The sequence below is a fragment of the Antechinus flavipes genome, chromosome 2 (genome assembly GCF_016432865.1).
Source record: "Antechinus flavipes isolate AdamAnt ecotype Samford, QLD, Australia chromosome 2, AdamAnt_v2, whole genome shotgun sequence".
Classification (NCBI taxonomy): domain Eukaryota; kingdom Metazoa; phylum Chordata; class Mammalia; order Dasyuromorphia; family Dasyuridae; genus Antechinus; species Antechinus flavipes.
This window is the reverse complement of record NC_067399.1, coordinates 440,235,682-440,299,008: the sequence shown is the minus strand read 5'-3', so window position 1 is coordinate 440,299,008 and position 63,327 is coordinate 440,235,682. Positions and strand designations below refer to the sequence as shown.

The 63,327-nt window shown below is 41.6% G+C and overlaps 2 protein-coding genes across 5 annotated transcripts; one reads left to right on the top strand and one right to left on the bottom strand.

The window, feature by feature from the left end:
• Positions 1-12,201: 12,201 nt before the first annotated feature.
• On the top strand, positions 12,202-43,886 carry LOC127546766 (fer-1-like protein 4). Its single transcript, XM_051973716.1, is given in 45 exon segments — positions 12,202-12,280; positions 12,876-12,930; positions 13,136-13,235; positions 13,657-13,748; positions 13,959-14,000; positions 14,194-14,352; positions 14,711-14,771; positions 14,939-15,070; positions 15,113-15,274; positions 15,379-15,463; positions 15,743-15,902; positions 16,064-16,247; positions 16,431-16,617; positions 17,040-17,392; positions 18,461-18,569; positions 18,807-19,020; positions 19,149-19,269; positions 19,424-19,524; positions 22,171-22,258; positions 22,424-22,540; positions 23,662-23,814; positions 23,938-24,091; positions 24,202-24,326; positions 25,070-25,204; positions 25,406-25,579; positions 28,250-28,366; positions 28,606-28,767; positions 29,181-29,352; positions 37,923-37,993; positions 38,097-38,228; positions 38,348-38,390; positions 38,470-38,570; positions 38,702-38,839; positions 38,941-39,051; positions 39,964-40,091; positions 40,264-40,434; positions 40,771-40,925; positions 41,008-41,156; positions 41,286-41,371; positions 42,231-42,329; positions 42,511-42,752; positions 42,996-43,214; positions 43,217-43,275; positions 43,361-43,461; positions 43,588-43,886. Coding segments are annotated over 45 exon segments (5,985 nt in total). The 3' UTR covers positions 43,775-43,886.
• Positions 43,887-44,476: 590 nt separating this feature from the next.
• On the bottom strand, positions 44,477-52,933 carry ERGIC3 (ERGIC and golgi 3). Of its 4 annotated transcripts, XM_051979192.1 has the most exons (14): positions 52,813-52,915; positions 52,549-52,619; positions 51,505-51,592; positions 51,145-51,264; positions 50,508-50,601; positions 50,220-50,385; positions 49,035-49,092; positions 48,185-48,199; positions 47,121-47,152; positions 46,699-46,795; positions 46,485-46,549; positions 46,068-46,204; positions 45,922-45,977; positions 44,477-45,750 (listed from the first exon to the last, which is right to left on the bottom strand). In XM_051979192.1, the coding sequence occupies exons 1-14, from the start codon at positions 52,898-52,900 to the stop codon at positions 45,671-45,673; spliced, it is 1,167 nt and encodes a 388-aa protein (XP_051835152.1). In that variant the 5' UTR covers positions 52,901-52,915; the 3' UTR covers positions 44,477-45,670. The 4 variants fall into 4 exon arrangements, with proteins under 4 accessions (XP_051835152.1, XP_051835155.1, XP_051835153.1 ...); XM_051979195.1 differs by lacking the exon at positions 51,505-51,592 and having other exon boundaries at positions 52,813-52,933; XM_051979193.1 differs by lacking the exon at positions 48,185-48,199.
• Between the last annotated feature and the right edge of the window lie 10,394 nt (positions 52,934-63,327).

The following is a 63,327-nucleotide window of genomic DNA, read 5'->3' as shown; positions in this document are numbered from 1 at the left end:
TGTATTTTATCTTTCTTTGTATCCCCAGCCAATATTAGTCCTGTCCACATCTTCAGAGCCCTTCCATTCCAGAACTGTGATAAAACTGCCTCAAAGTGACACCGTAAAAGTGTTCAAGCCCAAACTAGAATCTGTCTCAATTCCCAGAGACAGTCTCTCCATCCACTCTACCATTATATACAATAGTACATGGAAATGTACTTTGGAAAACACTTTGGACAAGTCAGCCTCTCTGGGCCTCCATTTCCTAATCTGTAAATTGAGTTAAAACAGACATTAAGATCTTTTCCAGCTCTAAATCTCTTGACACTCTGATCAATCCTTTAATCCAAAGAAATTAACTCTTTAATGGTGGAACTACAAACAGCTTTAGGGGGTATGGATTTTTAGTGCCACATAGCCCCATATGACCAATATTGCTAGTCTCACTGAACAAGGCTTGTATTATACAGTGGAAAGATTGGATTTGGATTCATATAATGGGAATTACCACTTTCAACCTCTGTGACCTTGACTAAGATGCTTAACCCACTCTGGAATTCAGAGGGGGTTGAATTACTTGATCTCTAAAATCTTTTCTAGCACTGTCAGTGATTCAGTTGGAGTCTATAACGAGAGGACTTTGGTCGTATTTTTTAAAATAAGTTTTACTGATAACTTTAATATTTACATTATGGATTCCAAATATGGGAGTAACTAAATGAAGCAATAGAGACAACTTTTAAGTCTGAGGTCAGGAAGATATTTCTTCCTGAGTTCAAATCCAGCCTTAGACACTCACTATGTGACCCTAAACTAGTCACTTAATCTGTTTACTCAGTTTCCTCATAATTCCTCATCTGTAAAATGAGTTGGAGAAGGAAATGGCAAACCACTCCAGTATTTTTGCCAATAAAACCCTAAATGGAGTTTCAAAAAGTTGAACACAAGTGAACAAAAACAATTCCAAATATAGCTATATTATCTTACTTTTTTTCCTTAAAATTTTTTTTATTAACTTGAATAATACATTTCCATGTAGCAAAAAGAGAAAAAGAGGCTTTCATAAGAAACCATGAATTTCCATTATATACCTTTTTTTCTTTCTTAAATGTGCAATTACATTTTAACATTAATTACCTACCAACAGTGCCCTGTGTGTGTCCTCTGCCAAACTACTGTTTTTTAGAGTGAACATTTTAATGTTTCCTTGACAATCCTTTTTAAAAAATCATTATCACTCTCCCTCATGTCATATCTTTCCCCCTTCCCAAATAAATACACTCCTTTTAAATATGGTCAAACAACTTCACATGTCGATCATGTTTTGTTCTAATTATATATGCCTCATTCTGCAACTATAATCCATTACCTCTCTTCTAAGAAATGGGAAGCATGTTCTGTTATCATTCTTCTGGTGATATGATGAGTCACTACATTGGAGCAGAATTCTTTTATTATTATTATTAAAGCTTTTTATTTTCAAAACATACACATAATTTTCAACATTCATCATTGCAAAATCTTGTATTCCAATTTTTTTCCTCCCTTCTCTCACTCCCTCCCAAGACAGCAGTAATCCAATATATGTTAAACATATACAGTTCTATTTTTCACAGTAATCATGCTGCCCAAGAAAAAATATCAAAAAGGGGAAAAATGAGAAAGAAAACAAAATGCAAATAAACAAAAAATAAAAAGGTGAAAATACTATGTTGTGATCCATACTCAGTTGCCACAGTCCTCTCTCTGTGTGCAGTTGGCTTTCTTCATCAACCACGACTATTAGCATTGGCCTGAATCACCCCAATGTTGAAAAGAGTCATATCCACTGGAACCGATTCTCTTACAATCTTACTGTTGCTGTGTACAATGATCTCCTGGTTCTGCTCATTTAACTCAGCATCAGTTTATGTAGGTCTCTTCAGGCTTCTCTAAAATCATCCTGCTGATCATTTCTTACAGAACAATAATATTTCATAATATTCATATACCACAATCTATTCAGCCATTCTTAAACTGATGGGCATCCACTCAGTTTCCAGTTTTTTGCTGGAAAGGGGGTTATGAGACAGAATTGTTAAATCTCTCAAACTTGTTTTCCTGTACAGTGTATAAATTGTTCTTCTGGTTCTACTCACCCCAATCTCTCATAGTTTCATATCATTGTTACTTGGAATCTGAATCCCTCCCTTTGGTCAATAATGTTACATTACATTGATACCCCATAATTTTGTTCAGTCATTCCTTAGTTGATGGGCAACTATTTTGTTCCTAGTTCCTACTCATGAGGAAAAGTATTCTGTCAAACAAAAAAGATTATGTGATGATCAACTATGACAGACTTTACTCTTCTCAGCAATACAGTGATCCATGACAATTCCAATAGACTTTGAATAGAAAATGCCATCTGAAATGTGGAAATATATTTAGAAGAATTGCATATATTCAATCTAAATTGGATTATTTCCTGTCTACAGGGGAGTGGGAAGAGAGGAAGAAAAATTTGGAAACAAAGTTTTGCAAGGTTGAATCTTGAAAATTATCTTTGCATGTATTTTGAAAATAAAAAGCTATTATTTAAAAAAGAAAAGAAAAGAAAATGCCATCTACATCCAGAGAGAAAACAATGAAGACTGAATTTTTTGTTGTTGTTGTTGTTATTTGTTTGTTTGTTTGTTTTCTTTCTCATGGTTTTCTCCTTTTTGTTCTGACTTTTCTTTCACAATTATACTTAACATAGAAATATGTTTAAAATGATGGTACATTTATAGTCTATCAAATTTTGCTTGCTATCTTAGGGAGCAGGGAGGTAAGAGAGGGAAGGGAAAAGATTTGAAACTCAAAATCTTAGGAAAATGAATGTTGATAATGTAATGCCGGAGAAACTGAGGCAGGAGAGAGATTAGAGAGTTTTTAATATTTTATTAATGGGAGAGTAAGATTGACTGGACAAGTCAAATTACCCAGTCAGACAGAGATAAAGATATACTGGGACCAAGGAATCCATGTTGGTCCCAGGGCTGGAGGAGACTGTCATCCCAAAGAATCCAGCGTCCAGCATACAGCCGCCAGCCACCAGCCTCCAGCTCCAGCAATGAATGGAGAAACCCCAACTTCTTAAATACCTTTTCTCTAAACAAAGGAAGGGATAAGAAGTGAGGGAAAACCTCTATCAAGATGGGGGAGGCCACAAATTCTAAGAACCTAGAGACAGGATGTCTGAATACAAAGAAATAAAGATATCAGTGAGATATCTTGGAATATTTTAGAAGGATATTGTAAATCCTTGAGGACAGAAAAGAGTCAGGAGGCCTACCTACTCTCTTGTTTATCTTGCTAATTTATAACCTTTGAACAAATAGTCCCCAGTCTTACTGGGTCAGAGGGGGATTTACAACTAAAGAGATTGAGACAGAACAATTAAGGAAACTGAGACAAGGGAAACTTATACAGGGAAACTGAGTCAGGACAGTTAAAAGAGAACTGTGGCATAATAATAATTATCTTTAGATGTAATTTGAAAAATTTTTTTTATTTTAAAAAGAAATCTCTTGATGAAGGTGAAAGAGGAGAGTGTAATAGCTAGCTTGAAGCTTAACATCAAAAAAATTAAGATCTTAGCAATTGATCCCACCATTTTCTGGCAAAGAGAGGGAGGAGAAATGGAAGAGTGTTAGATTTTATATTCTTGGGCTCACAGATCACAGCAGATGGGGACTACACCCATTAAAAAACAAAAACAAAAACAAAAAACACTTGCTCCTTTGAAGAAAACCTATGGCAAATGTACACAGCATACTCAAAACAAAACAAAACAAAACAAAAAACAGATATCATCTTGCAAACAAAGGTTCATATAATCAACACTATTGATGAGAACAATGCAGCCTCACCCAGAAGAGCATCTGCATTCCCTGGGAAAGACTCTGTTCCCCATACATTATGCACCTTTTGGATGCAAAATCTACATTTGCTGGGAAAGACTCTTTTCCCACACCCTATCTCAAATATGTTCCTTTCGGATGCAAAACCCAAATTGTTTTGTTTCTATATAAGAGTAAGCCCTGAGAAAATGTCACTTGGCAATTCTTTGACATTGCCTACTAAGAGAACATCTTGGTATCTCTCTCTTTAATAAAGTGCCTTTTCTTATCACAGCCTTTTGTGTAGTGTTTCTCCATGTGAATCCGCCCTAACTTCCTGCCGCTATCCATACCTCATCACTATGTGTTTTCAAGTAGCAATATATTTCTGTGAGATTGGTATTATGAGAAAAGCTGAGCACAAAGAATATACACTTTCAAAGAGTGTGCTAGATGTTATGCCACAGTTCTCTTTAACTGTCCTGACTCAGTTTCCCTGTACGAGTTTCCCTTGTCTCAGTTTCCTTAACTGTTCTGTCTCAATCTCTTTAGTTGTAAATCCCCCTCTGACCCAGTAAGACTGAGGACTATTTGTTCAAAGGTTATAAATTAGCAAGATAAACAAGAGAATAGACCTCCTGATTTACAATATCCCTCTAAAATATTCCAAGATATCTCATTGATATCTTTATTTCTTTGTATTCAGACATCCTGTCTCTAGGTTCTTAGAATTTGTGGCCTCCCCCATCTTGATAGAGGTTTTCCCTCTCTTCTTACCCCTTCCTTTGTTTAGAGAAGAGGTATTTAAGAAGTTGGGGTTTCTCCATTCATTGCTGGAGGCTGGAGGCTGGTGGCTGGCGGCTGTATGCTGGACGCTGGATTCTTTGGGATGACAGTCTCCTCCAGCCCTGGGACCAACATGGATTCCTTGGTCCCAGTATATCTTTATCTCTGTCTGACTGGATAATTTGAGACGAGAATCCTGTCCAGTCAAAATTACTCTCCCATTAATAAAATATTAAAAACTCTCTAATCTCTCTCCTGCCTCAGTTTCTCCGGCATTACACTAGAGAACACTTTTTGAGAGCTCCTTGAACACTAGAAGATCAAATCAGTCAATGTGTAAAGAAATTAATTCAAATTATTTACTGGAAGGTCAAATATTGAAGTTGAAGCTTGAATACTTTGGTCACATAATGAGAAGACCCATTGGAAAAAAAACTCTGATGGGAAAAATTGAAACAAAAGGAAAATGGAACAACAATATCATGAAAACAATGCACATAAACTTGTACAGACTTTGGAAGATAGTAAAGAATAAAATGAGCTGGTGTATTATGATCCATGGAGTTGGATATTACTAAACGACTAAACAACAACAATAGATGGAAATTTTTGTTTCCAATTCCTTGTTATCACAAAAAGTGTTGCTATAAATATTTTAGTATATGTGGGCACTTTTGTCTTATCAACAGTCTCCTTGGTAATGAAATTTTTGGGTCAAGGTATATGGACATTTTTGATTTTCATGATTCCAAGTTATTTTCCAAAATGGTTGCACTGATTCACAGTTTTACCAATAATGCATGGGTATCCCTATCTTCCCACAAGCTGTCCAATATTAACCATTCTCATTTCTTGTCATCTTTACTAATTTGCTGTTATTATTGTTTTTGACAACTTGTTTGTTCATGTTTTTTGACCACTGATCTGTTAGAAAATATCTTTTTGTTACATATATTCACACACATATATGTATATTGATATTTTATATTCTAAGGTGACAAATCCTTTCAGATAAATTTAATACAAAGTTATTATTATTATTATTTTTGCCATTCAGTTGCTTCCTTTTAATTTTGTTTGAACAGAAGCTTTAAGTCCCATGTAGTCAAAATTATATAATTGACTCCATTCCTTGTTTTTAGAATACATCTTCTACCGATAGAAATGAAAGATATATGATCTGCTTCTTTTCTAACTTTTTAGTAGTAGGATGTTTAACATTAAAGTCAGATATCCTTTTAGAATGTATTGTAGGGGACATCGTGGGCATCAGACACTTAACACTTCCTAATTATGTGATCCTGGGCAAGTCACTTAACCTCAATTGCCTCAGGGGGGAAAAAAAGAATGTGTTGTAGGTATAAGATGTGAGGTATAAAGTATTGGTCTGACATGTATACCGATTTTGTATTTAATTTATACTCTAATATATTTAACATGTATTGGTCATCCTGCCATCTAGGGGAGGGGGTGGGGGGAAGGAGGGGAAAAATTGGCAATTGTCAATGCTGTAAAATTACCCATGCATATAACTTGTAAATAAAAAGCTATTAAAAACAAATAAAATAAAGTATTGGTCCAACCCTAATTTCTGCCAGACTACTTTCCAGTTTTCCCAACAGTTTTCATCAAATATTTTATCAAATACTTTTCCTAAGTAATTATATTTTCTAGTTTCTCTTTTCTATTTGATTAATTCTACTTTTCAAGGTGTTGTTTTCTTCAATGATTTTTTTTTAGTTTGGCCTATTGTGTTTTTTAAGGAATTGATTTCTTCAATGGATTTTTTATTTACATTAAGCTAATTGTATTTTTTTTAAAGAACTGGTTTCTTAGGTCACTTTTTTTCCCTTCCTGTTCCAAGCTGTTGACTTTCTCTTGCATACCTTTCATGTCTTTTCTCATTTTTTCTTCTACCTCTCTTATTTGCCTTTTAAAATATTTTATGAGCACTTCTAAGATGACTCTTTGGGCTTGAGACCAATTCATATCACTCTTTGAGATTTCCTCTGAGGACATTTTGTCCTCATGTGAGATGGTATTTTGGTTTTCTCTGTCATCATACTAGCTTTTTATGGTTAAAATTATTTTCTGTTCCTTGCTCATTTTCATTCCTTCCCTTTTTTTCCTCCCTCTTTTGTGCCTTTTATGATTGAGTTATGCTCTTGGGATAAAGGGGTGGGTGTCTCAAACTTCTCATGCAGCTTTGAGCTTTGGCTTTGAGCACAGGGGCCCCTTGTGTTTGGTGTCTTGCTGAGAACAATGGGTAGCTCCACCTGCTTTCTCCAGGAAACAACCTGGTTTCCCCAGCTGACAAATTATCTTCCAAACTGGGATTGGAGGTTGCCCCACTGGTCTGCTCTACTACTGAGCCAGGACTGAGCATCTCAGTTGCTGACCTGCTGTGATTGAGACCCTCTCACTGGCTTTCCCAGACACTGTCTGAGCTGGGCTGAACATTCCTTTCACCCCAATAAGACCAACCTTTCTTGAAGTCCTTGCAGTCTATCTTGAGTTGAAGAGTGGTTTCATTCTGGCAGACTTTATTCAGAGGCTTGGTTTCATGTGGTTTTTGAGGGAGACTGAGAAAGCTTGAACAGCTTCCTGCTTCATTCTGCCATCTTAGCTCAGCTCCTAGAACTCCAGGTTTATCGATTATAGGATTATTGAATTCCATAATTTTTGATTCTCCCTTTTTTACTCTGTTCCATTGATCTACTTTTCTATTTTCTCAACCAAAATCATATTTTTTTGATAAATGCTTCTTTTTTATATAGATTGAGATCTAGAAATGCTATTTTCCTCTTTATCCTGACTTCTTTCTATCATTTCCTATGATATTCTAAATCTCCTATTTTTACAAATAAATTTTATTATTCCATCTAGTTCTTTATCAATTTCCTTTGATAATTTGATTGGGATTACATTCAAAATGTAAATTGACTTTGATACTATTGTTACTTTAATTATATTATCATGATCCAGCCATGAGCATTGAACATTGCTATAAGTTATTTATTTATTTTTTAGGAGCACTTTGTAATTGAGTCCATATAACTTTTTTGTGTACTTTAGGAGATTGATCCTCATTTTTTTTCCATTGAAATGAGAAGAGGCAGTTAGATGGGGCAGTAGAGAGAGCACCAGCCCTGAAGTCAGGAGAACTAGAGAATGATCCTGGGCAAGTCACTTAAGCCTAACTGCCTTTCAAAAAAAAAAGAGAGAGAGAGAGAAGAAAAGAAAAGAAAAGAAATGGAATTTTCTTATTATTTCTTGGATTTAATTATTATTATTACCAATGATTATATAGAACTGCTATTATTCTTCAAGGGTTTACTTTATAGCCTGCAACTTTGTAAAAGCTATTATCTTAACTAGTAGTTATGCTGATTCTCGAAGATTTTCTAGGAAAACAATCATGTCATCAGCAAATAGAGAGTTAATCTCTTTTTACCTATCTTCATGCCTTTAATTTCCTTACTACAGTATTTTATTTTTCCAAATACATGCAAAGATAGTTTTCAATATTCATCTTTACAAAACCTCGTGTTCCATATTTTTCTCCCTTTCTTCCCCCTCCTCCCTCCCTAAGACAATGAGCAATCTGCTATATGTTCAACATGTGCAATTTTTTCAAATACATTTCCATACTCCTCATGCTGCTATGCCTTTAATTTCTTCCTGTTGTTTTATTGCTAACATGTCTAGAGCTATACCAAATAATAGCAGGAAGTGTGAGTATCCTTGCTTTGTTGCTATATTGATTGGAAAGTGTTCTAGTGCATTCTGGTCACATATATTTGCTTTTGGTTTTAGATGGATACTTTTTATTGTATTAAAAAAAAAAGTCCCACTGTGGAATTTTTAGCATAAATGATATAGTTTATCAATGGTTTTTCCCATATCCATTAAGATAATTGTGTGATTTTGGATATTTTTGTTTTTATTACGACTGATTATGTTGATTGCTTTCCTAATGTTGAACTGTCCTTGCATCCCTGGTATAAATCCAATTTGGGTGCACTGGATGATTGCTTGGGTGAATCGCCTATAGTCTATCTGACAGAATTTTGCTTAAAATTTTCTGAAATGGTTTTCATCAATGATACTGGTCTATAGTTTTCCTATCTCTCCCTGGTTGATGTATAAAGACTATATTTTTTTTTCATGAAAAGAATCTGATATAATACCTTCTTCTTCAATTTTTGAGGATAGTTTGAATAGTATTATATTGTTCTTTAAAAGTGTGATAGAATTGTCCTATTAATCCTTCAGGATCAGGAGGTTTTCTGAGAGTTGGTTTTTTTGTTCTTTGTATTTTATTGTGTTGGACACTTTATATTTTTGAAGGTATTTTTCTATTGATTTTGCATTTCTAAGTTTTGTTGTAAATAAGGTTTTATTCTTTTAAAAGATTTTAATATTAAAAATTTTTTTTGAATTCCAAATTTTCTCCTGCCAGTACCTCTCTATTGAGAAGACAAGGAATATGTGCCCATTTTACATGTGATGTCACACAAAACATATTCCTGTACTGTCTATGCTACCAAAAAAAATGAAATAAAATGAAGCAAAAAAAAAAAAAAAAAAAAGAGAAAAGGATTATGTTTCAGACTCCACTGAGTTCATCATTTCTCTCTCTGGAGGTTGATAGCATTTTTCATCATGAGTCTTTTGTTGTTGTCTTTTTAATTTTTTTATTGAAGCTTATTTATTTTTATTTTTCAAAACATATGCACGGATAATTCTTTAATATTAACCTTTGCAAAACCTTGTGTTCCAATTCCGCCCCCCCCCCAGAAGGCAAATAGTCCAATATTTGTTAAACATAGTAGAAGTATATGTTAAATTCAATATATGCATACATATTTATACAATTATCTTGCTGCACAAGAAAAATCAAATCAAACTGGAGAAAAAATGAGAAAGAAAATAAGATGAGAAAAAAATAAGATTTTTTTTTAAATGGTTAGCAGAGAATAAAATAATAATCTACAAGGAAACAAAGAAAACTTGGATAGTCATGAATATAATCTTCTTCTGCTTCACTTGACATCTTGACCACTTTCTCCTCTTGGATACTCTCCTTTCTCCTTTTTTGTGACACTGCCCTCTCCCAATTTTACCATCTGACTATGCTTTATCATTCTTCTTTTGCTGGTTCCTCATCCATATTATAACCCTATATGGTGTTCCCCCAATTCTGTCCTAAATTTTCTCTTTTCCCTCTATTCTCCCTTTTGTTAACTTCAGCAGCTCCCATAGGTTCAACTCTTAATGAAATTGAGCCTGATCTGAGATGGAGTCAAATGAAGCCTAAATTTCCAATACTCATAAACTCTCACAGCTAGAAAAGACCTCAGAGACCACTTTGTTTCCTACTCCCTTAGTTAACAGCAGAGGAAACAAATTCCCAGTGTCAGAGCAAAGGCTAAAATTTGCCTCCTCTATTATCACAAGGGCTCTCTTTCCCACCTCTCAACATGAGAAGGGAAGGGCAAAGCCAGAGGCTCCTATACTCATGTGGCCTCTCAGCATGGTGTGTCCCCAAGAGAACCAGTGAAAAAAGGAGAGGACAAGAGTCGCTTCCTTTCCTCCCATCTTGATGACTTTTCTTTCCCTCAAAACGTTGCCCAACCAACCTACTTCAATTTTCCCAAAAAGTAGAGCTGGGTGGAGATAAAAACATTGAACAGAACAAGTTTAAGCATCTGCTCCTGGAGCAGTCCACCAAAATTAGGTGATGGGTGATGAATGAAGTGCAAGCCCCCAGCCAGGAATCAGCAAAACCTGAATCCACTTGCAAGCTGGTCAGGTTATTTACCTTATTTACCTGTCTTAGCTTCCTTATGTGTCAAATGGGGATCTTAAAAGCATCTCCCTTCAAGGAGTAATTAGGAGGATCAAATCACATACTACTAAGTGTTTTATGAACCTTAGGGAAAGGACTAAAAGGCACTATGCTAAGTGCTTAACAAATAAATTCCTTTAGTTAACAATCTGGAGGAGCAGATGCAAAGATCAGTAAATCCTAGTCTGTGCCATCATGGACTTGCTCCAACCATATCATAGACAGAATCTAATGTAGTCTGGTGTGTTGGGGGTGGGAATGGGAACATAGAAAAAATGCAACATATGTACAAATAACTAAAAAGGGAATGAATACAAAATGACATGCCTCTGAAACATGTTAGAGTCTTAATAGATGCTTATTGGATGGAAACAGAACATGGTGCAGAGATTTTTATATTTATATTTATTTAGTTAGTCTTTAAGGTTTTTGAGGAGGCATCTAGATAGCTGAACATTGATTCTGGAGTCAGGAAAACCTAAATTCAATTTCCATCTCAGATACTTCCTAGCTGTATGACTCTGGGCAAGTCACTTAATCCTGTTTGCCTCAGTTCTGTAAAATGAACTGGAGAAGGAAATGATAAATTACTCCAATGTATCTTTGCCAAGAAAACCCCAAGTGGGATCACAAAAGAGTTGGATATAACTGAACAATACATCAAATTAAGATTTGCAAAACACTGTACATTTGATCCCTGTGATAAATTAGAGAGGTCAGAACTCATATTAACCCTGTTTTACAGATGAGGAAACTGAGGCTGAGAAGAAGTTAAGTGACTTTCCTAAGATTAGGAAGGTAGGAAGTTATCTGAGGCAGGATTTGAACTTGAATATTCTTAGCTCCAGGGCCAGCACCCTTATCCATCTATGCTATTTGCTGCTTCTGGGAATCCAGATTCTTCTGTCTGTAATCTGTGTGATCTCAAGTAAATTAGTTTTCTTTCTTTAATCTCATTTTTTTTCACCTGCAGCATAAATTCGCTGGACTTCATGCTTCAAGGACCTTTCTAGCTCTAAAGCAGAGGATTTTATGAAGGAAACTTGGTCTGGGAGTAGGAGACCTGAGGTTTTAGTGCCATTTAGTGCTCCCACTAGCTCAGTAAGTGAGATTGTATAACTCACTGCCCTTTTCCATGCCTTTCTCCTCTCTGGTCAAACGAGAATTACACATGCCTTGGCTGCTTCCTAGGGGTGGTGTTGAGATTAAATGAGATAGGGGAAATGAAAAAAGACAGGAATGTAATAAAGCTGCAGACCAATGCAGGTTGTTGCTAATAAGGAAAGTGGGTATTTTTAAGGGTAATATGTCCCATAGCTCCTTCCTAGTGAACACTTTGGGAAATTTCTCACAATGGGGAGGCTTTTCTTTTCAGTTCAGTATTGGTTATCGGTGACAACTGGCCAGACACATCCAAGACCAGCATCGCAGGCCTTTGTGGGCTAAAGCATGGCACTTGGCCTGGGCTGAGGACCACATCCATGTCTTTTGAGGTCCCTCTACCTCAGTGGTCACTGGATCCTAGTCGACTCCCCTCCACCACCTTTGGTTTGCTGACCACCAGCCCTGAGGTTGACTTTGTTTGTTTTAAGGGCAGGAATGGTTGAACCTGCAGGGCGAGTCTGAATGAGTCAGAGCTGGAGGAGCCAAGGAAGGAAGGAGGAAGGGGCTAAATAGGAAAAGGAGGTCTTACCTGAGGAGAAGCAGGGATCCCTCATCATGGCCCTGGAGGTGAAGGTGCAGAAGGTGACAGGGCTTCCTGGAACCCACGAAAGACAAGTACAACTCAGCTTCCGAGGTGAGAAGAAGAGGAGGGATTAGGAAGCCTAAGCATAGGATGATGGAGATGACTGGAGGGACTACATAAATTTCTCTTACCCAGCCCAATCACTACTTCCTCCCCAAATTCAACTGCTTTTCACCTTCAAGCATCCTTTGGTTCTCATCCCCAAACCACTGCCCAGATATTCCAGGGAGTGAGGGTGGGGGGTGAGGAAGAGAGGATGATGGGGAAAGCTTGGGTTCTTAAGTAGAGGGTTGTAGGGGAGGTAAAAGGAGAGAACAGACTCAGGAGAGGCCAGGAATTCATTAATTTGAGTCACAATATAGGTTTTATCCAGAAAACAAGGAGGATTCATTGCGGCCATGAAGCTGATATTGGTGAGGTCAGTAAAGGGGAGAAGCATCAGTTCTGGGAGAATTCAGTCCTGGAGGGGCTTGGTTCTGATGTTGGGACCTTAGTTCTGGACTTGGAGGAATCAGTTCTGCAGCTGGAGATTAAACTGGGGGTCAGAGCTCATTCAGTCCCTGGTCCTGGTGGGGGGGATCCAGGCCCCTTACTGTGCTCTCCCTGCTTCAGTTTTTTCGGTGGCCCCATTATGGGTCCCTGCTAGCTCAGGAGTTCCTGTCAGTACAGGTGGTCAACTGCAGCCGGCTCTTCAGCCCTAGGTGAGTTGGCAGCCTGAGAGGCAGCCAAATGAAAGGGTTAAGGGACTGAGGGGCCCAAGTGGCTTAAGGATTTTAAGAAAGTAAAACCATGCTGTAAGGGGAAGCTGTGGGAGGGAGTGGGAAGTGGGAGGGCCCAGAGGACCCAGGGGTTAAGGGAAGTGAGGGGAGGCCCAGGCCAGTCATGGCTTATCCAGGGCCTTGGCAGGATCCTGGGAACGCTGGTGATCTCCCTGCAGCACTTGCAGAGTGTGGGGCATCTGGTTTTGAAAGAGGCCCTGGTGGACAGGAACCAATGCTTGTCCGGGGTAAGTGTCCTCTGCTTCTGGACCCTGGAGACCAGGGGCTCCTCACTTTGGCTAGGACTATGCTTCTGAGACTGGGGAGGTGGAAGAGAGAAGGAATCCATCCTGCCTCCCTTTCCCTCTCATGACTTGGGGCATCAAGGATTGGGGTTCCCAGAAGTCACTGTGAATCCTAAGAGACATAATGTATAAAGAATTAGTCCCAGAGTTGGGAAAACCTAAATCTGGACATTAATTAGCTCGATGGCCCTGGACAAATGACTTAACTCTGATTCGGTTTTCTCAACTGTAAAATGAAAGTAATAGCTCCTGTAGCCTAGATTGGTTGGGAGCATCAGAACAGGTATTTGTAAAGTATTTTGTAAGCACTTAATAATTATCTCTCCCTCCCCTCCTTGTTCTTCTTCTCCCTCTCCTTCCCCAGATCCAGGTAGAGTTAGATCTCAGGTACCATCCTCCTGATGGTGCTGCTGGAGTTTGGTCTGAGGAGGACTTTTTGTCTCACATCAGAGACAGGTATTCCTCCCTTAGCCCATCCTTACCTACTGCAGATCCTTTCCTTGCATCTAAAACCCCTTAAATTTCCCAGAAACACTGGTAGGAAGGGTGGGTGGGATGAATGCTTCTGGACAGTAAGTGGGTTAGTTCTAGATTTTCCCAGATTCTCACTAGCTAGGTGGATGTGGATACCTGTTCTCAGTGTTCTCTGTATTTCTCCTTCACTAGCTCAGATCTGACAATCCAGAATGTGGGCTTCCAAGAGCTGGAGTGAGTAGATAGGAAACATGGAGGCTCAAAGCTGGGTGATGGGAAGGGGTGGGGGTGTGGGGTGACCAAATATTGGGCTGCTTATGTTAGTATCCTTAGTTCCCTCTAAATCCCCTGTATTCTCTCAGTTCTCTCAGCCTCTCAGGCTGTGGGACATGTGTGGGTGAGAAATGACAAGAATATGTGATCCCAGACCCCAGGTATCAGATGGGCTGGATCGTCGAGCTGTTGCATTGGGCCAAAGGTTAGCTCAAGGCCTGGGCCCACCACAGGAAGAGGAAGATGATGAGTGGGATCTGGAGGAAGAGCCTGAAGATGAAATCTCAGGGGTTGTGTTCAGCCCCATCAAAAGGTGACTCCTGGGTAGATGAGGTTGAGAAGGGCTGGGCAGAGAAGGTGGTCTTAAAGAAGAGGCTTAAAGTCCCCCTGGTAGAGACAGGGCTCACACCAAAAGAAGCCTGATAATAAAAAGCAATTCATACTTAAATTCCAAATGAGTAGCTCAGGAATTTGGGCAGACTTCCAGGAGGCATCCGTGTTTAGCTTGATTCTTAGTGCATGGGTAGGCTTTGGACTGACAGAGAGGAAGTTTGAGATAGACTCAAAAGTAATTTCCCAGAAACCTTAGAGGGAGGGAGAAGATACTGTGTGGTTTGGAAGGATGGGTTCTCAGCCCCCCCAAACTGGAATGATATCCTGTTTTTTTGCAGCCGAGCCAGAGACATCTCTAGAAGAGACCCTCACCAGGTGCCCAAAGCCCAGGCCTTCCAGGTACTGGATGGGGGGAAGAGAAGGGGAGAATTTGGACCCTGCTTCTGAAGGGGCTTTCATAGGACACCTGCTCCTTCCCCCTTGCAGATAGCCCCAGATCTTCACTCACACCCTGAGTCTCCCCAAAGCCTCAAGGGCAAAGCTTAGGCTGCCCTTCTCTCCTTTAGGTCGGTGTCTCAGTTCTCGAGGCCCAGAAACTGGTGGGAGTCAACATTAACCCTTACGTGGTCGTGAAGGTGGGGCAGCAGCGCCGAGAAACTGCCAAGCAGCGGGGGACCAACTGCCCCTTCTTCAATGAGGTGTCTGGAATGGGAAGGGGAGACACAGAGCTATAAAAGGAGGGACCCAAAGATCTGGACCAGGCAGTAAAAAGTTCTTTCTACAGAGAGACTCTAGGTATCCATCCTCCCCTACTTTGCTCTTTGCTCTCTATTTTTCAGCATTTCTTATTCGAGTTTCACGAAACCAGGGAGCGTCTGCGCGAAATGCTGCTGGAGATCTCGGTGATGAGGGCGACGCTGGGGGAGTGGGGATGGGCAGGGCAGGACTAAGGGAGTCCCTTCTCTTGGGACTTACTCCCCTCCCACGCTTTCCCCCACACTCCCAGGTGTTCCATTCTCAGACACTTCCCTTTCTGGCCACCCGGATAGGCACTTTCAGAATGGACCTGGACATCGTCTGCGAACAGCCAGGTACTGCACCCCTCTCTTCCTATCACATTAGTATCCCATGGATACTGATCCCCAGTCCTGGACTGTCTCTGGCTCAAAGGACCTCTCCGCAGATCCGATCAGACCTTGACCCCTTCCCCGACCAGGACCCTGAGCTCCCTTCAGTCCCTGCCCTCTGAGACCCTACCACCAGTCCAAAGAGCCCCTCTCTCGGGTGACCCTGAACCTGACAGGGACTGGGAAAAACCAGAACCGTCTCTCAGGATGTTCCCTTTGCACTGATTCCCCATTTCCCCACAGACAGTCACTTTTCCCAGAAATGGGCCGTGCTCCACGATCCCCAAGACACCCACGCAGGAGCCAAAGGCTTTGTCAAAGTTACCCTAACAGTGACGGCTCGGGGAGAGCTGACCAGGCCCTTACCTCCATCTCCACTGGGCCACAGTCCTGATATTGAAAAGTAAGGACAAATCTGGGGAAGAGGGCATGGGTGACCATGGAGACAGGGTCCGAAAGGAGCCGGGACTGAAAGAGGATTAGATTTAGGGATTTGGGATTTTAGGGAGCTGTGACTTGTCCAGCTTCTTTCTTCCATGCTCTTTCTTGTGTCTCCCCATCTAGGAACCTGCTTCTGCCTAGGGGATTTCCAGCTGACCGGCAGTGGGCCCAGCTCAGTGTCCGCTTATACCGGGCTAAGGGTCTCCCTGCTCTTAGCCCTGGACTCCTGGGTGGCTTGGCCCGTGTTGTGCGAGAGCAGCGAGTGTTAGTGGATCCTTACGTTAGGGTGTCCTTCTTGGGGCAACAGGTGAGCCTATTTCCATTCCAAGTCCCTCCCTCCCCCACCTTTCAGAGACAAAGCTCCAATAAGAGTCTCCCACGTTAGCCAGATGCAGCCCTCCCGCTTCTTTCCCACCGCTGCCCTGCCTTAGCCCCCATGCTGCATTCTCCTTGCCCACATGCCGATGCCAGCCAAAAAACACAATTGCAGGGGGAGACCTCAGTGCAAAGTGAGACCACGGATCCCGAATGGAACGAACAGTTGAACTTTGTGGAGCTGTTTCCACCTCTCACCTCCCGCATCCGTCTGCAGCTGATGGACGATGCTCAAATGGGTGACGTGCCCATTGCCACCCATGTCCTGGATCTCAGGCAGATCTCCCACCCAGGCCGTGCTGGTGAGCCCCCTGCTCCTTGTCCCCAAAAGATCCCACGGCTCCAGAAACACCAGGAGGCATTTAGATCTAGAGTCGGAGGCCATCAAACCCAACCCCCTCATTTTACGAACGAGGAAGGGAGGTCCTCCAAAGTTAAAGGACTCATCCCTGACTACACTGCTACCCAGGCGTTTGATCTGAAGGCTTCCAGCCCCCAGGTCCTGTGTCCCATCCAGGACACTACATCATACCACCAGATTCCTACCCCAGCACACTAGGAAGTTCTTAATTGAGACCCTGTTCTCCCTCCTACCCCTCCTAGCCCTGAAAACATGTCCCAGACTTATCCCAGCACCTGTTCTCCAGGAGTGTGTCCCTCAGCCTCCTGGGACAGGAACACTCGCGTCCACACTGACTGGCATCCCTTGCCCCTCTCTCCGCAGTGGGGTTTAAGCCTACCTTTGGTCCCACCTGGGTTCCTCTTTATGGTTCTCCCCCAACTGGGAGACTTCGGGACAGTCTGCATGGCCTCAACAGCGGCCAAGGCCCAGGTGTGTGGTTCCGAGGCCGCCTGCTGCTAGCTGTGGGGCTGGAGATGTTTGGGAGTGGGGCCCGTCCTGAGCCCCTCCAGGTCCCACAGGGCTCCAGGCTGGCCCAGATCACCAGGAAGAAGAAGAAGGGCCGGAAAGACCGGGGTCCAGCCAAGGAACCAGAACAGCCAAATGTCACCCAAGATGGGCCAGAGCTGCCCAGTGCTGTGGGAGTAGAGGTGGAAGAACTGTATCCGCTGCCTGAGGTAGGGGCCTAAAACAGCGGGTCTTGGGAGAGGGCTTGAGAATTGGGGTCTTCCTTTCCTTCCTGGCCCTGGAAATTTTACCATGAAGAAGATGAAATCTCTGGTAGGAATAACAGTAACTTGCATTTACACAGTGTTTTAAGGTTTGTTATTCAGTTGTGTCCAGCTCTTTGTGACCCCATTTGGGGTTTTCTTGGTAAAGATACTGGAGTGGTTTGCCATTTCCTTCTCCAGCTCATTACAGAGGAAACTGAGGTAAATAGACCTCCTCAGTCACACAGCTAGGAATTCTTTGAGGCTGAATTTTAACTTAGGGACATTCTTATTCACTGCACCACCAAACTGCCCGGCTTTAAGGTTTGCTTTATAATCATTATCTCTCTCTCTCTCTCTTTTTTTTTTTTCCTAACAACAACCTAGGAGAAGTAGGTGGTATTATTATCTGCATGTTTTAAACAAACGAAGAAACTGAGGTAGATAGTGTATAAATGAGTGCTAGTAAATAATCAGGGTCACACAGCTAGTTAAATATCTGAGAGTAAATTTGAACTCTTTTCTAATGCTCTATCTACTGTGCTATCTAGCTGTCTCTTTAAGGAAGCATTTTAAAATGCAAATTATTCTAAGGAAAGGCACCTCTGAAAACCATTGTCACTGTGGGTGATAGCTTATTAGTTTATTAAGGTTAGTTTGTTAAACATGGGATCATAGGGCTGGAAGGGATCTCAGAGGGTCATTGACAGATGAGGAAACTAAGGCCAGAGGTTAAGTGATTGTAAATAGTGAGAAATGGGATTAAAATTTGGATCCTCTCATTCTAAATATAGCTATCTTGTCAGTGCATCAAGCTGCCCTTTGGGGGCCTCTGTCTAAAGGGCAGGAGGTGAGGGTAAGAGAAGATGACATTAGCAAATAGATCTCTGCAGGGAAGAGATGGCCTGACCATGGAAGTGAGTGGTTGGCAGGAAGTTCAGGAGAAAGGTCCTGGAGGGGGCAAGTTCTGCCAGCTTAAATTATACTTCTGCAGTGGTTCCTGTTCCAATATCTTGTCTTCTCGCCATTACCCAGCAAGCTTTGGCTGCCCAAGAAGATTTTCTGCTCTTTGCTGTTCTTTTTGAAGCCACGATGATTGACCCTTCTGTGGGCCCCCAACCCATCAGCTTTGAGATCTCCATTGGTACAGTATCTGCCAGCATGTGCATTCTGGGCTGGGTGAATCCTAGCCCCAGTGGGAGCTGAGCCATGGACATTGTGGAGGTGGTGAAGGGTCACTTGAGGGAGATTAGGGCTGTGGTCACTCTGGAATCTGAGCTATGGTCAGTGCTGGTGGATGGGGTAACCCCAGGGCTTTGAGTCATGATCAATGCTGCCCAACAATCACTGGGGTTTCTGACCTGTGCTCGTTCTGGGGCAGGAGGTGCTGGCCGACAAGAGGAGTTTCTGAGCCGAAGATCACAGGGCAGAGAAGCTGAGGTTGGAGCCAGGATGGATGCTCAGACCAGAGAGAGCCAGCCTCTGCTGGAATTAGACCCAGAACCCGAGACCAGTCTTGGGCTAGATGAGCAGGGAGGACCTGGGGAGCTGATGGGAACTCCGGGGCTGCAACCAGAGCCCATGGAGGGTGATGGGTAGGTCTACGGGACTGGGGCAGGGATCACTGAGTTCTGGCAAGGCAAGTGGGATCCAAAGATGGTCCTGCTGGGAGGGAGGGGGGAAAGGTGAAAGTACAATAGCCTTCATCTCTGAATTTGTCTAGGCCCTACCTTTGCCTGCCCCTTCGATATGAGAAGCCATGTATTCATGTCTGGAGTCGCTGGGAAGACCATACTTGGCGCCTTCAAAGCAGCAATTGCATCAAGAAAGTAGCAGAGAGACTGGTAAGGGCCAGAACCACAGTGGGGAAGAATGCGGGAGATGGGGCCCCAGAGAAAGGAACCATGAAGGTCTGGGAGGGAAGGATGGAGGGAGGAAGCTGGACCTTGGAGAGGAGGGTCCAGGGTCCAGGTCTCCCTTTCCACTGTGTTTCTGCAGGATCAAGGGCTTCAGGAGACAGAGAGGCTGCTGAAGAGGCCAGGACCAGGGGCCTGGGTACGGCTGCGGCAGGCCCTGGAAGAATTGGTGGCTGGGAGCAGGTGAGAGGCCTCCAGGGTTCTGTGGCCCAAACTGGGCAAAAGATTGCCATAAAGTCATACAGCTAGTCTGGCACAGCAGGCTTGAACACTCGAGGGCATTCCTCTCCCCTCCTTCTTCCATGATGGCTCATCAGAGTTTGTTACCAGTTTTGCTGGCTTTGTTCCAGAGCATTTTCTCCCACTGGGACCAACCAAAGGATCTCAGCATCATATCAAGGAGTCAACAGACATTTATTAAGCACCTATTAGATTCCAGGAGAAACAAGAACAAAAGTCAAACAAAATAATCTCTGCTTTCCAGAAGCATATTATGGAAGCATCTAGAGTAGCAATTCTGGCCCTACTTACACTCTTAAAAGTTATTGAGAGACTCTTCCCCAAGAGCTTTTGTTTATGCGGGTTTCATTTATCGTTGCTGACTATATTCAAAATTAAAACATCTTAGTATTACTAGGGAAATAGAATTTTTTCATTTAATAGTATTTGATTTTTTACAATTACATGTAAAGATAGGTTTCAGCATTCACTTTTGTAAGATTTTGAGTTCCAAAATTTTTTTCTTCCTCCCGTCCTTCCTTCACCTCCCTAAGACAGCAAACAATCAAACAATCTGATATAGGTTATATATGTACCAATATTTTAAACATATTTCTCTACAAGTCATGCTGGGAAAGAAAAATCAAAACAAAAGGGAAAAATCACAAGAAAGAAAAAACAAAAAAAGGTGAAAATATTGTACTTTGATCTGCATTTAGTCTATAATTTTCTCTGGATGCAAATGGCATTTGGAATTGTCTATTGGAATTATTTTGGATCACTGTATTTCTGTATTTCTTAGGTCATGTATTTATTTTCTTTTTTGGGGGGGAGAGGAATCACTGTATTTCTGAGAAGAGCTAAGTCTATCACGGTTGATCATCACATAATCTATTACTATACAATTTTCTTCTGGTTCTGCTCACTTTACCCAACATCAGTTCATAGAAATCTTTCCAGGCTTCTCTGAAATCAGTCTGTTCACCATTTTTTAATGGTATTTTATTTTTCCAAATACATGCAAAAATAATTCTCAGCATTCATATTTGCAAAATCTTGTGTCCAAATTTTTCTCCCTCTCCTTTTCCCTCCTCCTTCTCCAAGACACAAGCAATCTACTGTAGGTTAAATGTGTTCAATTCTATATATTTCCATATTCATCTTGCTGAGCAAAAAAATAAAAACAAAAACAAAGAAAAAATCCCAACAGATAAAAAGGAGAAAAAAACCACGAGAAAGGGGGGGGGGGGAGCAAATAAACAACAAAAAGATAAAAATACTGTGCTTTGATCCACATTCAGTTTCCTGGATGCAGAAGGCTCTTTCCATTCCAACTCTATTAGAATTGCCTTGAATCACCTCATTGTTGAAAAGAGCCTTGTCCATCACAATTGATGATTACATAATCTTGTTGCTATACAATGTTCTCTGGACCTGCTCACTCACTACACTTAGCATTAGTTCATGTCTTTCCAGGCTTTTCTGAAATCAGCCTACTCATCACTTCTTATAGAACAATAATATTCTATTGCATTCTATACCATGGTTTTCACGGTGATTCCTAACTGATGGGCTTCTACTTAATAGAAGAATCACTTTGACCTTGCAGACTGCCTGAAGGATCTCTAGCACCAAAATCTGAGAACCAGTGATCTAGGGATCATTTTCCCACCCCCTCAGTTTACATGTGGGGAAACAGGCCAAGGGAGAGAAGTAGACTTGGTCAGGGAAACACAGGCAGAAAGCATCAGAAGTGGAATTTGAACCCAGGTAATCTAGGGGCAATTAGATGGTGTAGTGAATAGTATCCTGGACTTGGAATCAAGAAAATCTGAGTTCAAATCTAGCCTCTAAGCTTCTAAGTCCAGAGTTCAGTCCCTTTTCTACTGTGCAGAGTAGTCTCGATGCCCTTTTAGGAAAGAATCTATAGACTCTTTGATGCACTAAAACTAGAGTCAAGGAGGCCACATGGTGCCTATCCCAGTAATTGAACTAACTCAGTTTTAGAATTCAAGGGCAGCAAGGTGGTTCTGGATAGACTACTGGGCTTAAAGTCAGGAGGACCTGAGTTCAAATCTGGCCTCAGATGTCGCCTAGCTGTGTGACCCTGGGCAAGTCACTTGACCCTGTTTTCCGCCTTTTCCTCATCTGTAAAATGAGCTGGAGAAGAAAATGACAAATGACTGTGGTATTTTTGCTAAGAAAACCCCAAATGGGGTCACGAAGAATCAGAACGACACCAAACAAATAATGAGCACCGATGTTATATAGTTCAACTCTTTATTTTTTTCCTTTGGGGATCATTTGGACTTTTTCCAAAACAGAATTAACAATGACATTTTAAAATTACAGGATACCAGGCTTATAGGACTGGAAGTTATTTTATTTTACTAATAATCCCTCTCTAAGACTCTTGTTACTTCTCCCTGGCCTTTCCCCACAAACTCCCACAGCCTCCCTGATCTCTCCTCATGATTCTGATGACGTCTGTCACCTCTCTTATAAGGAGTGCTAATCTTTTGGTCACCCTGACTTCTCCACATGGACCTCTGTGATCCCCCTTATAACTCTGTGACCTATAACTCCTTACCCCACTCTCCCCGTACCCAGGCAGTACTGTCGGGGAGTTGAGCGGAGGACAATGACCCGGCCCAATGCCCTGGATCGGAGCCGCAGGAAGCTGCTGACACACAGCATGGTAGGCAGGAATGGGGAAGGAAGGGAGGGGAAAGGTGGTGGTGGGGGTGGGGAGGCTGACTCCTTGGATCTGTCTGTCACTTAGTTGATCTTCATCTTAGCACATGGCATCCTCCCCCACCAACATCCTGGAGCCCATCTCCATCCCTGTCTCTCTCTCACTCAGGCTGTAGCTGCTCGCCAGGGCTTGCGCCTCCTAGGAGGGCTGAGGCCCAGCAATGTGGACCAGAAGGTGATTCTGGCTAAGAAAATCCTGGCCAAGCTAAATTTCCTCTTCCAGGAGGTAAGAGAACCTGCTCTGGGCAGGGGGGAGTTATCTTTTCCTAATTATTATAACCATAAAAACAATAGCTCTTTCTTATTGCATTTTATGATTTATTGAGTAGTCACAAAAACAAGGTGAAAGAGATTGTGAAATGTTATCTAACCCATTATTACAGGTGAAGAAATCAGGGTTTAGAGAGAATAAATCAGCCAGAGTTACAACACTAGAGAGTGTCAGAGAGAACTGGTGCTTGAACACAGGTCTTTTAACTCCTCAGGCCTTTCCTTCTTCCTTCTTCCCTCATTCCTCCCTTCTTCCTCTCTCTTTTCCTCCCTCTCTCCCTTCCTCCTTCCCTCCTTCCTTTTTTACCTCTCTCCCTCCATCCCTTTCTTCCTTTCTTCCACCTCTTTTTAAAAAAATCTTTCTCTTTACCCCTTACAAATGTTTATGAATTTTTTTCCTTTTTCAATTGATAAACATTTATTTTCCTCCCCTTCCCTCAACTCCCTTCCACCCACTGAAATTGGGAAGTAGGGTGAAAAAGAAAAGTGTCAGGAACAAGTATATATTATCAAGCAAAACAAATATCCACATTGGCTAAATTCAAAAACATGCATCTCAATCTGTATCTTAAGTCACTCCATGCCATGAAGTGGGTAGCATGTTTCATCATTGCACTCAGGAATCATGGCTAATTATCTCATTGATGTGTTCCTAAGTCTTTCAAAGTTACTTTACAATGCTGTTGTCTTTGTATAAATCATTTTCCTAGTTCTGCTCACTTCACTGTATTGTTCCATAAAGTCTTTCCAGATATTTCTGAAACTATCCCCTTCATCATGCCTTATAATACAATAGGAATCTGTTTCATTCATATACCATAATTTATTCATTCATTCTCCAGTTTATTGATACATCTTTAGTTTCCAATTCTTTGAAGAGCTGCTATGAATATTTTTGTATATATGGAGCCTTTTTTATAAATATGGATCCTGTGGTTAATTTTGTGACGTTTAGAGCACAATCCCAATTTTTTTTTCAGAGTTCTTTGTATTCTTCCACCTAAGGTACCATTCCTTGCCACCTCTGGTCCCTGCAGTGTTACCTTTGCTATCTCATAGTCTCCTGACTTCTTTCAGCCCCAGCCACCTCTCCCAGATGTGTTGGTTTGGTTGCTCAGTGGGCAACGGCGTGTGGCCCTTGCTCGGGTCCCAGCCCAAGATGTGTTATTCTCTGTGGTAGAGGAAGAACGTGGACGGGACTGTGGACGGATCCAGAGCCTCCTGCTCACTGTGAGGAGCCTGGGGACAAGGCTAGACCTGGAGGGAAGCGGTGGGTGGGTGACCTGGAGTAGGAAACAGGGCCAACCCAGAGGGACAGATTTATTTGACTCAGCTGTGTTGCCCTCACCCGAGGTACCTGGAGCTCCTCCTGGGGAGGTCTGTGCCAAGCTGGAGCTGCTCCTATGGCTCGGCCAGAGCAAACATGCCAAGGCCTGTACTCAGGAGCTCCCCCCAGAGTTGCTGCCCCAACCCCTGGGAGGTCTGCCTCACACCTTACACCGAGATGGTAAGCTTACACTTGGAAACGGGGTGGAGGTGGGAGACCCGGAGCCTGGTGCCTGAGGCTCAGGGACTGGTTCTCTGATAAGTATGGCTTCCTTCCTGTCCCTACCCTAGACTTTAGCTACTTTCAGCTCCGAGCTCACCTCTATCAAGCAAGGGGAGTCCTGGCAGCCGATGACAGCGGACTCTCCGACCCCTTTGCCCAGGTCCTTGTCTCCACACAGTGCCAGGCCACCCAGGTAAAGGCAACACTGTCCCTCCCCAGACCCTAAGTAGTTGGAAGAGGATAAGGAAGTATACTGTCCTAGTGAATAATGGGCAGACCTGGAACTGGATCCTCAGGGCTCATTTCTGGGGGTGGAAGTTATGGGAAAGCTTGCCCTCTCGAAGTAGTTCCCTATCTTCTGAAGTGAATGGGGAAGGGATCAAGCTTGGGCTACAAGGAGCAGGGACAGGGTATTTCACTTAGCTTCATTCTTAGTCAATTAACAAGCACTTTTAAACAACTTCTATGTTCCAGGAACTGTGGTAAGTGCTGAGGACACAAATAGACTTAATATATAGTCACTGACTTCAAGGAGTTTACATTCCAATATGGGAATATGATACATTAAAAAAAAGAGAGAGAACTAGAAAGAGGAATAGGATAAGGAAGGAAGTCAGGAGCAGGGCCTGCAAAACTAACTCACACATCAAAGAAGTCTGGCACTGTAATGTTCATCAGCCATAGTCCCCCCTTCCCAATAAAGCAGAAGGAAAGGCATCTTTTCATTTCTCCATTCCTCTTCTTTGGAATCAAGCTTGTTGTTACAATTTTGCATCATTTCCCCCCATGACTTTAAAAACAGATTTGAAATCACCAAGTTACTAAACAGCGATCCACCCTCCAGCTGAAGCATTCGTGCTCTCCAGCAGCCCTTAGGTCCACCCTATCCTTGGTTATCCTTCCCTTCTCTACCTTCCCTCTGGATGTCTCTACCAGGTCCTGGAGCAGACGCTGAGCCCACTGTGGGATGAGCTCCTAGTGTTTGAGCAGCTGATTATAGATGGTCGGAGAGAACAGCTTCCTGCCGAGCCACCCCTTGTTACTATCAATGTCTTTGATCACAACAAGTTTGTGAGTGTCTGTGTGTGTGTGTGTACCTGCCCATAGATTGGTCTGTCTCTCTGGAGTTTGCCTCCATGTTTCAGCCCAGCCCATCTGCTACTACAGCCACCATCATCCTTGTTGCTGGCTCAGTTGGAGCCTTCTTGTCCCCAGTCCTTTCCATCTCAGGTCCCTGTCTTCTCCTCCAAGCCTGGCTTGTTCTCCTCACAGGGTCCCCCTGTATTTCTGGGTCGGGCTCTGGCAGCTCCTCAGGTAAAGCTGATCGAGGAGCCCTACCGATGCCCTGAGCTACAGTTCTTCCCCCTGATGAAGGGTCTTCAAGCTGCAGGGGAGCTCATTGCCACCTTTGAACTCATTGAGTTGGATTACAGTGGCAGGCTTGAGGTAAGAGTGGAATCACAGGTTTGTCTCCCCTCCTTTTCCCCACTCTCCAGTAGGATACAACTGATTCAGTTTTGGGGGGTATTCTTAATAGTATTTTATTTTTCCAATTACATGTAAATATAGTTTTCAATACTCATTTTTATAAGACCTTAAATTCCAAATTTTTTCCTTCTCTCCTTTATCTCCTCTCTGCCCAAGACAGTAAGCAATCTGTTGGGTTATACACTTAAAATCATTTTAACCACATTTCCATATTGATCATGTTGTGAAGGAAAAATCAAAACAGAAGGAAAAACTCACAAAAGAAAGAGAGCAAATTAAATAAAGGATAAATGGGTAGTTAGATGGCATAGTGGACAAAGTACCAGCCCTGAAATCCTGACCTGAGTTCAAATGTAGTCTCAGGTACTTAACACTTCCTAATAACAAATAAATAAATAAATAAATAAACAAATAAATAAAAACAGCATGTTTCACTCCAAATTCAGTCTCTTAGTTCTCTTTCTGGATGCAAATGGTATCCCAAGTTGATTGGAATTGTCTTGAATCACTGTATTTCTGAGAAGAGCTAAATCTATCATATTTGATCATCACATAATCTTGCTGTTACTATAGGCAATGTTTTCCTAGTTCTGTTTATTTTACCCAGTATCAGTTCCTGTAAGTCTTTCCAAGCTTTCCTGAAATCATGATAATATTTCATTACATTCCTATACCAAAACTTACTCAGCCAATCTCCAGCTGATGGGCATCTACTCAATTTCCAATTCCTTGTCACACACACAAAAAAAGCTGCCACAAATCTTTTTGCACTTTTTTTTCTTTCCCCTCTTTTGTGATCTCTTTGGGGTACAGACCGAGTAGTGACATGGCTGGATCAAAGGGTAATATACATTTTTTCCTCTGAGGCAATTGGGATTAAGTGACATGCCCAGGGTCACACAGCTACGCAGTGTTAATTGAACTCATATCCTCCTGACTTCAGGGCTGGTACTCTATGCACTGTGCCATCTAGCTGCCCCTTTATCCTTTATTTAATTTGCTTTTTTTTGTAAGTTTGAGGGTAATGCACATTTTGATAGCCCTTTGAGCATAGTTGCTCTCCAAAATAGCTGGATTAGTTCACAACTCCACTAATAGTACATTCCCCCTCCTTTTCTTTCTTTCTTTCTTTTTTTTTTAAACACATCTCCAACACTTAACATTATCTTTTTCTGTCATCTTAGCTAATCACCTGTTAACAACCATTGAAAATTTCCAATTCTCAAAGAATTGATTTGGTATTCTGTACTTTCCTGGCAGAGCTGAAACATACTTATTACTAATGTATACAAGGGAAGACCAGTATCATGGACGAGCAAGCAGGTTGTTCAAGGAAGCCTTGTTCTCCCACCAAGTTGAGGAGAATAGGCTACTCTTTTTTTTTTTCTTTCTTGAAATAAGGTGAATATTTTATGAATGACATTCATGTAAAATAAAATCTTAAAGCTGCTCAATCAAAAAGTTAAAAGATTCAACTTCTAGAAAAGAGACTTAGTAAGTCTATATCATTAGATTTTTTTTTAAATAGCTTTTTATTTACAAGATATATGCATGGATAATTTTTCAGCATTGACAATTGCAAAACCTTTTGTTCCAATTTTTTCCCCTCCTTCCCCCTATCTCCTCCCCCAGTTGGCAGGTAGTCCCATATATGTTAAATATGTTAAAGTATAAGTTAAATACAATATATGTATTCATGTCCATACAATTATTTTGCTGTACAAAAAGAATCAGACTTTGAAATATTGTACAATTAGCCTGTGAAGGAAATCAAAAATGCAGGCGGACAAAAATAGAGGGATTGGGAATTCTATGTAATGGTTCTTAGTCATCTCCCAAAGTTCTTTCAGTGGGTGTAGCTGGTTCAATTCATTACTGCTCTATTGGAGCTGATTTGGTTCATCTCATTGCTGAAGAGGGGCATGTCCATCAGAACTGATCATCATATAATATTGTTGTTGAAGTATATGATGATCTCCTGGTCCTGCTCAGAATAGGCTACTCTTACAACTGGGTGGAGAAGACAAAGAATACATTAGGATGCTACAGAGATGAAAGATTGGGCGAGAAGGGTAATACTATGTTGGAAGGGGGAGAAACAAAGTTAGGAGATTAATAAAAGTTTAGTTAATGAGACAATCACTAAATCATGACTAGATCATTCTGGGAACCAAGACTGGGGAAGTGGATGGGAGGTTTCTATTGTCCTGCCCAAGAATAATATTCTTTTTGAGGAGAGCATATTTTCCAATAGTTTTTTTATGTAAATAACACCTTGTTTATCCAAAAATCTTTGCAATTATTCCAAGCTCTTTAAAAGCACAACAAAATAAGAAAAATCTAGAGTTTTTCTTTCATATTATATCCCTGTCCTCATGGACATGTCCTCAAGGGCATGAAATACCAACCCAGGTAACTATGATATAAAATTTTACATGAAAATTTAGACAGGAACAGAGAAATGAGAAATCCAAGAGAGAGGAACTTTTGTGTCAAGAATATGACTCCAAGGACACAAACATGTACCCACATTTAGAGCCCACGTTTTTGAACATGTTCCTCTGGACACAATTGCCAAGTAACTCATTCCCTATTGCCATATATCATCTGCCTTCTGCACCTTTCTAGCCCTCAGTACCAGAAGATGTAGAGCCCCAGGATCTAGAATTTCTGCGTGACACTATTTCTGGATGTCTCCATCTACCCCCAGGGGTACGACCCCTGCTCAGGGAGTTCCGAATTGAGGTATCTGGGACCCGATAGCCCCATTCTACTTGCCTCCTGCCCTAGGGCTCCTTTCCCCGAATCCCTCCCCAACTTTCCCTAAACCTCATTAACTGACTCCATGTAAGTTGTTTCCCCCTTTCATATCTTCCCTAGAATTATGTCCCCTCTCTCTATAGCTCATCTTCTCCCTACTCTCTTTCTCTGTCTCTCTCCCTCTCTCTCCTCACCTTCTTCCCTTCTCCCCCCCATACATCCAGGTACTGTTTTGGGGTCTTCGGGGGCTAGGCCGGATACATCTATTTGCGGTGGAGCAGCCACAGGTCGTGTTGGAAATTGGGGGCCAACGTGTGGAGTCTGAGATTCTGGCTAGTTATCGAGAGAACCCCAACTTCACAGAACTAGTCAAGCACCTGACTGTGGTGAGAGGCCATGGGGAGAGTGGGAAGCATCCTTTCTCCAGGGTTCTTGGAATTCCCTGCCTCCAACACCTCTAAAAAACCCCTTGAAGTGTAGGAGGTCTGGTTAGGCTCATAATCTTTGGTCTATCTTGAGGTACTGATTCATAAAACCTCAGAATCTGTTGGGAACCTATTTAAAGTTGGTCCATCGATTTCCCTTCTGGACTTAAGATCCCTTAAATCCTCTGAATTCATAACTTACCCTTTGGGTAGGTTATTGAAAATGTCTTCCTTTTTTTTTCTTGCATATCTTCTCTCAACTTCCAAACTCACTACACAAACTCACATCCTGAGCAAAGTAAAGGGATCCCCTGAGTCTCAGTGACCCCTTTCACACTTTGTGACTTTCCATCTCCTTTCCTTACTCCACGCAGGAGCTCCCTGAGCAACCATATCTGCAGCCCCCACTCAGTGTCCTTGTAATTGAGCGTCGAGCCTTTGGACGTACCATTCTTGTAGGTTCCCACATCGTCCCACATGTCCTTCGGTTTGCTCTCCAGGAGCCCACAGAGTCCTCTGAGGAAGATGGAGATAGAGGACTCCAAGGTGAGTGACCTTTATCTTCACAAAATCCATTTCAAAATCCCTTAACTATTCTTGGGGCTCAATTCTATCCCTACTCTGGAAGGCTGGTGCTGGTGCCTTTGCTGCACTGGCCTTACCCTACTGATTCTCCTTCTAAACCCTGCAGACGTTAGAGGTATTCAGCACCTTCAAGAACATTTTTCCAATTTCTTCCCAGGCTTAGCCTTTTCCCTTTCTTCCTTTTTTCAACCTGATCATTATTAGGGTTCAAAATATGTCTTCTTTCCTTTCTTCCTTCCTTCCTTCCTTCCTTCCTTCCTTCCTTCCTTCCTTCCTTCCTTCCTTCCTTCCTTCCTTCCTTCCTTCCTTCCTTCCTTCCTTTCTTCCTTCTTCCTTCCTTCTTCCTTCCTTCTTCCTTCCTTCTTTCTTTCTTTCCCTCCTCTTTGGGGAGAGGCAATTCTATCAATGGAGGTCCTTTGCTGTTGCTCAGTTATTTTAGTAGTGTCTGACTTTTTGTGATTTGGGGATTTCTTGGCAAAGATACTAGCCTGATTTGCCATTTCTCTCTAAAGCTCACTTTAGAGATGAGGAAACTGAGGCAGACAAGGTTAAGTGACTTGCTTAGGGTCAAAAATCTAGTTAAGTGTGTGAGGCCATATTGGAACTCAGAAAAAGGATCTTTCAAGTCCAAGCCTGGCAGTCTAGCTACCCTGCCCTCTCCCCAGTACCACCCTACTTTATGATGTGAGTTAAAGATAAGAGGCCAAATTGAACATAAATGGGATATATTAATAAGCTAAGGAATCTGTTCTCCCTGATAACCATTTTGTCTTCCTGGAGAGTTGTTTTTTATAACTCATCAGCTCACCTAGAGAACAGCCAATCAGCAGTATTCTGCAGCAGTTTAGGATAGAAGAGTAAAGCATTTCAAGGGAGAGAGAGGGTAGAGAAAAAAGAGAATCAGGAATAATTTGGATACAGTTGGTTGGATTTATTATTAGAATAAGAACAAATTCAGGATTGGGAGACAAGGGGAAGAGACTAAATACTTTCACAATCATGAACTTAGTTCTTTTAGATGAAACCATAGAGTCTCTTATCTGAGGATAGCAAGCATTTGTTATAATAGTAGATTAGACCTTTCCTTTCAACCATATCCTTACATAAGGTTTGGAGACTTTCTAATATTAGGCCACCAGTCAGTCGGGGGATTTCCACATTGTTAGTTCATCCAGATATTGCAAAATAATTTGGGTACTATCTTTCTTCCATATATGACACAAAAGTGATTAACTTCCAAGGCAGCCTGTTCTACTTCTGGATTATCATTCAGATGGTTTAAATTTTTTTCCCTTACCACAAGGTGAGGTCTCCTTTTTTTTTTTTTTAATTAAAGCTTTTTATTTTCAAAACACATGCATAAATAGTTTTCAACATTCACCCTTACAAAACTTTGTGCTCTAATTTTTTTCTCTCTCTCTTTCCCCTACTCTTTCTCCTAGACACTAAGTGATCCAATATATGTTAAATATGTGCAATTCTTTTATATGTATTTCCACAATTATCATAATAACACAAGAAAAATCAGATCAAAAAGGAAAAAGTGAGAAAGAAAAAATGCAAACAAACAACAACAACAAATAGTGAAAATGTTGTGATCCACACTCACTTCTTATAGTCCTCTCTCTCTGGGTGCAAATGATTCTCTTCATCATTGGAACTGGCCTGAATCAGTGAGGTCTACATCTTTGCAACTTTTAGCTGCTGTTTCTAGTTCTATCTTTGGTCCCAGGAGGACATATCTAATCCTTTATCTAAAGGACATCTTGAGGATGTTAAACAAAAAAGTCAAAACTACATTTAAAAAGTGATTGTGACTGATTGTATATACTTTAAGTTACCATTTCTGAAGGGTATGTTGTTCAACAGTTTTTCAGTCCTGTCTAACTCATCATGACCTCATTTGGGGTTTTCTTGATAAAAACACTGGAGAGGTTAGCCATTTCTTTCTCCAACTCATTTTATTGATGAGGAAACTGAGACAAAACAGGATGAAGTGACTTGCCCAGGGTGCCACACACTAACAGTCTGAAGCCAAATTTGAACTAAGCTTTTCCTGATTTCTGGACCAGAGTTCTATTCACTGAGCCATTTTAACAAGTTGATATCAATGTTCAGTTTTGTTATTTTTAAAACTTGCCCTCTTTTATATTGTCACTATTGGTTATGCTTTCTTTATTCTTCATCACTTTCTATGTCTTCCCATATATCTTTGAATTCTTCATGTTCATCATCCCTCAGAACTCATTTTCTCTACTTACTGTACTTTAAATTCCCTATTTACTATTTTTGTTCCATTCTTTCATTTAAACCAAAAACCATTCTCCTTTATAGAGAAAACAAAAGAAACAAAAATATGAGCTGAGTAGTTTTTCCTTCATGTCAACTCTTAAACCCTTTCTGAATAGTGGTCTTTTCCCTTCTTTGTTCTTCCTGTTACCCTCAATGTGACTTAACTAATTTAATATGTTTTCTGATTATTCATGCACTGATATTGATAGCATCCTCTATTATAGGCGTTCTAGAAGTAACCCTCTGTACCCTCATAACACTTGCTCACAAGTCCCTATCTGGACTTTCTTTTAACAATAAGCCAATATAATAATTTTTTTTTTTTAAGCAAAGGCATTTATTAAAATGGGCAGTTAAGTGACATAGTGGATAGAATGCCAAGCCTGAAGTCAGGGAGACCATAGTTCAAATCTATGCACTTATTAGCAGTATGACCCTGGGCAAATCACTGTTTTCCTCAGTTTCCTCATCTGTAAAATAAATGAGCTGGAGAAAAAAATGGCAAACCACTCCAATATCTTGCCAAGAAAACCCCAAATGGGGTCATGAAAAATAGGACAAGACTAAAATGACTGAACAGAATTTGTTAAAATGACATAGGAAGAACAGTAATTCCAAAGTATTTCCCCCAAATTTGGAGTATATATTCTTCCACAAATAATCAGAGAATTGGGTGGGGGAAGAGTGGACCACAAATATAAAGATGATATTATGACAAATGTTGAGAACACAGGTTTCCCAATGAAATCAATGAGTTGTTCTGACACTTAGCTTTGAAATGGACAAATAGCCCTCCTTTCCCCTCCTTTCCACCTCGGGCCAGCAGAAGAACGTTTGCTCAGCTAGATTGGGGGACTTCTTTTGCATTTCAAAAGGCCGGCTCAACAATGCTCTTAAGGGTGGGGGAAGATGGTAGCTGAAACTCTCTATCTATGTTAAAACATCTGCCCAGGTGGGGTTCTCTTGTTAAAATGTAACAAGCCGAACAGAAATGCTTATAAGGCTGTCTTTAGTTCTGTAAGGTACGGAATTTAATCAGAATTCCGTAATGAGCTCGGTACCAAATAAATTCTAAAAACTTTCCTCATTGCGGCTGTCTTGAATTTTATTGCCTGGGCTATTTCAGCTTGTCTTCTTCCTTATAGGGCAAAGTATTTTAGTCACCTGAGTCCATTCTGCTAGACTAGGGTCAATAAGGTTTTTCAGCTGCTGCTAGGCTCACCTGAGCAAGTTGCTTGGCTACAGAGAGGTGACACTTTTCTGGGCTGGACAAGTCACTTGGTCCTTGAGTTCTTCTCAGGGAATAGCATCTCTGCTGATTCAATGGCCTTACTGGACTAAGTAATTTTTTTTAATTTTTTTTTTAAATTTTATTTCATTATAGTTTTTTATTTACAAAACATATGCATGGGAAATTTTTCAACATTGATCCTTGCAAAACTTTCTGTCCCAGATTTTCCCCTCATATCCCCTACTCCCTCCCCTAGATGGCAAGTAGTGCAATATATGTTAAATGTTAAATCCAATATATGTATACATATTTATACAGTTATCTTGCTGTACAAGAAAAATTGCATCTAGAAAGGGAAAAAAAAACCTGAGAAGGAAAACAAAAATGCTAGCAAACAATAACAGAAAGAGTGAAAATGCTGTTGTGGTCCACACTCAGTTCCCACAGTCTCTCTGGGTGTAGATGGCTCTCTTCATTACTGAACAGGTGGAACTAGTTTGAATCAATCTCATTGTTGAAGAGAGGCACTGGACTTACTCTTGAATGATCAATTGCAGGCTCACTTTAGTCATTATCTCAGAAGGACTGTCTGTTCTCTTTTTAGTTAGAATATTACCGTGATCTTTAGCTAGTCATGATCCTTAGCCTAGGACTGGAAGAAACCTTGTAATGCCAGAGAAACTGAGGCAGGAGAGAGATTAGAGAGTTTTTAATATTTTATTAATGGGAGAGTAAGATTAACTGGACAGGACTCTCGTCTCAAATTATCCAGTCAGACAGAGATAAAGATATACTGGGACCAAGGAATTCATGTTGGTCCCAGGTCTGGAGGAGACTATCATCTCAAAGAATCCAGCGTCCAGCATCCACAGCCAGCTGCCATTCTCCAGCAATGAATGGAGAATCTCTAACCTTTATATACCTTTTGGAGACAAAGAAGAGGGAAAGAGCCAGCTGGAAAAGTCTATGAATCAAAAAGGAACCCAGAGACAGGATGTCTGAATACCCAGAGATAAAGATGTTAGTGAACTATCTTGGAATATTTTAAAGGGATGTTGTAACTTTTCAAGGACAGAAGATAATCAGAAGGTCTACTCTCTTGTTTATCTTGCTTGGGCTAACAATTTATAACCTTAGACTAATTGGTCCTCAGCCTTCATGGACCAGAGGGAGATTTACAGCTTAGGGGAGTAATTAGGGAGACTGAGACAAGGGAAACTTGTACAAGGAAACTGAGTCAGGACAGTTAAAGAAAACTGTGGCATAACAACCTTAGCTCTGAAATATATTTCCTCCATAGGAGAAAGTCTAACTCATTTAACAATCCCAAAGCTAGTTCTTTCTGCAAGGTATTCTACCTTGGCTTGTGAGATTCTATCCCGGTTCTATCAGTTATATTTCCTAGACTCCTTTTGAGGTCTCATGCAGATGAAGACTTTCTTTGTTATTGTCTTTACTCTCTATAAGTAATGGAGCTATTTAAGTTTCTGGTTGTTGTTTGGTTTTCTTGGCAAGGAATTTGATTTTCTAATTTCCAGCAAGGAGGATAAAAAGGTCATATGGCTAGTAAGTGTCTGAGACCAGATTTGAAATCAAGAAGATGAATCTTCCTGGCTCTAGACTTGGGGCTCCACCCAGCTGCCCTTTAAAGTTAAAACTTTTCCTAATAAGGAATGTTTACTCTTTTAAAAAAATTTTTTGCAAGGCAATTGGGGTTAAATGACTTGTCCAGGGTCATACAGCTAGAAAATATTGTGTCTGAGGTCAGATTTAAATTCAGGTGTTCCTGCTTTCAGAGCCAGTGATCTAGCTGGCCACTTATTCTCTATGGTTTAGAAAGTCTTTCTCTTTATATTTTAATATTTTTGTCTTTTCATTTCTCTCAAACTCACTGGACCACCCTCTTATACCACCCTCTTATAACAAAGTCTTTTACTTTCCTGGTCAGCCCCTTAGGATTGTGCCACCTTTTGTAATTTATTCTACATGACCTGCTACAAGAACACCATCAGTGTTCTTTTTCAAATTTCAATTAGTCACTGAGTTCCTCTGTGACTTTAACTGTTTTTTCCTATCTTTTTATTCTTGAGTTTTTTTATCCTTCCTAAGCTATCTTCCCCTATTGAGTTTTAGACCATGGGACACGTCCTTCCTCTGAACACTTTGATATATACTCTCCCCAAATCTGATGGGTGTGTATGGATTATACCCTGCTTTCCTATTCTTTCCTGTCATGAATTCTGAGATAAAATGATCATTATCTCCCAAGAGCCTAATCTTTTCTATTTTAACAACAAATTCTTCCTTTTATTTGTGAGGATCATGCAGAGAATTAAAGTTCTCCTTTGTCACTTCTTCTGCCTTTTGAAGACTGAAATGATTAAAGCAAGCAAAAAATGTATCAGTTGTTCCACCTTTGAAAGAGAAAGAGATCCAAAATGTGCATAACGATCAGGAAACAAAGCGTCTACATAGAGACAAAACAAAGATACAAAGTTCAATTTTAGGGTTTTTCAATTTACTTAACAATAGAAATGTTAATGTTTAGAGGAATTTGGTAATAATCTATCTTCCTGGAACTCTAAAGGTACTCTGACTTGGCTAGGATGAACCTGTGGGTGTTTCTTTTGATTAACAAATGGACTTTTTCTCTTGATACTCTACCAGCAAGGTTGCAGCATTCTTGCTTTTTTGTGTCTTGAATCCCTTTGCCATCTGGTGAAGCCTATTGACCCTTTTTCAGAATATTGATTTTAATGTCAAAAAATAAAATACAAAAGGCTACAAAGGAAACCAGTTATACTGAAACATGATTATAAAAAAAAATTAAGTTCATGGGAGCCAGATTAAGAGTCCTTGTACTATTTTAGCCGCTATGTGCAGATCATTCCCAGATCTATATATTCAACCTTAATTTCTCTTCTGAGCTATAATCTCACATCTCCCATTGCCTTTTAGATAGGAACTGGATGTTCCATCGGTATCTTAAACTTAACATGTCTAAAACAGAACCTATCTTCCCTCTTTTCAACTTTTCTGTTACTGTAAAAGGCAACATCATTTCCCCAGGCACCCAGCTTCAATCTCTTAATGATATCTTTGAGATAACAAAATCCTCAAGTGACCAATTATTATTTTAGCTCTAGTGGCAAAGTTTCACAGAAAATTGTAGAAGCAAAATCTTCAAGTCTCCTATTATTACTGTTAGCTTTTGTGACAAAGTCTCATGGAAAACTCTGGCTATTGACTATTCTAATCTGCTGTGCTAGGGTCTCTTAGTCACTGGGTGACTGAGTATGGCATTATACCTTTCTCATCGTCTGAAACTAATTTGTTGAGCTGACTTAGACAAATAGAATTTACTCATCACACTCTAATACTCTGTTATGCTCAGGGAGAGGATCTCATACAGAGCTCCAATTACCAGCCGTGTTGTACCTCTTCTAACCCCTTGTCTCTTCTTTCCATAGCTAGTCCTTCAGATCTGGCCATAAAACCTGCACCCTTTATTTAAAAATTCATCGGAATCCCCAGGAATCCTAGTCAAAGTTACAGAATGTCATAGTTTAAGAAACATCAAAGCTAATTCTCCCACTTCACAGATGAGAAAACTGAGTCCCAGTAAGAGAAGTTATTTTATTATATAATATTATATAACATAATAAATAGTCGTTAAGTGGCTTAACTGGGACTTTTTTTGACAACATGTTTTAATTAATTTTTTAAAAGCACAGATACTTTTTTATTCCTTTTTGTTTCAAATTTTCTCCTTACCCTCCCCTCTTTCCTACTCAATGGCAATAAAACCAAAACAATTGTAAATATTAGCATGTTAGCATTAGCCATGTTCCAAAAAAGAAAGGGGGAAAAAATAGACCTCAATCTGCACTCTAAATTCATTAGTTGTCTATCTAGAGGTGGATAGCATGTTTCATCATGAATCCTTTGGAACTATGGTTAGTCATTATCTTGTTCAGAGTTACAAAGTCTTTTTTTTTTAATTAGATTTAAAATTTCTATTTTCAGTTCCAAATTCTCTCCCTCCTTTTATTCCTTCACATCTATTAAGATGGCAAGAAATATGATATTCATTATACATATAAAATCAGACAAAACGTTATTTCCATATTAGTTATACTGGGAGAAAGCAAGAAAAATAAAGAACAAAAGAAAAAATGTTTCACTTTTCATTCTGAGTCCATCATCTCTATCTGGAAGTGAATAGCATTTTTCATCGTGAGTCCTCTGGTACCGTTTGTTACTAGTCATTATCTTGGTCAGTTACAAAATCTTTTAAAATTAATTATCTTTACAATTTTATTGTTACTATGTAGATTGTTCTCTTGGTTTTGTTCATTTTAATCTGTTACAGTTTCCCCAAATTTTTCTTTCTTTTGGGGAGGCAATCTGTGGTTAAATGATTTGCCTAGGATCATACAATTAAGGTAGCTGTCTGAGGTAGCATTCAAACTCAGGTCCTCCTGACTCCTAGGCTGCTGCTCTATCCATCATGCCAGCTAGCTGCCCCTTCCCAGGTTTTTCTAAAACCATCCCTTTCATCATTTCTTACAGTACAATAATACTCCATCACATTCATATACGACCTAGCCATTCCCCATTTGATGAGCATCCCTTTAGTTTCCAATTTTTTTGCCATCACAAAGAGAACTGCTATAAATATGTTTGTGCACCCTTTCCTTTTTCTTGATTTTGGGGTATAATCCTAGTAGTGATATTACTCTGAAATGGGATTTTAAACATAGGTCTCTTACTTCCAAGTCCAGCACTTTATTTTTTAAGCTGTGAGCTTGGTAGTCAGCATGGCCCCTTGTTCTAAATTAACCCAACTTCTGATCTAGACTTCATGTGGAACCAGGACACGGAATATTACAGTGCCCATCTACATTCTAGGCAACATAAGAATCATTTTACTTCTGAGAAAACCAACTTCTGTGAATCTGACCAAAGACCTCATTATCTTTTTTCTCTCCTTCCCCCTTTCCTCTAGGACAGAAATATCTGGATTCCCCTTTGGTATGGCAGCTGCCTGTGGCTAGGACTTCCCAAGAGCTGATGAATGTAAGAGCTGCTCTCCCTGTGGGGGAGAATGGGGTGGAGAGAAAAAAATCAGTCCCAAGTGGGGAGACTGGGCAGAAGGAACTCACTCCCCTATCTCCCCCAGAGGTCCCTTAGGAAGCTACCTCAAGGCAGTCTCTTGGAGAAAGGGCAACAGCTACAAGAAGACGTGCCTGAGCTTGATGAGCTGGATTGGTGGTCTAAGTACTATGCCTCTCTGCAGGAGCTTGGGGACCAGGTGGGACCTGGACTGAGACAGGGAGGGGGCTATGAGGGGAGAAGGGCATTTGGAAGCCAGAGGCTATGTACATACCAGGGTATATAAGAGGGATTCCTCCTCTCCTCCCATGATTCCAGATGACCATGGATGAGGAAGACAATGAAGATAATGAATACTCAGGTAAGGGACTCTTGTGCATCTCTTATTAATTGCCTTATAACCAAGACATTTCTGATTGGATTATTTCTACCTTTCTCAGATGTGCTGAACCCCTTTTCTGGGGACATGGAAGCTCAAGATGGGACCAAGGTTAAAGCTGAAGGCCCAGGAACCCAGAGAAAATTAATTGCTACTCTGAAGGTGCTAGGCTGTGAAGGGGCTGGCTTTGGGGCAGAGTTAGGGAACCTGGACTGGATTCTGTAAGGTACTAGTTTATGTAGGTCTCTTGGCTTCCCTGGGCTAGGCTCTCGACTAATATAGGAATCCTACAGATCTACAATTCACCGCTGGAGGATGAATTTGGCCAATTTGAGGACTGGCTGCATGTGTTCCCCCTGTACCGAGGCCGTAGCAGTCATGATGGGGATGGAGATGAGGACAGGCTTGGATATCCCATGGGCAAGTTTAAGGTGCCAGAGTTGTGTGTGGGAGAAGGGGAAAGGAAGAGAAAGGGAAAGGGAGGGACAGACCACTGTCCAAATGTAGTGATAGGATTTTTTATCCTACTCAGGGCTCCTTCCTCATTTACCCTGAGTCAAAAGCACTCTCTGAGCCTCGGATTTCACACATGATACCCCAAAACCGTCCCATAAAGCTGCTTGTTCGTGTATATGTTGTAAAGGTAAGCCTTTTCAGTTGCATGCCTAATTCATTGATCTCCTCTTTCTCTGTTTTATTTATGTAGCCATTTAGAAATATAAAATTTCCCCTAAGAACTGCTTTTGCTGCATCCCATAGGTTTTGGTATGTTGTCTCACGATTATCATTTTCTTGGATGAAATTATGGATTGTTTCTGTTATTTGTTGTTTGATCCACTCATTCTTTAGAATTAGTTTATTTAATTCCCAATTGCCTTTTAGTCTATCTTTCCCTGGCCCTTTATTGAATATAATTTTTATTGCATTGTAGAGTGAAAATAAAGCATTTATTGTTTCTGCCTTTTTGCATTTGTGAGGTTTTTATGCCCTAATATAATACATGGTCAATTTTTGTGTTGATACCATGTACTGCCGAGAAAAAGGTGTATTCCTTTCTGTCCCTATTCAGTTTTCTCCATAGGTCTAGCATATCTAGGTTTTCTAGGACCTCCCTAGTTTCTTTCTTGCTTATTTTGTGGTTAGATTTGTCTGATTCTGAGAGGGGAAGGTTGAGGTCCTCCACTAGAACAGTTTTGCTGTTTTTTCCTGTAATTGGCTTAAAATCTTCTTTTGGAATTTGCTTGCTCTACCACTTAGTGCATACACATTTAGTATCATTACTTCATTACTTACTGTACCCTTTATCAAGATATACTTTCCCTCCATATCTCTTTTAATAAGATATATTTTTACTTTTGCATTATCTGAGATCAGAATTGCTACCTCTGCATTTTTTTACTTCAGCGGAAAGGATGAGGCTTTTCTAGTAGCCCCTTCTGTTCCCTCACCTCTCTTCCACAAAACCCAGACTCATGACCTAAGTCTCCGGGTGCAGTCCTGCTTTCCTGACTTCTGATTTATTCCTGGCCTCTAATCTCCCCTCACAACCTTTTAGGCCACCAGTCTGGCTCCTGCAGACCCCAATGGCAAAGCAGACCCTTATGTGGTGGTGAGTGCAGGCCGGGAGCGCAAAGACACCAAGGAACGCTATATCCCCAAGCAGCTGAACCCCATCTTTGGAGAGTGAGTGAAACAGCAGATGGCCAAGTATCTGACGGGGCTGGGATCAGTTAGGAATGCACATGTGTATCCAGACCTCCGGCCATGCTGGAGAAGAATTATGCCAGTAGGAGAAGGCCCAGAGCTGACAGGACACTAAGTATGTCTCAAGCATCCCATCTCCTTTCCACTTCAGAGTCCTGGAGTTAAATATCTCTCTCCCTGCTGAGACTGAGCTCACGGTGGCTGTTTTTGACCATGACCTTGTGGGCTCTGATGACCTGATTGGAGAGACCCGGATTGACCTGGAGAATCGGTTTTACAGCCACCACAGAGCTAATTGTGGGCTAGCTTCCCAGTATGACCTGTAAGTTAAGGGGTGTGGGGGGTGTCAGCGGGTCCTGTAGGGGCTAGCGCACATGCTTGCATCTCTGACCTTTACATCTTGTATTAAGTATTCAAGGCTGGACTGCCTCTGTCTGTGTCCCCAGCAGTCCTTCCCACACCACTTTCTATCCTGAGCAAGGCTGTTCTTTAGTTTGTCTTCAAGCTGGTCTGCGCTGTATTTCAGCCGAGCGTGTCCATGTTACAGGTCCCTATCAGCAGCGCATGTGGCCATATTAAGCTCCTTGCCAAGTCACATGTCTACGTTCCCAGGCTAAAGTACACATTTCCATCCCATGTCTGTGTCCTGTGTGTACAGGGAAGGCTACAACGCATGGCGGGATGCTGTCAAACCTTCTCAAGTGCTGGCCAGTCTGTGTCAGCGCAGTGGTCTCCCTGCCCCCGAGTACCGCCCTGGGGAGGTCAAAGTGGGCAGCAAGCTCTTCCAGGTACCCTCGGGGGCCACCTCTGCAGGTAACACACACACCTGGACTAGAGGGGAGGGGGCAGCAGCCCACCTATGAGGTCCATTTTATTTCTATCCTGTTGTGGCCAGGTGGGAAGAGCCCAGAGACCTGTGAGGAGGAGCAAGCCCTGTCTGTACTGCTGCGATGGAGAGAGATGCCCCAACACGGCTGTTCCCTGGTGCCCGAACACGTGGAAACCCGGCCCCTCTTCCACCCCAGCAGCCCGGGTCTGCTGCAGGTGAGAAGCTTCCTTCCCATGCTTTTTGGCACCTGAGGTTTGGCTCTTCTCTGCTTCTCATACCACAGGGAGCAGCTTGGTGGGAAAAGAGGCAGGGGAGCTCAGCCTTGACTTCTGATCCCATTCTAGGGTTTCTTGCATATGTGGGTAGACATTTTTCCCAATGATGTGCCAGCCCCACCCCCTGTGGACATCAAGCCACGACAACCAATCAGGTAAAGAGAACTCCTACAGCACACACAGTGACAGGGTTTGGGGGTTTCTCTCCCTGACCTTTCCCCCAATTCTTCCCTATAATGTGGCTCCTCAGAGTCTGACTCTCCATCTCTCCCAAAGCTTTGGAATCAGATTTGAGTCTGCCTTCACATCCCTGATGCACATTATGTCTGGACAAAGGCATTTAACCTCTCGGTGCCTCAGAATTCCCATCTGGAAAATACAGGGGTTGGAGTTGGTGGTCTAAGGTCCCTTCCATCTCTAGGTTGTCGATCTTGTGATCAGCTAATAGAAAGAAGAGACAAAAATAGACAGACATGAATATGGGGGGAGAGAATTTAATAAGCTCATCACTTAGGACAGCACTAGAGGGAATACAAAATTTAGAGAAGATGGGACTCCTGACCTTAGGAAGCTCTTAGAGAGAGAATGGAAACAAGCAGAGGGACTCAAGGAGAGATGCAACTATTGAGCTGTAACTCTGGGAAGGACTCCTGGGTAGGTAGAATCAAGATGACTCCATTAAGCTCCACACTCTCCTATTTATTGGGGAGGATTTTAGGGGGGCAGCAGCTAGGGACAAGACCAGGTCCAATTTTGACCAAATGTGGCCCTCCATCAGTTTCCTCTACAGGAAAGAACTCAAGCATGAGTTAATCCCTAGGCTTAACTCACTTAGACTAGATTCATGCTGGGACAGAATTCAGAGGGTTTTAGGATCTGGGGCTGTTCGATAGAAGGTAAGAGGCAGAAGGGATGGAGGACAGAGCACTGATGATGAGGCTTCTGTGGAATTAAGGTTGATCTCCTAATCCTATGGAAGGGATGCTTCTTTCAACCCTCTTCTCTCACACACAGCTATGAGCTTCGAGTTATCATCTGGAATACTGAAGATGTGATCCTGGATGATGTGAATCCCCTCACTGGGGAAATGTCCAGCGACATCTATGTGAAAAGGTGGGGACCCCAAGGCAATGCAGGCTAGGGGTGGGGGAAGGCAGAACCCAGGGCCCACGAGGGCTGGGGGACTGATTCAGTGGGGCTCCAACAGTGCTCTGATGCCCTGAATCTGAGATGACTGGGGCTTCTGAAAGCCTTATGTCCTCATGCCTTCCCCATCCCCTTCCCTATCTCCCAGCTGGGTGAAGGGTTTGGAATCTGACAAGCAGGAGACAGATGTCCACTTCAACTCGCTGACGGGGGAGGGGAACTTTAACTGGCGCTTCGTGTTCCGCTTTGACTACCTGCCCACCGAGCAGGAGGTGAGCGTCAGGAGAAAACCCAGTCCCTTCGCCCTGGAGGAAGCCGAGTTCCGACAGCCGGCGGTGCTGGTCCTGCAGGTCTGGGACTACGATCGGATCTCCGCCAACGACTTTCTGGGTATCAGCCTTGACTTCTGGCCCTTTGTCTCACCTGAAGCTCACCACCCCGACCCCAGTTCTTGCCTCGAATCTCGCCTCCTCAGACAGTTCTCTGCCAAGCCCTATTCCCAAGAAAACCCTTTAACAAGGATGGTCCTTGGGGTCCTGAAGAGCCCGCAGAGCTCTGCCCTTGATCCTGCCAGCTTTGAGCTGATTGGGACCTCCGAGTTCTGACTGACCCAAGCTTTGCCGCCATCCCCAGGGTCCCTGGAGCTCCACCTGCCAAACATGGTGCGGGGTGCCCGAGAGTCAAAGCTGTGCACGGTTCGTCAGGCTCACGATAGGGCCAGCCCCCGCTGCAGTCTCTTCCGCTCTCGGCGCATGCGTGGATGGTGGCCATTTGTGAAGCTCCGGGAGTCTGAGGACCTGGAACGTGAGAAGCAGGAGGCCGAGAGCAGGGACAAGAGGAAGAAGAGGAGGAGGAAGGCCAAGCCGAGGACGTGGAGTTCACCGACTCGGGTGGGAACGTCTACATCCTGACGGTGCGTGTGGCGGGGGCAGGGCGTGGGGGGAGGGGAGACGGTCCCTGCTGGAGCTCATCCCTCCTTTCCCCCTTGTACCGCTTAGGGAAAGGTGGAAGCCGAGTTTGAGCTGCTGCCTGTGGAGGAAGCTGAGAAACGCCCCGTGGGAAAGGGGAGGAAGGAGCCCGAGGCCCTGGAGAAGCCCAAGTGAGTATGGCTAGGTCGGGAAGTTTGGGTTCCAACATCTGCTGGAAATACTGGAAGGCAGACATGCCGGGGGTGCTTCTAAGGTGAACTCAGGCTTCAACCACTATTACTATCCCTTCCCCTCAGCCGCCCGAAGACCTCCTTCAACTGGTTTGTGAACCCACTGAAAACCTTCGTCTTCTTCATCTGGCGCCGGTACTGGCGTGTGCTCGTGCTGCTGCTGCTCCTGGCCCTTCTCACCGTCTTCCTTCTTCTCATCTTCTACACCATCCCTGGTCAGATTAGCGAAGTCATCTTCCGACCCCTCCACTGATCCCCGACCACTCGTGGCTGCCGTCAAATCCCAGCACAAAATGATGCACGCTGAATCCTCACCAGGACAAAACGCAGATCGTTGTAGAATAAAACCTATCAGTTAAATCTCGTGCATAGTAGAGAGTACTTTAGTTTTTGTGCTGTAGACCTGCAGTAGAAAATGAGTTTCTGCAAACAGCTTTAGTCATCAAATGAGGCATTTGTGGGCTCAGCTTTAGAGAGAAGAGGATCTCAGAGAACCAAGAGGATCTTCTGAAGCCCCTTCAAAGTCTCAGTTATACCAAGGGAGGCCTGAGGCAGGAATCTTGTAAAGTCGTGTTAGCCATCTTCAGCTAGACTAGGGATTCCTAGGACTGTGAATGGCTGATTTCTGTTCAGATGTCTTATTTATGCAGAAAGGTCACAGTTAAATTGGATTGGATACCTAAAAAAGTGAGGACATAGGCTCTGGGAACTCATTCTTTTAACCTTGGGCCCAGGAGGGATGCTCCAGACTACACACGTCCAAGAGGTTCCTAAAATGTGTGTATTGGGCTAAGAATGGGGCATGGAGGGGCATGTCTGACATCTCACCTGTCACTATCCACTCATCCCAGAGAACTAAAGAGAGTTCAGGGAGATTGTTTTACAGCCAATTCTTTTTTACATACACAAAAGGAAAAAAAGTAGAGACGAAAATAATTCACAAAAGATAAAAATGTTAAAAATCATTTCTATTTTATTTTGAACACAATTTGGTGTCTGATATTTGGGAAATTAATTTTCAACCAAACAAGTTGAAGATTAAAGATTAAGTCCATATCTTTGAGACTGTCGACTCAGGAGGGTCTAAAAAGTTGTACCACTTTATGGTCATCAATCCCCTTGTTCCTCATTCACTCTGTGCTGGGACTAGACAGCATTGCCTCTCAGGTATATACACAACAGCCGCCTTTGCAATGTCTTTTGTCCATTTCATACTTTTCTCTGGGAAAGTTTGATTTCCCAGTTCTGCTGGGAAGTGGACTTTATGCAGGTGAACAGAAATCTTAGAGAAGTCAATGGAGGGTTGAGGTGACAATGTTTGCACTGTGACTAAGGCACAGATGGAACCCAACTAGCATTAGGGATAGCAAAAAGTCAGAAATTCTTCCTTTCAACCCCAAGAAGCCATGGGAATTTGCATTGTTTTTCCTTTTACTTTCCCTTCTTCTCAGCTTCCATCCCAGTCTGAGGCAGAACATAAGACGGAAAAGGGGTTTGACTTTGGGGACAGAAACCTGGAGCTTTTTACTTCCTTGGCTTCCTGTGGCTGCTGCTTCCCATCCCATAAACACTCCGTGAAAGAATAAGGGTGGACATTTCCTGAGGGAAGGCTATCCTCTTGAATCCTCCTAATCCAGGTGTGATCAAAAGCAAAACGTTACTACTCCTTGATAATGCCCCATACTGGTAGCTGGCTCAGCTTCTCTTCCAAGCTCAGTGCCTCCATCAGCCTCTAGGAAGAGCCAGGGAGGTGAAATTTGAGAGACCAGCATCTCTGGAAAGGGGTTCACTTTGCTCTTGACTCCTGGCAGGTGATTCCAGTATAGGAAGGAGCTTGCTTAAGTGAGAATATAACAGGAAAGACCAGGAGGAACTGTCCTTTGAGACACAAGGAGCATGAGAGTTGAAGCAAAGGATTTTGGGGGGAAGGAGAGGGAGGAGTGAGCAGGAGACACACTTAGACCTCAATACCATCACAATACACAATTTTACCAACTCTTGGGAGTGGGGTGGGGTCAGGAGGACAGAGAAGGTCTTATATGTTGCAGAATAGCATTCATGAGGGACAGGGCCTGAAGAAGTTGGGAGGAGCTGGGAGACAGATAGACCCGAATAAGACAGGGTTGGGTTGGGCATGCAGCTCCTGTGACTATGTTGTCTTCCCTAATTCGATTTTCTTCTGGATGGCCCGAGCAGAGTGATAGATCAGAGAATCGATGAGTCCAGCAACTGGGAAAGATCAATCCATGATTAGGCAGCAGTTCAGTCCAAATTGTCTTTTCTCCTCCCACAATTATGAAGGCTCCTGGCTAAATTCCAACTCTCCTTCCTCTACTCTTCCCTGCTCCTCAAGTCTAAGGACAAACATTTCAAATCCACTCCATAGAGGGCCAAACTCACCTGTGAACATGCCTCCAATGATGGCGCAGACACCAGTGAGGAAGTGGGTGAAGGATCTAAATGGGGGAGTAACCAGTGTGGGTTGCTAGAAGCACTTGGAGAGAAGACCAATTATGGCCTATGGCCCCTCCCTGCCTCCTCCTCACCTGTGCTTTTCTGTCAGTTTGACCATCATGGGCGAGAGCTCATATAGCACAAAGACTCCAGGAAGCCCCTGGTCTCCAATCAGCCCATTGGCAACTTTCTCATGTCTTGTCACAGAGAACTGATTTGACCTCAGCACCTGGGGTTGGAAGGGAGAGGAGCAGTGACAAAGAGTAGAAATGGTAGGGGTATATCTGCCTCAGCTTGGTGGTTAGTCAGTTAACTAGCATTTAAGAGCTTACTATGTGCCAAGTACTATGCTAAGTGCTGAGGATATAAAGAAAGGGAAAAAAAATCCCAGTTCTTGTTCTCACGAACTCACTGTCTAAAAGATGCCTTGTAATAGGCAGACGGAGCCCTGGACAGAGAAGGAGGAGGTGGTCAGGTTATAGAGCTGGCAGCTGGGGACTCTGACTTACCTCCCCATTTACTTTCATGTATACTGTGGGCACTACCTTCACAAAGTACTGGAACATCATGGAAGCTGTGAGAACAATGGGAAATAAACTCAAGAGCAGAGTAGCAACTAAGACAAGCCTTTTGGCTATATCCACATGAACATCTTTGGCCACCCTCCCCTTGCCCTAAGAGGAGATCTAGAATGGCACCTCCAGCCCTAGTCCTCCTTAGTACCTTGGGGAGCAGTGATGTTGGTATCATCTAGAGGGTTCACAATTCCTGGATAATCTTCCCCAAAAGACAGACGTCGTATGTAGTGAGTCATATTGATCTGGAAATACCAACATAATGTTCTGGTCATACAGAACTCTGGTCTCAATTCAGAGGACACCCAAAGGCATAGAGGGAGTTTACAGTGGCCAGCCTACCCTCTATCCCATGCTGACATGACCAGAACTAGTGGGAAGGGCTGATGAAAGCTGATTGGTTCCATTTATTCCAGTGAATTTGGGGATCTAGTATTCACTAAAATCAGCAACAAGGGTTGGGGTGGAGGGATAAGCCCCTTCCAAGTGAGTCAGTTCTTAAGGATCCTAAAAGCCAAGAGCCCTGGCCGATCTCTGGGGAAGTACTTACCACCTAAGTTTGGTACCTACATTGTCTAGTCCAAAGCTCTGCAGGTCGTGAACTAGGGGGAAAAAAAAAAGAGTTAAGTGGCTATGGTTGGATCCAACTTGGTATCCTCGGGAGCTTCTTTTTCATTTTCTTCCCCAGGAGTATGGCTTTGCCATACTTTCTGGTAGTCACTTTATTCCCTAACCCATGATTTCCTAAACTACTTTCTAGTCTTATTATGTGCCTCCTGAAGTTCCAAGGAAGGGATCTGGAATCTGATCTGGAGAACATATTGGGGATGGAGAAAAGGTTTCTTCTTTGTACCCTACTTCTGTGAGAATGGAAATGTTAGATCCTACTTCCCTAGGATCACTTCAACTAGGGTGAAGGTGCCCTACTAAAGCAGAAGGCAAAATTTGGAGGTAATTGCTTTGTGTAAAGTCCTGAAGAGAAGACCAACCCAGCCATCAAATAATATGATTGGGGTAAATTGCTTACTATAGCTTCAGCTATAAATTAGAATGGACTACAAGAAAAAAAAATCTCTTAAAAGTTTTATCTTATTCTAATACTGTGATTTTCTATAGATCCCTTAAATCCATCAGTGAGCTACAGATATGATTTTTCTGCTGCATTAGCTTTGCTTTCTATTTAATTGAAATAGAGCATAAAACAGGAAAAAAAAAAAAAGTAAAATGGAAGAAAAAGTTACTGAGAAGTTTTTCCCATTCTAACTTACTCTATGGGAACACAAGCTCACAGGTTTGACCCTTTCATTATTAGATGAAAGGACTAATTATGGGATCAATGGGTGAGAATGGCCCTGAAGACATCTTCCAATTTATTTCTTTGCCTTATTTACTTATTTACTGCTTGGTCTAGGTTCTTTCATAATTCTTCTAGCTCTAGTCTCTCATGTTGGACAGATCCTTGCCTTAAACAAATGCACTTTTTTCAACTGCTATAGACCTAGCTCCATCTTAACCTCTGTCCAGAAAAGATACAGTCACCATCCAATCCCCAACTCTTGACAGCAGGACATGCCAAAGGCAAGTTTGCTCTCCCCCCTATGGAAGTGAGGAGGTTTAAGAGTTTGGCCACTTACTCTCTACAGCATGAACTGCAGCATGGAGGGGAAAAGGGAAAGAAAAAAAGAGTGAGATTCAGTGTTTTATAATGACAGTCCAAAAAATTAGTGTGGCCTGTATGTGTGAGAACATCAGCCATTAAGGATCCGGAGTGCTCCATTATGGGTCCTGAGCTCCACCCCAGTTTCTAGAGTTGGGCAGAGGTAGTGATAGACAGTTGAGAAAGGAGTTTGGACATCTTCAATCTTGCTCCAAGACTTGTGAAGGGGAAGGACATGGACTATTTATGAGGTTAACCATCTCCCTTCCCTTTCAAATGCCAGCATCTTCCCATCCCAGGTATATAGGCCACAACCCCAGCTCCTGAGCTGGGGAGAGAGGAGGGGAAATCAATTCACTAAGATGTATTATACTATCCCCTGAATAAGGTAAACTGACTTTATGAGAGCCTCATCACCACCTCCCCATACTGTTTTATTTCCTGAAAGACATCCTAACTCTGAACCCTGTCCTCTTCCCTTTTGGGTACTGATTAAACAAGGAGGTACTCATGTCTGTCTCCTGCTTAAGTTCTGGTGATTAAATCTTTGGGACATTAGACACGGGGAACTTAAACCAAATTCCCTTCTCATACATTTGTTGGAATACTTGGAGAGCAGGAGAGCTGAGAGACAATATCTGAGAAAGATAAAGAAAGCAAAAGCAAAGCAGTCAAGCTGTTTATGTTTACAAAGTTAATGTGTATATGCATAGGGGTGAAGGTGGGGATGGGATTGTAGCAGGGAGATTAGGATCTTTGGGAGAGTGGGGAGAGAGACTTTTCCAATAAATGCCTGACTGTAATTTCTGACAAAAATCTTCACTTACCATGCACATGAGATTGTTGGAAACTCTTCCCAGGAGCAAAGTGAAAGTTCCCGGCCACCTAAAAGAAATATTCCTTCAGAACATGACCTTCCTCATTTGTTAAGGGTGCCACCATTTTCCCTATCACCTGGGCTATCTTTGACTCTTTCTCCCTTTCCTACATCTGACCAATCATTAATTCTAAATAACACTACTTCCAAGATTTCACCCAACCATTTTCTTCCTCTGACTCCTATATTAATTGAGTTTGGTCAGCGAATGGAGGGAGGGAAAAAGTGACAGCAGATTGTATAGGTCTTGAATGCTTTAAAAAAAAGAAATACAACTTTACTCAGTGGGTGATAATGAGCCATAGGATATTACTGAGCAGAGGAATAACATGATCCTCCTCCACAAATTTAATCTCAGGTAAAATTGGACTAATTTCTAAATAATGATTGTCAAATTAAATTACATCTAAAAAAATTAAGTTCAAACGTTATAAACTATATTTCAAGGCCTTATGAGTACCAACTTACTTTTTCAGTCACTTTCCAATCTCTCTACTCCCATACCTCTATCATTCCTCCAAGACTCATCTCAAATATTTCCTCCTCCATGAAATCTTCGCCCCTTTGGCACTCTAAAACTACTCTTTATGATATTTACTGGTGTCTCTACTTAATCCTACAGCCTAATGGGTTCTGTCAATAAAAAGTTATTAAAAAAACAAAAAAACAAACCAATATATTGACAGAGAAGCATCTAAGAGATGACTGAGTCATACAGATTTATTTATGGAAATGGAAGGGTTATGATATCAATTCAGTTTCTAGTCATTGCCACTAGAAATTAGAAAAGGCATTTTTAAGTGGCCTTGACTTACTGTTCAATACACATTATGAAAGGAAATGGTAGAAACTATTATCATTACTGCAATAAAAACTTGAATAACTTACTAAATATTAAAAAAAAAAAAAATCCTACAGCCTAGACTGTGGGATCCTTAAGAGCAGAAACTAAACACAATAGGTGATCAGGAAATATCTGTTAAGTAGCTTCAGGCAAAAGGACTGTCACCTTTTCAAAGAACCATGCCTAGTCTTCCCAGGTAGAAATTATCCACATCTAAGGAAATTTAATCAGACCTCATCCCAGAGCTTTCTCCTCTTTTTTTCTAGTTCTGTGACATAAACTGATCCTGACCTTGTTGACTTCTAGGAAGCCATAGACCTGGCAGCCTTCATTCTTCTGTTCTTGCATCTTTTGGCTGAAGCCTTCACGTCGACACTGTTCAATGGTGTCTGGGTTCTTGAAAGCCCAACCCTTGCGCCGGTATGCTTCCCGAACATCTTCACATGTGTTACAACATCTAGAAGGGAGAGATAGGGAAGGCAGAGCCCAGCTCAGTGTAGGGCAGAGAGGGGGTGGGCCCATTTCCAGGTTCACAGAAATTCAGCAAAGCCCAAGCTCACCTGTGTGGGTGACACTCACTTGCTATCCACAGACTCGGCACCATAGCAGCTCTCACAGCGCTCAGGATCCAAGGAGCTGGGGTCAAAGACCTTTTCCTCCTCTTTCCCCAGCTCTGAGGGTAAGCAGAGCCCAAGACATTAGCCAGGAGTAGAGGCAAGACCAGGTGATAGATTTGATAGACTCAGCTGCCATAAAGCAAGCATTTGATAAGAGTACGGACAAGGCAAGGAATCAATGGCAGGAGCCTTGTAGTGGGTTGGGGAGGTGGCAGGAAGGATGGTAAATATTCCAAGAGCTTTAGTTCCTACCATAGGAAACCCAGAGAGGCAACAGGCAGTCAGATTCCAAATGACATCCTCAAAAATGACAGATAAGGGCTGAAAGACCTACGGAGATCAGCTCCCTGGGCAGGGAAACAACAGGGTAGTGTGGAATCTAGTTCCACTTGTACTAACTAGCTTTGTGACCTTGAGCTCTAGGTCATTTAATTTCTCTAGGCTTATAGGCAAGGGATTAAACCATGTGGTTCCATGAATACTTTCAGCTTTAGAAACTGATTCTCTGACTCCTCACCCACTTCAAAGAAAGGATCCTAGTCTGAAAAGGGATTCCTGGGGCGAGGGCAGGGTTGATTGGGCCTGTCTCTCCTGGTTACCATGGCGCTCAGCTTCTGTGGTTACAGGGTGGCCATCCTTGTCCAAACGCTGTTTGTATAAATTGTGTTCCACGTCCAACTGCTGTTCCCCAGCTACATCCATGGCATCAATACTCAGATCTAGAACCAGGGAGTTTAGATCTTAGATTAATTCCTATGGCTGGGCCTACTTGTGAAGAAAATGAGGGCAATGAATAGGGGACTGATGCTGCAACCTCATTTTTCTAAACATGCAAAGAAAACACAACAATATATTAGCATAAGAGCTGGAGGGGGGAAAAAACTCCCGTGATGATTTTTACCAATGGGTTTAGGATGGGGTTGGATATATGGGAGAAGGTGGGATCATCAAGCACTTACATGCACAGGGCATATGCGGGAAGAAAATATCAATATTGATCTTCAGTTTGTCCCCCCGGGACTTGTCCACATAGAGTTCAGGATGAACCTATGGGTGGGGGCAACTGCCTCAGGCTGGTAGGGACCAGTTCCAGAGCAGCTACCATCAATCCTCTTCTAGCCTCCCATCAACCTCCTCCCCTTTGCACAAACAACTTCTCAGTTCCAAGTCACCCTCAGATTATTTATAAATCCCCTGTTCTCCTCCCACCTCTCAAAAATACTCAGTTAACAGACATCTATCCCATGCCCCTGCTTGTACCTCTCCTGCCCGATGCCTCCAACCAGTGAAGTCCCCCCTTTCCCTCCTTACTCCACCTGTACGCCCTGGCATCACCACTCCCCACCCCCTTCCCCTCAGCTCAGTGCCCTCTTCCTCAGCCAACTGGTCTCCCACCGCCCCCTCTCCTCATTCCACTCAATGCTCCCTTTCTTATGGCAATGATCCCTCCCAATCCTTCCCCATCCCTCAGTCTCAGGCCACAGGGCTCCGGATGGCCTCCGTCACAGCACTCTTTTCCCCAGCCCCAGAGGGTCGCCTTCTTCCCCTTCGGCCCCACGGCAGCTCCAGGAGGTTCCTCCATTTCTCCCCTTTCTCCCTCGGCTGCTTCCTGGGGAACCCTCTCCCCAAACACCCCGCAGACCCGGCTAGTGGCTCCACTGCACCCCCTTCTTCATTTCCTGGAATCTCCCCTCTAGGCCCAGAGATCGCTGAGGGCCCCAATTAAGCCCACTGAACCCTTTCTTCCCCTAGCCCCATGTTCATCCCAATTCATCGCAATGAATCCCTCTTTCCTCCACTGAGTCCCGAAAGGGCCTCAATTTATCACAATGAATCCTATCTTCCTCTTGCCCCAACTAGGTCCCACAGTGCACCTGCCTCCAGTAACCCCTTAGCGCCTAGGGAGGAGGAGAGTTCACTTCACCACCACGCTCGGCGCTTCCTGATGACGTTTCTTTCCCCCCGCCCCCAGAATGCCCCTAGCGGCGGCCCCGGAGACTCACCTCCGCGGTAAGGTAATACTGCAGTTCGGACAGGAAGAGCAGCAGCATTAGGAGACCGCTGATGATGGTCACTACAGGGACCAGGGGTCAGATGTCAGCGAGCCCCTCTCCCTTGGTACTTGTCTCATCTTCCATAACCAACCCAGGCCAGCACGGGGCCTGATATCGGGGCGAGGACAAGGGGCAAGGGGAAGGGCTCGGGAAAAACACCCCCCCATATTCCCATCCCCCGTCCCGACCCCTGACCTTGTCCCCTTTTCCTACCTGTGGCCCCACCGCATGTCTTGACCCGGAAGTCCTCCAGAGTCTTTGGGTAGGCATCGAACTGTTTCAGCTTCCCCAGCGCCTCCATGGGGACCTGCCGGAAAGGGAAAGTCAGGGGACCTGCCCACGGCCGCTCACTTCCGGGAGGGGACCCCGCCCCCCTTCTATCTGTGGTTGAGCTTAAACGCATGCGTGGCGCTGAGGCGGGTGGCTCCTCCCCTCAGCCAACAGATTTCATCCCCTTTCCCTTCGCTTCATCTTGTGTGGTTTTCTGCGCAGGCACGAAATAACAGCCGAGGGTCTTGTCACGGCCTCGGTACATCTGATCCCGGAGGTACTTGGCCCCACCCGACCCAGAATAAGACACATGGCCACTCAGCCTTTGTTCGAATTTCTGCTTCCTGAGAGCCCATTCTGCTTTTGCACGGCTCTGATGATTAGAGAGTTTTTCCTGACATCAAGCCTAAATATGTTTTTTGTCAACTTTCACCCTTTACTCTTACCTCTGCCCCCTGGGGTCAAACAGAACTAATCTTATAAATCTTCTTTGTAACAACAATCTTTAAGTTATTTGAAGAAAGCTATAAAGTTTAAGAATGACTGTCTTACAATACTAGTGGTAAAATCATCAAGATTTTCTTCCCCAGTGGAATGATTATTGCTATGTTAAAATACGGTTCTTGTTCTGTTAGGCCCTGGATAGCACGCCGTACACGCCTCCCCCTCCCCTTTTTCATTTGTGCAATTGGACTTGGGAAAAATGAATTTAAAAAGAAAACTTTAAACCTTGAGGCTCCAACTCCCCTTCACATACCATTGCAACACAATGAAGGATAGAAAAGAACAGTCTCCAGGTGCTTGCCTCTCCGACTTCATTCCTGTCCAAAACTACCCTGGGAATAGAATCTTTGTCAAGGACAGAGACACCAAGTTATGCTATCTAGCCTTTCTCCCTTGTCTGACAGGGCCTGAGGCACAAGCCCCAAGTTAACTCCTCTCTCTTTGCTTTGTCTTTGAAGTAAAGCTAACAGCTGCAAAAGCTAATTGCTTTTTTCAGCTTCTGTAGTCTGCTTGCAAACTCTATATAAAGTCTGCGTCTCAGTTTCTCAGTACCAAATGCTTTGGAAGCATATCCCCATTACTGTCAGCTAGCTTAAACTCCACGTTAAAAATTAAAACGTCTTCTCACCTCAGTTTCTCTGGTATTACAACTCATCAGTGCTTCTGAATAACATTCAGTAATACTATATGATTTCTTGCCAGATGCACATTGCACATTGTTTATGGAAAGATCAAAAAACATATAAATGCCTTTGCAATTTTGATAATTTTTTTTTAGTACAAAGTGTCTGTACCAACTGAAAATCTGCTACTATATATAGGATTTTCTAGAATTGGGATTAATGTTACATGAAAATTAATGTTCAACAAACACAGCATTTGCAGACAATCCAAGGAGAAGGGATGCTATTTGGTTTGTTCCAAACCAACAGCACCTAAGAAATATTATATTTCTATATCTGTATTTCAATTTAATTGTATTTGATTGAAACATTAAAAATCTGACATTTTAAATCCAAAAAAAAGGAAAAAGAAAGAAAGCTATAACTTCCTACTAAGTCTTCTCATCTCCTGACTAAATACCAGCTTGATTGGTTTAATTTTTTTCGATCAGTCCTTAGCACAGACTTGTTATCTTTCATCATTTTGATATCTCTGGATATTTTCTGCTTGTCAGTGTCCTTCCTAAATTGTTGTTCCCAGAATCACAGAATAATATCCCAGATGTGGTCTGCTGGTACATTGGGCTAATCTACCATTAGATTCTTAGGTGTGTGTTTCCCTTAATGCTACCTTAAAACTGTATCACATTTTTGGCTCATATGAAGCTATTAGACCATTAATACACTTATCTTTTTCAGATGAACTGAACAGCTCCCCAATCTTGTGTTTGTAAAGTGGATTTTCTGAATTCAAACATAAAAATTCACATTTACTTTATTAAATGTTAACTTATGATACTTGACTCAGTATTTCAGTCTACTGAGGTCTTCTCAGATCCTGACTTTGTCATCCTGTATTTAGCTATCCCTTCTAATTGTGTTATCTATAAATTGGATAAATATACTATCTCTGTCTTTAAGTCATCCATAAAAATGTTAAATAGCAAAAAGTGAAAGACAGATTCTTAGGTCAGTTAATTATGTATCTTATTCCAAGCTGACATGCTATCTCATCTAGCTCACATTTCTGTGTTGTACAGGAGAATATTGGAAGATGTGAACCAGGTCAAGTAAAAATAAGCAAAAGTAGAACAGATTACATGATAACTGTAGCATTGGAAAGAAAAAGTTACATCTAAAGACATCAGAACTTGTTTCAATGTAGTCACCAATCTACACTTAAGAGATCTGCTGGTAAAACATACCTTCCATTATTCAAAAAGAGGTAGTGAACTGTAGGTACAAAATGAAATATATTTAGTCAGACAGGACAATGTTAGCTTGTTTTGCTTAACTGTATTTCTTTGCTATAAGGAAGAATTCTAATGGACCCACACTTAATACCATATACCAAGATAAGATCAAAATGGGTCCATGATCTAGGCATAAAGAACGAGATTATAAATAAATTAGAGGAACATAGGATAGTTTATCTCTCAGACTTGTGGAGGAGAAAGAAATTTGTGACCAAAGATGAACTAGAGACCATTACTGATCACAAAACAGAAAATTTTGATTATATCAAATTAAAAAGCTTTTGTACAAACAAAACTAATGCGAACAAGATTAGAAGGGAAGCAACAAACTGGGAAAACATGCCAGAGTCTTTGATTCAATTACAAATCCTGGTCAAAAAGCATCCCTTTGAATTCCAATAGGAGATCCAGGCTTGTCCCAGTCCCCATTCTGACTTGCTTGGGCCACCCAACCCCCAGTGGTTCTGATCTGCTCCAGTTGTCCCAGCCCCCACCAAGACACCCAATATAATAAGCTTCCATCAACTACAGTCTTTGCATTTGGACTTTGGCAGCTCCCTTTGCTGCCAGGACCTTCTGTCCACTGAGAAAGCATTCTCTCACTGCAAAACTCCATTTTCCATAGATATGCCACTATAGAAGTCAATCTCTGGGTAAACTGATTTCTTTCTAACAATAAACTTTCATTTTGCAATTAGTTTTTAGGAATGAGTGAATTCTTTCACTTCTAAAACCTGCGGCCGATTTAAAGGGGATTTTTAACAACTCTCTTGTAGCCACTAACCTCTAGACCACCAGGAATCTAGACCACTCTAAACCTCATCATATATATATATATATATATATATATTCCTAAGGGCAGGAGACTTCAGAATTACTACTATATATCCCTTAGAAGCTGCACCCCATCAGTCTCTTTATTGTTCACCAGATTTCAATCTTCACCTCTTTGTATACTCCTCTGTCTCCCTGTGTTTATTCAGAAATATTGGTCTTCCTATTATCACTCTGGCCATTGTTTTCTGTATCTGCTGCATTTAATTTTCTCCTGCCATTTCTATTGTTTGTGGTGTTTAAGAAGTAAATAATTTCTTCAATTCTGATATTCTTTTAAAAAGTGTTTCAAACTCTTTATTGTTGAAGTCAATCTTTTGTCCTGTATAAATTCAGCTAAGAATTGCAGATTAGGGCACCCTGAACTACATCTAGAGCTTCATAGCACATTATTCTATTCCCTCTTTCTTTTTTTAGGGGGCAAAGAATAATTTTGCTTATTTGAATGCCCTTTCCTGTATTTGAAGGTCTTTTTTCCTGTTGGCTTTCAGAACTTCTAGTTTCTGAATTGAATTGTTAAATTTAACTCTCTGTGTTTCAGACTTAGCAGACTTGGGTTTTCTTTTGTTTTGTTCCCTTAGTGGCTATCTGTGAATTTTTTTCTATTGCAATTTTATTTCATATTTTTAGAAATTCTTGGAAGATTTTTTTTTCCTACTATTCCCTTCATTATTCTGTTAAGATTTTTTGTCCTGTCAGATTCTTCTAGGAGACTTGTGGTTCTGAGTTTGTCTCTACACATCTGGTCTTGAGAGCAATATATTTTGCTTGCATAGTGAGCATGTTTTCTTTTATGTTGTTGTTTTTTCCTTCTGATATGTTGTCCTTCCCCTCTGTATATTTGCATTCCTTATCTGTTGTTCTCCTTTTTGTTTCTTTAGTGAGGCTTGCTATTACAGATTCAGGTTTTTCTATTTCACTCATAATTTTCTGTGGAGAATATAAATTCTGTTCTCATAATTTTCAGTTTTCTTTTAAACCACTCAGGAATAATGTGTTACATTTCATATTCTTCTCAAATTTCACATTTTTCTAGCTCATTAAATGTTAGATCATTTTGATGCTGTTTGAGTGGTCTAGATCCTTGGTGATCTAGAGTTAGTGGCTATAAGAGAGTTATTAAGAATCCCCTTTAAATCAGCCGCAGGTTTTAGAAGTGAAATAATTTACTCATTCCTGAATATTAGTTGCAAAATGAAAGTTTATTGTAGATAGAAATCAGTTTATCCAGAGATTGACTTCTATAGTGGCAGATCTATGGAAAATGGAGTTTTGCACTGAGAATGCAGTTCTCAGTGGACAGAAGGTCCTGGCAGTAAAGGGAGCTACCAAGGTCCATCTGCAAAGACTTTAGTTGATGGAGGCTTATTATATTGAGTGTCTTGATGGGGGTTGGGAAGCCCTAGCAGGGAGCAGGCCAGACCCAGTGGGGGCTGGGAGAGCCCAAGTTGGCTCTGATCCAGTGAGAGTTGGGACAAGCCTGGATCTTCTATTGAAATTCAAAGGGATGCTTTTGACCAGGATTTGGAATTGAATCAAAGGCTTTGGCATCCTGGAAAGACAACTTGTTTGGGGAGGATTTGCCTCAGCCAGGAAGGGCTGGAAATCTGAAAGGAATCACAGATCAATAGGAAATACAGTTTCTTAAAGGGACCACAATCCACTTCAATTTTCATTTATTTTGTAGTATTTATTCATAGAAGCTTGAACTTGTTTGCTAGCCTTGAATGTCATGTTTTCTTCTGTTGTTATTGTTTTTCCTGTCAATATATCTATTTCTATTCAAAGTCTTTTGAGTTTTCTTCTTCTTGAAATCTTTAGTATAAATCTTTCAGTATTTCTCCCCTTATTTTCCTTATCACTCACTTATTAATTCCTTCCCTTCTGATTGTGGTTTCTTTAGGGGCTAGATCTCAAAATGTCTCAGCCTCTCCCATACTAGAAAATTTACAATGTACCAACCTAGGTCTCTGTTCCAATTGCTATTTGGTGGTCAGAACTGACCCTAGTTAGATGCTGTGCTTTTTTCTTCAGGCTTAGGGTATTACTATATAGCCTGATTCCCACACAGTGTCCTGCCTTGGTGACTTGTCCCACTCTCTGTGTTCCTCAGTTTTCTGGCTCAGCACCAGCAGTTCAAAACCTGTTTTATCTGGAGCGAGCAAGTTAGAGCTTTATAGTGCTGCTGCTTTCGCTCCTCTAGAAAAGCTGTGACCAACATCTATAGTCATATGAAAAAATGGATTTAAATCACTATTGATTAGAGAAATGCAAATTAAAACAATTCTGAGATACCATTACATGCCTCTCAGATTAGCTAAGATGACAGGAAAAGATAATGACAAATGTTGGAGAGGATGTGGGAAAACTGGGACACTGATACATTGTTGGTGGAGTTGTGAAATGATCCACCATTCTGGAAAGCAATTTGGAACTATACCTAAAGGGTTATCAAATGGTGCATACCCTTTGATCCAGTAGTGTCACTACTGGGTTTGTATCCCAAGAAAATCATAAAGGATTTAATACAAAAATGTTTGTAACTATATTTTTGTGGTTGGCAAAGTATTAAAAAATGAAAAAATGCCCATTAATTGAGGCTGAATAATTATAGTATATGAAAGTAATGGAATATTATTGTTCTATAAAAAATGAACAAATTGATTTTAGAAAGACCTGGAAAGATTTACATGAACTGATGTTGAGCAAAACAAGCAGAACCAGGAATACATTGTACACAGTAACAGCAAGATTATGGCATAATCAACTATGAAAGACTTGGTTCTTCTCAGGAGTTCAGTGATCCAAGGCAATCCCAATAAACTTTGAATAGAAAACTCCATCTGCATCCAGAAAAAGAACTATGGAGATTGAATGTAAATCAACACATGATATGTTCATTTTTTTTTCCTCTCATGATTTTTTCTTTGTTCTGATTTTTCTCTCCCAACATGATTCATAAAGAAATTAGGGACAGCTAGGAAATGTACTGGATAGAGCACTAGCTCTGAAGTCAGGAGGACCTGAGTTTAAATCTGGCCTCAGACACTTAACACTTCCTAGCTGTGTGACCCCGAGCAAGTCACTTAACTCCAATTGCCTTAGGAGAAAAAAAGAAATGTATATTTAAAAAGTTAATACACATGTATAAGCAGAAAAAAATAAACAATAAATAAAAAGCTGTGGCCAAGCTGGCTGTTGAGGCCCAAGAAAAATTCCACAACCTAGATCTATGTTCACCATGGCATTGGAATTAGGGAGAGCAAAGTATAGGTGGTAGGTTTTGATATAAGCTTGTATTGTAGTGTGGGAAGTAAGGAAGGAATGCTGAGGGAACTCACAGTCCATGAACATTAGTTCTTGTGTTTTGGGCTTTGTAACAAAATCTTTATTTGGATTCTGATTGTCCTAGATCATGGAGAACAAAATTGTTTCATTTTTGGCACATCATTTCTGTTTTGGAGAAGACTAAGAAGTTGTGGGGATCGGGGAAAATGTCTAGTCCATCATCTTCTTGCTCCCATGATCTGAAAGTCCCTCTAAAAAATTTCACCTTTAGGGAAAGGAGCCTACATGTGCAAAAATGTTTGTGATATCCTTTTTGTATTGGCTAGAAACTGGAAACTGAGTGGCTGCCCATCAGTTGAAGAATGGTTGAATAAGTTATAGTATATGAATGTTATGAAATATTATTTTTCTATAAGAAATGATCAACAGGATGATTTCAGAGAGACCTGGAGAGATCTACATGTGAAATGAACAGAACCAGGAGATCATTGTACATGGTAACAATAAGATTATACAATGATCAATTCTGATGGATGTGGCTCTTCTCAACAATGAGATGATTCAGCCCAGTTCCTGATCTTGTGATGAAGAGAGTCATCTACACCCAGAAAAGGCTGTGGAAATTGAGTGTGGTACACAACATAGCATTTTCACTCTTTTTGTTGTTATTTGCTTGCATTTTATTTCCTTTCTCATTTTTTCCCTTTTTGATTTGATTTTTCTTGTGCAGCAAGATAATTGTATAAATATATATGCATAAATTGTATTTAACATATATTTCTGTGGTGTTTTTCTTCTTTTTAATAATAATGGTTCTCTCTGAGAGAAGGCTGGTTTCTAGAGGAGGTTTTCTGGAGGCAGCCTTAGTTTCAGTTAAGAGTAATAATCACCCAAAATGCAGCCAGCTGGTAAAAATGCAAATGTTTATTTTCTCCTTCCAAAATAGCCTGGCTAGTTGAGGCCTATCTCTCTGCTTGGTTCTAAAAGCTCTTGTAGCTTTATCCTTTGCTTCTGCCTCTGCTTTCTTCAGCCTCCAATTCAGCTCCAAGTTGAATCTGTCTTGCCTCTGAGAGAGTGCTTCTGGCTCTCAATCTCCCAGAGTGCTCTGTGTCTGCACCAGAGCGCTCCTCTCCAATCTAATTCAGCTGAACTCTCTTGAGTGGGCTCACTGAAGCTCTATTTATGCTCTTTCGAGAGAGAGGATAATGTGAGGATGTGAGAGAGAGGGATTATGGGTTTCTTCCTAGACGCTCTCTGGTCCTAAGAGCTTCAAGGGAGATGCCAATTCACAAAGTTACAAAGTTTGCTTTGTGAATCTCCCATACTTGTGAACTCCAATGAGTAAAGGTATGAACACAAGCATTGTTTCAATTAGTTCTACTTAGTACCTTGTTTCAGGTTTTGGCCCAAAACATCTTGTAAGATTAGATCAAGGATACTGAACTATGCTAAATTAAATAATTATTGTCTCTATCAACTCTAATGACTTAACAGTTTGTAAAGATTCCAACATATTTCTACTGTGTTTAACATATCTTGGACTACTTGCCATCTAAGGGAGGGAGTGGGGGAAGGGAGAAAAATTAGAACACAAGGTTTTGCAAGGGTTAATGTTGAAGAATTATCCATGCATATGTTTTGGAAATTAATAAGCTTTAATTTAAAAAAATTTTAAATTAAAAAAAATAAAACTGTAAAAAAAAAAATCTACCTTTTAGAGTTTGATGAGATTTTTTACCTATAACTGAGAGCTTACTTTATAGCTTCTCTTTATACAATGAAAGACACAAAATATGAGTCACATTTTAAAACTAGCAAACATTATTAAAACATATCAGCTATGTTTTTTTATTAGCCTAATAATGTTCAATTTATTTTTCAATCACACTGCTTTTCTATAAATTTTTGAAAGTGAAAACCAATATATATAGATTGGTTGGTGATTTTTAAGACTTATATTGTTTTCTGGACAAATGTACCCAGATAGAATATAGAACATTCCTTATTCCTTTGGCCCATTTGTAGAGTAAAGGCAACAAATAAATATATGTGGAAGAAATATAGAGAATAAATATAAGGAGACTTATTATTGTAGACTGACCCTTACTCGGACTTGTCTGGTGCTACAGGTTCAGAATGAAATGAGATACTTAGAGATCATTTAACAGTTAACAGAAAAAGGTTTATTAAACCTGGTATTAATGTGCATATTGGGAGGGGCCTCTCTTTCTTTCTTTTTCTTTTTTTCATTTTTTAAAATTAAAGCTTTTTAATTGTCCTCTCACTGGGTGTAGATGGCTCTCTTCATCATAAGATCATTGGAACTGGCCTGAATGATCTCATTGTTGAAAAGAGACAAATCCATCACAGTTGATCATCACATAATCTTGTTGCTGTATACAATGATCTCCTAGTTCTACTCACTTCACTCAGCATCAGTTCATGTAAGTCTCTCCAGGCCTCTTTGAAACCATCCTGCTGATCATTGCCCCCGTCCCTCCCCCCACCCCATTTCCAGCCCAGGCAGTTGGGTTAAATGGCTTGTCCAGGGTCACACAGCTAGGAAGTGTTAAATGTCTGAGGCCAGATTTGAACTCAAGTCCTCCTGACTTCAGGGCTGGTGCTCCACTGCACCACCTAACTGCCCCCTGATCATTTCTTATAGAACAATAATATCCAATAATACTCATATCCTAGAACTTATTCAGCCATTCTTCAACTTATGGGCAGCCACTCAGTTTCCGATTTCTTGACCCTACAAAAAGGGCTGATGCCCTCTCTTTCATGGCTGATTCATGGATTTTTCTTTAGAACACACTTTTTGAAGCCTACTCCATGGTTTCATTTCTGAATGCCACTGCCACATTCCCCAGTCACCACGTAGTTGATGCCAGACAATTCCTTCTTTTTCATTTCACTTATTGGGAGCAGTTCGACCCAGGAGTGCATTAGAAAACAAGGCTTCCAATAATCTTTGAAATATCACTGGCAGGCTCAACAATCATATTAACCTGTTTTCTAGTATCCTTGGAAGTAATTTTCAGGGCATAGACACTTGAACAGAAAGGCCTGGAGAGACTTACATGAACTGATATTAAGGGAAGTTAGTAGAACCACAAGGCCATTGTACACAGCAAGGATAAGATTATGTGATGTGTGTGGCTCTTTTCAGCAATAAGGTGATTCAGGTCGATTCTAATGGACTTGTGATGGAGAGAGCCATCTGCATCCAGAGAGAGGACTGTGGGGACTGAGTGTAGATCACAACATAGTATTTTCACCTTTGTTGTTTTGTTAGCTAACTTTTTTCTCATTTTTTCCCTTTTTTTGATATGATTTTTGTGTGTAGGATGATAAATGTGGAAATATGTTTAGAAAAACTGCACATGTTTAACCTATATTGCATTACTTGCTGTTTAGAGAAAGGGGTGGTGAGAAAAATATGGAATACAAGGTTTTGCTAGGGTGAATGTTAAAAACTATCTTTGCATGTATTTTGAAAAATAAAAAGCTATTATTTTAATAAAGGAATATTATATATATATATATTATATATATATATATACATATACATATATATATATATAATATATATATATATATATAATATATATATATATATATATATATTATATATATATATATATATATATATATATATAATGGTGTTCTAAAGAAGAAAGAGAACAAGAAATCACAGAATTTTAAAAGTAAATGGTGTTCACTGGAATACTGGAAAGTACCCATAACAGGCATCTTGCCCCTTGGTCTGGTCAACCAGATCATTAGTGTAGTTGTGCACATCAATGACTTTAGAAAATGGAACCTTTTTGAGTCTTTTTTTGCTGAGGCAATTGGGGTTAAGTGACTGGGGTCACATTTGAACTCGGGTCCTCCTGACTTCAGGGCTGGTG

Excerpts from the sequence above, each read along its gene's own strand:
- ERGIC3 (XM_051979192.1), bottom strand. The coding sequence starts at position 52,900 with ATGGAGGCGCTGGGGAAGCTGAAACAGTTCGATGCCTACCCAAAGACT. Across the intron at positions 51,593-52,548 it reads AGTATTACCTTACCGCGGAG|GTTCATCCTGAACTCTATGT; the intron begins GTGAGTCTCCGG and ends CCCCACCCATAG. Across the intron at positions 45,751-45,921 it reads CATTGGAGGCATGTTCACAG|TTGCTGGACTCATCGATTCT; the intron begins GTGAGTTTGGCC and ends GATCTTTCCCAG.